Source organism: Aythya ferina (assembly GCF_964211825.1).
Source record: "Aythya ferina genome assembly, chromosome: 5".
Lineage (NCBI taxonomy): Eukaryota > Metazoa > Chordata > Aves > Anseriformes > Anatidae > Aythya > Aythya ferina.
The window spans coordinates 56361362-56415817 of record NC_140301.1 but is presented as its reverse complement, the minus strand read 5'-3'; the positions used below and the strand labels follow the sequence as shown (position 1 = coordinate 56415817).

The following is a 54456-nucleotide window of genomic DNA, read 5'->3' as shown; positions in this document are numbered from 1 at the left end:
AGCACCACCGGTTACTTTCATCTCTGCTCGGATGTGGTGCTTTCAGCTGTTTCTTTCCGCTGCGCCATGCCCCAAATAGCTCCATCCCTTTCATGCTCTTTTCACCTGTCTGATGCAGGTCACTCACGAGTTCTAGCACAGGCTGGGGCTGCCAGCTCCCTGACGGTGCCTTGCACCCGGAGCTCTGCAGCTGTACCCCACAGATTTGCAGATGCTTCCCAGTTTTCTGACTGCTGTTGATTTACGGTGCCTGACATAACTGACTCCAGCAGCTCTCTGCATTTCAGCAGTGCCTCAGGAGCCCACGAATGTCTGAGGGCAAGGTCTGTGCTGCTCCTTAGCCTGATTTTTTAATTCAGTGAAGTGTAAATCTGATGTTGAAGGACAACTGCAACACCTTTTCCCACACACAGGCCTGGCCTTGCTGCTTTTCTAAATGATAGGTGAACTTTTCTACTGTGTTTGATGAATTGATGGGATGATTTTAAAGAATGTATGGATGTAGCAAAAGATCAGAACACATGCCCTTTTGTGAATTTTATTAATGAAAATAGAGTAATACTATTTTTAGGATAGTTACAGCATATAGCAGGCTTTCCATATATTTTTCAGCAGCTACAGTTTTTCCTTATTTTGATATTACCGGGGAAATGAAACTAACCAGGAAGACAGGAATACCTGGCAACAGTCCAGTAATGAGCATGAAACGAAACTGAATGAAAGCAGAGGGGAAGGAGCAAGGTCACTTGGTGCAACTGCAGGCTGCAAAGTTGCAGAGGAAGGGAAATATAAGAAAGCAAAACAGAATGTACTTATTTACACTGGTGAGGTTGTCAGAAATCTAATGTGTAACCAAGATAAAGGGAACAGACTTCGTATCTCCCTTTACTTGATTGTAAAGCCTGAAGTTATGTTACCTTTCCAAAGTTTTACTTTCTGTGCTCATTTGCTCAGTTGTTAAGGAAGCAGAGATCAAAGGTGGCTGTTTAAAATGGCCTTCCTTTGATTTGTCCTGCTTTATGCCAGTGAACAGCTCACTGGGTTGTGATGAAGGTGATGCTTCCTGCATCACCCAGTCATTTTCCAGATAACTTTGAGAAACTTGTCACTTCTGTGCCATCTTCCATATCTGTCAGAGATGAGAAAGGACAGAGCCTGACTGATGAAGTCCCTGGGTGAGGCGGCGCTGCCTGCGGTTCCTCTGTGCAAAACACCTCGTCTTTCCTCTAAGATCAGCGCTGGTAACTCAGTTTCTGTTAGCAATCTCCAACAGGTTCAGCTGAAATTCGCACAGTACCAAGACGCATGTGTGTGCATGTGCAAGTAGCATATGATATGGGTACACAGACTGGTGGAGGCCCCGAGCAGTCGAGAGCTGCTAGAGAGGAAGGCTGTAACAGCACAAAGAAGCTTCCAACTCCCCATCTGGAAAAATCCCCCACAGGAGCACAGGCAATGGCAGTGCCATCTGTCTGTCTTCGGGAGAGCAGATCTCCTCTCTTGGGAGTAGAAAAAAGCTGGCACATGGAGGTGGGCTTTTACTTCCCCGCCGCACTGAGCCTGGATGCAGATTGCTGTGCCTTACCTCCAAAGACCAGGCCCCGCTGTTCTGTACCCTCTCCCAATTTACCTACTTCTTAAGTCATTTTGTTTGAATCCCAGTTCTTTTCATTTTGCCTGTTGATGTTTTCCTTTTGACACTGTCCTCCTTCCCCAATCTCTGCAGCAGACGAGATTCTCCCCCCCCCCTCTTTTCCCCTGCCTTCCTTCATTCTTTGTTATGCCACCTTAGTCTGTTTCAGACCTCCTTCTGCAGTCCGCTTGTAGCTGGTGTGTTAAGAACTGACATGATACCTCTTTAAATAATTGTTTCTTGGGCGGTATCCTGCTGCTGCTCCTTAGGTCACCGCAGAGACTTCAGAAACCCAATATACATGTACAGCTGTGCTCCATTTTAACAGTATCAAGGAGCTGCGACACCCTCTTTCCTTCATCTCTCATACAAGTGTGGATTTAATGACCAAAGGAGTTAGGGTAGCTGTGGCCTGTAGTGTACGACTTCCTTCCCCCATCAATGCTACCTGGTACGGCGTACAGACTGGAAGAAAGCCCTAGCTGTAGTTTCCAGTGAGGTCAGGACTGCGTCTGCTGCCTATCTGGGCATAGTGACTTTCCTAGAAGACACACAATACTGAAGTCAGCAGAGTACTTGGCTGTAGGTATTCAGCTCTACCCGTACTCAAGCAATAAATCTTACTTTACTGAACTTTGTCACCTGTCCCAAACCTACGTTACACTCTATACACCTACATCCTCAGGGTTTCCTGTAGAAACATGACTGATCAGTCTTGGCATGCAATACTGGCCCAACCAGAGCAAAGAGCACTTCTCCCCTTGAGTTTTGCAGTGATTTCCTATTCCTCCAGATATTTTCAGTATTAACCCTGTTGTTAATTCTGTTGTATAAGCACAACTAGGAATGACTAGGGCAGGAAGACGAGAACTGCCTAGCACCTGTTGTCATTTGCTCCTTTTTCTTTAGTACAATTAGAATAGAGTTGCTTTAAAAGAAGTGTGGTCATCCCTCACTGCCTGGCATTCATTTCTGTTCCAGGGTATCCCTAAGCTGTGTAATCTTACCAGCTGGTAAATGTAAAAAAAAAACTGGGAAAAGCAAACCAGACCCTTTCTTGGCCCTTTATCTAGCTTATATTTTCATTGTAGTAAGAAGTACAGAGTTTAACATATCCAGGGTGCTCTACAAAACTGCAGTTAAATCCCTGATAAGACACTGCCTTAAAGTCTCAGATGGAATGCATTCACTTAGCATCACAGAATCAGAATAGTTTGGTCTTAAAGATCTTAAAGATCACCCAATTCCAACCCCTGCCACGGGCAGGGATACCACCCACTAGATCAGGCCATCCACCCTGTTCCATATTCCCTTTAACTCCTTAAAATTCTCATAAACTCTTAAGAACTCTCTAAAATCTGGGAAACTATCACCAACCTTCTTCAGCACATTCAAGTTCATTGTCTCAGTCTGCAGCCTGCACATCCAAAGACCAATTTAATCCGCTCTTCTAGTGGTGTGAAAGGCCTGCAGTCTGACTCAAAAAAAAAAAAAAAAAAGAAAAAAAAAAGGTTAAACTCTTGAAACAGGAGACTTAATCATGTCCTTTCCCACCCTACTTATGGGAATGACTGATGCTTTCTGCCTTTGGCACCCATCCCTCATTGTCCCCTGGGTACCCACCGGTGTCATTTTCTAAGAGGAACCCGGGGGAGGTCCTGCCAGGCAGCTCTGGGGAAATTGCCCAGAGGGAAGGGAAGATTCAACACCCTATTCCTGAATGATACTGTCCCAGTTACGCTACTTGGCTCCAGCCAGTCTAGAGATGAGCTTCAAAATAAAATCAAGGTATTGTCTTGATTGTCTACTGTGTCACGGTGTGCCCCTTCTCCCCTCCCCCCCAAACACATGGACTCTGTAAATTCTTCTGTGAATGATCTTATGTAAAATGCTCAGCCAAAGCAATGGTTATCATGAAACAAACAATGACAACAGCAGGGCATAACAAATTACACGCAGGACCAGATCCTCAGCTGTGTAGCTCTGTTTGCTCAGTGACACTGGGCTGGTTTACACCTGCAGAAAAGCCAATCCTTCCGGCTCTATACGAATGCTCAGCTAGCTGCTACAAAACCAACAGGAAATCCATGCTATCCTCTTGATAAAACTTCAAGAAGTGTTCCTGTAGCTTGCTGAACTCTGAATGAAATGAAGCTTTATAGCATTTGCAAAAGAACAGTAAATGATAGCAAATCTCTCAATAAATATATAACATAATCAAGAACGTCCCCACAGCTCAGCAAACCAGACTAAAACAACTGAAATAAAATACTGCTGGAGCCAGGTTTAAATATAGACTGACACAAGAGCATGTGAAGAGCAGTTCTGCTGGGGCAAACTATCTCAGTAATATGAAATACCACGGGGAATATGTCAGAATAGTTTGCTATAACAAACAACTACCCTCCCAACCTCCTGACTTGTATTTATTTTTGCAGTTCATGGTAGATCTTTGGGTGCAATCTAGGTATTTCAAAAGTATTCTGAACAAGAATGAAACTTTAGAGCACGTTACATAAAAATCAGCATCAAAATAATGATCTTACATTTATGTCACACCTTCCAAGAAGCTCAGTTCACAGCACTTTCACTTGTGTGGCATCTGACCAGCTTGTCAAAAACCATTCTTAACCAAGTGCTGCAGGGTACTATAACTTAAGTGATTCATACATGCAGCTGTTGGAACTGCTTGTTGGGTTGTGAAAAACTCCCAGTGCCAAGTGCTGATCTAAGAGAACTCAGATCTCCATCAGCCCTCTTGGCTCTGAGTAGTTAGTGAACAACAGATGGTAGCAGGAGTTAAGCAAACTAAGAAAATATTCTGAGCAGAGGTATAAAGTTAAAATCCTTGCAAGACCTGAAATTCTCAAAAAATACAGCGAGCAAATGTTGAGGTTTGAACTAGTTTTCATGTACAAGTGATGTACGCCACTAAAAACATTAAAAAGTAGTCTCAGTTCTGAAGCACTCGTTATCAAAGTTTTCATTTAACTCGGATAGAAGAGCCTGCCCGTGAAATTCATACTACGGAAACTTCAGATTTTCAGCTGTGATTGCACTGTAAAACAGCTGAAGACAATACCTGGCAGTACGGAAAAGATGAAAGAACCAGAAATGACATCGTTTGGCAGCAGATTACAAACACCACCAGCAATGAACAGACAGCATCACGAGCTCAGCTGGCCTCTTCAGCAGAAAAAGGGACAGAACTACAGCAACAGAAAGAAAAATTACTAGTGTTGAAGTGGACAGAAGTGCAGGAGTCACTGCTGTATCAGCACAAAATGGACAGAGTGGGTAAGTGATGTGTGAGGGAATGCAGGGTTACAGCAATGATTATAAACATGAATATATCAGTCTGTGAAAACACACAGTAAATAAAGGGTAGGAGACTTCTGCTAGTGAAAAAGGAAATCCCCTCTAATTTGGTTTACAATAAATTCTAGTTCTTGGTCTCACTAAGATGGTGCACTCGTTGGATAGGCAAAAACCCAAAACAATTTACTAAAGACTCAAAGGTTTTTTTCAGGGCTTACAGACGCTGTTGAACAGTGCTGATATGAACTCACATGAATTAGGTACTGTTCTATAGAGCATCTTTACTTTACTCCATACAATTGCTGAATTAGAATGCACACGAAAATCTGACCCATCTAAACACACAGGTATCTTGAGCCATCTCTTTAAGTAGTAACCATCACTGCGAGCAAGTTCTCTCATCTTCAAAGAAGTGAGGATTTCGAGAACAACCTCGAATTAAACCACTCAGCTGAATCTGAAACATTATGAAGAAAGTGTTTGAGCTTTCTTCTTTTAACATTTTAGTGAGGAGAGCGTGAAAATTTGCACATTGAATACACTTTCAGACGTATATTTTACTATACTGCAATAATTCCTTACAGTGTTCCTCCAAAACAAGTACCATCCCAGGTTGCTAACCTTATTTTTTTACTGGGTTTAAAAACATTTTCCAATCTAGTTTGCGGCAGTAAATAATCTTGGTATCATTGAAAGAGAAATCAGAACAATTAGATTACTCATTTAGCAAGCTATTACTCAGTGCAAGAAAGCGTGGGAGAATCAAGCTCCTAAAATGAAACTTGCTGGGACTGAGATACAAGAAGTAACGCACATTTATGTATGTAAGCTGTTTGCTTGAAAATTTATCAATTTCTAGAGGCTCAGGAATCTGCATTCTGCAAAGTCCTGTGCTCTACATCACGGCTGGTTAAGGGTTTTGGTAATATGGTAAGTCTCATCATATGAGTAGTTCTAGCAGAGTAAACAGGATGCAAGAGTGGACACACTCAGACCACATATCCTTTTACCAATTCCTCATTTCTGAGGGTTATCAGTAATCAACACACAGAAGAACGGAGCAGGTCAAAGAGTGTCAGAGGGTTTCAGCAGTAAATTCTTCGGTATTCAAAAGAACCACGCATGAAGAGTCAGCCTTACAATCCTGGAACATTTGTGCTTGTGACAGAAGGCTGCAGCCGTGCCCTATCGCGCAATGGAAGTAGCCAGGCTTCCTGCCTGCCAGCAGCACCTCTGCTCTGCGGGGTCTTTGGGAAGAGGAAAGCCTCTGTGTGGAACAGCACCCCTGGATCTCGTGCCCAGAACCACGCTGGCTCTGCTCTCGCTCACATTGCCCACCTGGTCTGTGGCTCACGTGCACCCTGCCCACTGGGACACCCAGCTCCTGCCCTGCAGAGCTCTCCCGCACTGTGCCTGCCAGGGGCTCGCTGCAGGTCTGCTCTGCCCCAACACCCAGGTCAGCAGAGGAGATGTTTCAATGTTCAACAGCAGCAGCTCCAGCAGCAAGTCCCAGGGAATGCTGCTGGTTGGGTTTTGCCTTGCCTGTCCCTCTGCATCTGAGAGTTCTGTGAACTTTCCACCCACCTTGTCATTCGTGTGTCCAAACCGCGCCTCTCCCATCCTGCTTTCCACAAGAGCACTTCGGGGGACTGCTGAAAGCCCTTCTAACATCAAGGTAAATGATACAGCTTCCTCTCCTCTCATCTAGTGCTGCTCATCTCATCACAAAAGGCAGTTAAGCTTGGCCAGACTAATTTGCCTTTGATAAATCCATGTTGATTGCTCCCAGTTGTGTTCTTAACCTTCCTGTGTCTGGACATAGCGCTGGACGCAGCTTTGTGAGGATTCCCTCAGTAACCTTTCCACGGACCTCGGTCAGACTGACCAGCCCGTAATTCCTCAAATTGTTCTCTTTGAAGAACAGCACGACCTTCATCTTTGCAATCATCAGGACCATTCCCCCATTGCCACTGCCTTTCAAAGATAACAGCCTGCAGCTTCGTAGTGACACTGTCCTCCTCACTCAGCACCCTCTGGTACATCTCCAAACACAGCCTTACACTGCTGCTACTGGCACAACAATCACCTTCATGTCCTTGAGAAGCGACTTGTGTGTGGTGTTAATTTAATGAAGACCTAGAATGTGATGCAAGGGTGGTTGTTTTGTCCTTAAAAAATCAGTAAAACAAACAAACAACAAACAAAAACTTGCATATTGCCTGGCATATGCATAAATAATACATTTTTTTAAATTATACTGACACCTTAAAATTTAAAGAAAAAACAATTTCATTCATTGATGTTGATGCACGTACATTACAGTTTGCTTTTGTCTTTGTAGACAACAAGAAGGTGAGTTTCACTGTGGATTTCAGGCTATATCTAATATCCTATTATTTTAGATAAATTATTATTTTGGAAATATCTGCTTTGGACCTACAGATTTATAAGGCGGGCATTTAAAGGCAAAACAAAAGCAAAATAAAAGTGTCCGTACAATTATATCCGTACGGATCAAACTGTAGGGGCTATAAAGAGAACTTCGGCAAAAATCTACTCAAAACTAGCAAAGCGATGCCACCTTGTGGATATAGCGCGAAACTTCTGAAAAGGTGAGGGAAAACGTTCATCCTGAGGCTGATCAGATTAAAGCCGACTCCTGCTCAGGGAGCCTCAGGCGATTTTCAGAACTTCACTGCAGATTTAAGCGCACGTGTATGTAGAGCAGATCGAGACACCGCCTGGTGGACCTACCGTGATTTTTACATTGCCCTGCGCGTTTATCAAGTAGGTATCTGGCCTCGCTACCTGCAAGTGGGTTTGTCAGTGAAAGAAACAGAAACACCTATTTCTTACAGAACATAACAGAACAGATGAGATGGGGATTATGATTTCAGCTATTACACTTGAATAAAGTAATGTAAGAAAATAGAATTAAAACAGTCCTGAAGTTTAAAATAAATCCTGCAACCCTAAGATCTTTAAGCAATAACCATGTCTGCAAGGGGTATGCAATAAAATGTCTTGTCACTAGGTTTTAGTGGAAATTACAGCCATGAGAACTAAACATGTAATAAAAATGGAATCATTTGATTCCAGGAGCTGAGGTTTTTCCTTAAGGGAAAAACAAAACGAAACAAACCTTACAAAACAACAAAAGCCCAGAATGCATGGCAGAACAAATATCATTAAAACTTGTATTACAATTACAAGCAGCTCAAAATTCAATCAACAGGGAGTATATTTCAACATTTTTACAAATAATTATGTAAAAGATAAAGTTATTGGTATAGCTGTGATAGTCATTAAAATGTTATAAATATACAGCAACTATCTGATCCCTCACTGCTTAGCAATTTTATTAACATAAAATGGAACATAACATTTAGAGTAATTTTATTCTGATTTTCTATCTATAAGCAGAGTTGGTCTTTGAGTTACACTGCTTCTATTTATTTTTTAAAGAAGTGTTATCACTTTTTGAAGCCTCTTGACTACCTTTAATAGGTTAAACAAATTATTTCAACATGAGCAAAACAGTATTCAAAGCTTTGCTGCCTTCTCCTGCAAGAACCAGCATAGAAAAACTATAAAGAGTAGAAGAAACAGCATGAGGAAATGAAATATCAGGGTACACACAGTCAGTCTTCACTTTATCTGTCCTCATGCAAAAGCCCGAAGGAGGAAAGAAAGATGCTCCCTTGGAAGAGTCTCCCACCAAACCCACACATTTCACATCTATGAAGCAGTGATACCCAAAGTTTGCCTACACAACCTGAATGGGTTTTGTTCTTCCCACTGGTAGACTGCTTCCGTTGGATGGTTTGAGGTTCCTCCCCCCTCCAGGACAACCTCGCACATTTCTATGACAGCTTGGGATCTCAGCTTGATGGGAAACAGCAAACACAGCACAGAAACAAAGCGTCGGCCAATCCTGATCAGATGAGTTCACTCCCTTTTACACATCAAATTGGGCTCTCTGAGACTTGTTTCACCAGTAACGATAAACAGGCCTTAAAAGAAGTTCTGCACCCATCCCCAAAAACCTTACTGTAGGATATTTTCACCCACTCATATGCTAGCTCCTTAACGAATCCCCTTTGCTCTGAACGTCACACAAACTGTTAGTACTTTGCACTGAATAGGAGGGGAAGCAAAAACAGCAAAGCACAGGATAAAAGAGCATCTTCCTGCCCAATTAATAGAACAGATGATTTCTTTGGCTCTACCATGTAGTCCACCAAGCACACAACACACAGCTCTGTGACCAGTGGCAGCAGACAAGGCCTTGTGAATAGATGTTAACAAGACAAAGGAAAAAAAGCTTGGATCTCTCTCCCTTTCGCAGTTTTGGTTGGTTGGTTGTTGTCGTTTTTTTTTTTAAGGCAATACAAAGACTTAAAACCAGTCCCCAGTCCTACCTCTGACTGTTCATCTAAAAACTGCAAAACAGGAGCTGGAGCTTTCCTCAGTAACGAAGCTTTGGGAAATACAAGCCCATGAGAAGCAGTTCTTCACACCTTCTGAATCCTGACAAGCGCATGAATTGGTAACCACAAAAAACTTTTCTTACACGCATGATGCACAACCCCGACGTGAGAACATCCCTACTCCTCCCAGTCTCTCACCAGTCTCTTCCTGACTCTACTCCTCCTGCTTTTTTCTTCTCCCAGCTCCTCAGTCTGATGAGCAAACACCTTCCAAAGGGCCAGGCTAGAGAATAACACAAGTTTAAACCACAAAATCCATGTCACTGGTTTAGAGAAGACAGTTTTATGTGAAATACAGTAGTGACTAAATGAGCCAAAAAACATATCAACTTCTCTGAAACACAAATCATTTGTAAACAACAAGTCTCTTCTCTCCAGGAGACTGGAAGCAAAACAGTGCTTTCAGTCTCTCACTCTCTCCAGAGAATGAAAAAAAAAAAAACCAACAACACAGAAACACACTTAAAGGTTTCAGTTTGAAAAATATGCTGGAGTGAAAAACATTTTTGTTCACTGCTTAGAGCTTCAAATGAAGCAACGCCAGGTTTTTAAATTCTTTCCCCAAACTAGCATTTAAACATGGTAGCTACAGATTCCTCCCATTCACAAAACTCAGCTTTGTGTCCCATGATTACCATAGGAACAACGCTGTTATCTGCCCTGTGATCCTGACAACCGGGGACTGCAGCAGAGTGCCGCCGTCATTCCTGATCTATGACAGCTCTGAAAGAACAGATAACGCCGGGGGATTACTGCACGCCGACAAACCCTTCCGCTACCAGCTCACCCAACCGACTTAAACTGCCCGTGCTGCAGCTTGTTTGTTTGCTTTGGAGGTGGAAACAAGGCGCGTTTTACAGTTGTTCAAACTCCAGGCTGCAGTAACAACAAGTAAGCTCCAGCTGGCTACGAAGTATGCGGAACACGGAAATGCTGGGGCACCAGCCAGGCTACAGCAGCACACGAGCAGCCAGCAGCACAGCACAACAACCCCCCGGGGCACCCTAGAGGGCGCAGGCGATGTTACAGTGTCACCACAGTTACAGAAGGTACTGCTCCGAGCCTAGAGAATGCCACCCCGCTGTGTGCACCTCGAGGTGCTGCTGCTCAGTCACAGCTAACGTCCCGCCTGGTTGTGCTTACCGGTCGGGTTGGCAAGCTGTGGTACTGCTCATCCTTGGAGATGTTCAAGGCCAGGCTGGACGGGGCTTTGGGCCCTGGGCTGGTGGGAGGTGTCCCTGCACATGGCAGGGGTTGGAACTGGGTAGGTTTAAGGTCCCCTCCAACTCAAACCATTCCATGATTTTATGTTTCTTTTTCAACAGCTCCTCATGAGACAAATACATCTCTCAACTGAGCTAGCATTGCAAGGGCCTTTCAGTTTCTTCAAACAGAAGTAGCTATAGTGGATAGAAAGAGGTAAGAAAGTTACTTCTTGCAAAACAAAGTACAGTTGAGAAGACTGGGAAGCGTAAGTGGTAGGCCTTGGTTTGGACATTCAGGGCAAGTAATAAGGGAAAATGGAGCTTTACCTCAGAGTATCATCAGGATCTTTTTTTCCTCCCACGTCTGTGTCTGGAATATTTTTTCCTGTATTCACTGAAGTTATCATTTTACTAAGATAAAGGCCCCTGGGTTTGTAGTATTGCTTTACATATGTTAAGGTTGGTTCACAAGATGAAAGGTCTGGTCATGTTTTGTTTGTTTGTTTGTTTTTAATATATGTAGCAAAATAGTAAAATAAAATTATTGGGGGGGGGGGTTGTGCCTACAGCACAAAGAATACTAAGCAAACTGGTGTCTGCTATGACAGGAAAGGAAAATGAGGAATGCGAGTTTGTGGAGGTGTGCCCTTGAGTGCTGACCATTTGTCAGACCCCTATAGATGAGCTATTTCTAGCGGGTATTCAGGACAATATTAAGAGTACAGTAGAGATGATCGAGTCATACAAATGAGCTGCTTTCTATGAAGCTGGCCTAGTAAGGAAGGTACGGCAAAATTAATCTTTGACACTACACTCCTGGAGTATTGGCTTTGTATTGGCTTTCTGTTTGCACTCAAAAGCTGTAGCACCAATGTTCTTCCCTATCAAAGAAGGGATAGAAATAATTAAAACTATTCAAGTTGCCAGTAATCATAAGATGCTTGTGACAGTTTTATGAAAATGTAACCGGAAATCGACACACCATCTATTAGGAGAAGCCTTCAGGCATGACTGATTTTCCAAATTAGCTCATAAACAAAGGGTTGTGTGTCCAGAATAGATATACACTCACCTGGAAGCACAAGAGGAGCAAATTATTTCTATTCTGATCCATAAAAGGAACATCCTGACATGAGTAACAAGCAGAGAGGCACTGAATAGATATTTGGAATTCTCTATTACACGAGGAATACCAGTTAGGACCACAAAGTAGTCCCTTCCAGATAGACATATCACAAATGGGGGAACAAAGCAGGAAGTTGACTCAAAATAATCTAGAAATCCTCAAAATATAAAAGTTTATTTAGCTACAATATTAAAAAGTACAATATAAAGATATAAAACATAGAAATTCCATAATTAATTCACATGCTAAAAGGACTAATTGATCAGCCGTAAGGAAGAGACTTCATGAATTTTACGGACATCTTAGCCCTGAGGGCTATTTCATCAGGTTTCAGACTTGAAATATTGAACAACCATTGCAGAGAACTTGCTCACCAACATCACCATAACTAGGAGGAGAAAAAAACAACACAAAACAACAAACAGAAAAACAAAGTCAGTGCCTACTGTTTCTAGAACATAAAGAATGCCATCCTATTCCACTAGCAACTGTAACCACGGGACGCCAACACACTTTCTTTACATCACAGGTCTCTTAATGACAGTTTCAAAGGAGTAATCTTAAGTTTTGGGACTGTATTTATTTGTCACTGGCCAGCATACTTTATTGCTGGTGAGAAAGCAAGAGGAACATTGGCCTCCTAGAACATTTAAATGAGAAGCTGAACTAGACTTGCACTAACACTGATTAGACAACTTCACGCAGGCATTTTATTTCCCATGCTTCAGACAGTTTTACTGCTCCCAATTCAATATCCAAAGAGTTTAAGTCAATCGGATGTATGAGCTAGGTAACTGTTGCGACTTCATAAGCTACAACCGACACTCAGAGTTACAAGTTTGAGAAGTTGAAAAGGCACTTACTCAATTACCGAGCACAAAGAGCAGGTGACTGTGTTACAGCAGCTGCAGAGCCTGCTGCAGCTCTCACATACGAACCGGTCACACTGCGAACACGCTTCCTTGACATCGGCAGTTCTTACACACGATGAGCAGGCTTTGGAAACCCCCACTGGTGGAACTGCTTGGAAAAGATGCAAGTAAGTAGATAAGTACTTTATAGAAAAACAGAAAAAGAACCTGCAAACTGAAAGAATTGCAAGAGTGTGGTGTCTCCACTGGATGTTACAGCTACAGGTAGCAGTGCTTTGAAAAACACAACTGCTCACCCCATGGCTTTATTGGCTTTTCCCTCTACTCCTCTTAATGGAGAGATCATTAAGACAGTATCAAGCAAACCGCACTTGCAACCATTTCCAAAGATCATCTAATTCCAATGCCCCTGCCATGGGCAGGGACACCTCATAGAATCATTAAGGTTGGAAAAGACCTTCAAGATCCTCTGCTCCAACCACCCCCTTACTACCAATGTCACCCACTAAACCATGTCCCTAAGCACCACGTCCAACCTTTCCTTGAACACCTCAGGGACAGGGACTCCACCACCTCCCTGGGCAACCCGTCCCAATGCCTGACTGCTCTCTCTGAGCAGAAATGTCTTCTCATTTCCAACCTGAACCTCCCCTGGCACCACTTCAGGCCATTCCCTCTAGTCCTATCACTGCTTACCTGTGAGAAGAGGCCGACCCCCAGCTCCCCACACCTTCCTTTCAGGTGGCTGCAGAGAGCAAGTCCTCACAGCACTCGTGCTCCAGGCCCTATAACCCCTCTCCAGCCACTCTCCACATCCCCAAACCCACCTTTTTACCCTCGGGACCCCCTCACTCACCCTTCTCCGTGCCGGCCTCGCTCCTCAGCAGCCTCCCGTCGCTCCCGATGCGCAGCTGCCCGCTCCAGCGCCTCCCGTTGCCGGCGGTCAGGCCCTGTCCTTCGGGCTGCGTCGAGCGGCCGGCAGCGGGCCGGGGCAGCGGGGCCCAGGCTCCCTCAGCACACGCCTGGGCGCCCCTGAAGAGCAGCCGCCGGGTGCGCTCTGCCGCGGGACACCACAGGAGCGTTACCGGCCGCCCCCTCACCCCCCCGGGGAGGGCTCTGAGGGGACGGTGCGGTGCGCGCCCCCCCCTCCCCTCCCCCGCTATACCCTTACAGCCCCCAAAGTCTCACCGAAGATCTCCCTGCGGAGCTCCTCGGCCCGCACCCCGCGGCTCAGCTCCCGCAGCCCCACGCGGGTCTTGAGCACCAGCGGCGCCGCCTCCCCGAAGGGGCAGGAGCGCTTCGGCATGGCGGCCGGGCCCCCCCCCTCCCTCACCGCCTCCCCTTCACCCACCGGCCCGGCCCGGCCCGTAACGGCGGCTCCCGCCCGCCAATCGCCGCCTCCCTTCGCCCCGCCGCCGCCGCTCTCGACCAATGGCGGAGCGAGGAGAGGATGATTGACGGGAGGGGGGCGGGACTTGGTCTGAGGGGAGCGGGCGGGACGGAGCGGTGCCGGGGTGCTGCGCCGCCCGCGTCGCCTCCCACACGCCGCCAAGTTGTTGTTGTTGTGGGAAGCAGCGCAACGCCAGCAAGGCTTGGGGCTGTGGATTTCTCCATAAACTCTCCTTCCTCGCTGGCCGTTTTGGGCTCACCTTCCTGTATAAATGAAGTGTCTGTCACAGTTGTTTACAGTTTCAAGGAGTTCCTCCTTAAGCTGCTTACTAAAGTTGTATCAGTCCAAATGCTGTACAACTACCAAAAAACGTGCACAAACACAAGAATTTACAGTTTTGAAGAGGTTAGAGAGCCTCTCAGCCCCTGTAGGTAACACATGTAGGGCCACCAGGCTGGGCTCAGTTAAAGCCCAGAGGCTGCTGCTCAGTTTCACCAAAATCACTGAGTTTTCTGGGACTTGCTGCCTTCACTGTGTGATGTGGAAATACTTCAATTAATTTCCTATTGACTGGTAAACTGGCTGCAGCAATGTACCTGTCATTTCGTAGCTGAAGTGCCACATCCAAGGCCAAGTAGCGGTCAGTGTAGGAGGGGTCTGGTCAGTATAGGAGGGGTCTCTGCAACTGAGGAACAACAAAAGCACGCTCCCTTCCAGCAGCTGCTGGTCTGTAGCAGAAGCTACAGTTGTTATCCACAACATTGTAATCCACAAAAATACCTTCCACACTGCAAGGTCTGTGGCTCCTGCCACACACAGCTGCAAAGATTTATACTTTGGCTTTTTCTGCACATACTTAATGTGTGCCTGAACATGTTCTACAGAAAATTTGTCATTGCTTGGGAAAAACTCATGGTCTTTTCTTTATCTCTCAGGAATTTGCTTTGTAAATAACCTTTAAATACACGCCCCGGTGTCCCTGAAGCTCTCTGAGGCACATCAGTGAGAGGAAATGTAAACTGGCTCAGACCGTGCCCCGTGAGGACAGAGAGCACCAGACCACACGCGTTTCATTAAAATAGCAAAAGATGGAGCTCAGCTGCCTGCGGACTGGAGGAGACACAAAGAACAAAGTTAAAAGCGCTGTTCTGCCTGGAGTGCTCCAAAACTCTGATCTGAGGATATGAAATAGATTTGAAAGTGAGCAGCACATGCTGTAGGGGTGCTGCCGGGGCTGTCATGAAAGAGGAAATTTAAGGACAGTTTCTCTGAGGGCTGTTACATTTGCAGGCTGCCACCACCGTCCCACTGCAGGGCAGATGCAGAAATCTGATTGCTACTGAGTCATCTGCGGGTGTTGACAACTCCTCTTTAATTGCTCTGCAAGCCTCAACCTTAATAACATCTGTTACTGATCAGATATTTCCTATTTGTGAGAGCTATTATGGCAAAATAATTTTGTTCTGTCTGTATCAATGTATCTTAGCATCCTATGGGGAGGGAATTGGTTCACCTGCCTGTCTGTTGACTTGCTACTCGACAGGATGATTCCCAGTACTTTATTAATGTCATAGCAGCAAGCCTTGAGGAAGATCCACTGGTGATTTGGAAGTAGAAAAAAGGCTGAGATCTGATCTGGCAAAGACTGCTGGCACTGAGCATTCATGAAAATTAATGCTGACAATTTCCCAGGTTATTTGAAGAGATTGTGTGTTGTTATACAGCTTCTGAATAGGAAAAAGCAGCCCAAACAAATCCCAAACCACTAATGGTAATCGTGAAATATGATAATTTTGGTTTATCCTCAAAAACATGTTTATAAAAGGAAGCAGAGAATAAAAATGACAGTATTTTTCTTGCTACTTTGCTTCTCCCGTGCCCGTGTGAATATTACAGACAAATTGCCTGGTTGATAGCTCTCTCTTATAGAACAAAGAAAAATTGCATTGCAAATTTTCAATAGCTTCCATTTCCAGCAAGCAAATTTGAAGAGCAAAACGGACTGGGCTGTGCTCACTAAGTCTGTCTCTTTTAATACTCCATTTCTACCAGCGCTTCAATGAGGTCGGGGCACACACAGGAGGATTCTGGCCATAGTTCACCTCCTTCGAGGCTTCTAGCCATTTAGAGCCTAGAATTTTTCTGAGCCCAAGTTTCCATTTGGATTTTAATGCTTCATAGTTGTCAGCAAGCCCATTCATCATTAACCTGTCCAGTCCCTTTCTCAAAACTGGTAATGTTTAATTTCTTCTTTTGTCTGGCAAATGTACAACTTTGCAAAATGTTATCAAAAACCAAACCAATCATTTTCTGTACCTCTTATAGCCCCTAGTGTCCCTTCTGAAGGAGGGTGGCCAGCGCTCTAGCTGTGGACATGCTAGGCATCCAGACAGCATAAGCCTAAATAGTTTTTCTTGGTCCCTTTCCTAATAATTCCTACCATCTAAGTGATCATTGTGATAACTGCTTAAGAACTAAACCGATGTTTTCAGGGAACTATTCATAAATGACTCGCAGCATCACTCCCCTGAGTGCTAATTGCTTAATTCAGAACTCCTCACTCTATGTATATAATTGAGGTTATTTTTCCCCCATGTGTGTTACTGCACACTTACTGACACCGCCAATTTATTGCCTGTTAGGTGTACAGAGAGTCTTGAAAATACGCAGCTGTACCTCTTCCCAGTTGGCTTTTAGATTTGACTTTAAACAATAATGCAGCAAACACCGATACCTCTCTGCTCATCTCCTTTCTCAGATTACTTATAAATAAGTTGATGTACACAGGCATCTTGCCTGAACCTGCCTGAGGTTAGTCCTCAGGATCATGGAGATCCCTTTGTAAAGACTGGCACCACGTTCCTTTCATACCAAGACAAATTTAAGTAAACATCACATATAAACCCTAATTACAATAGACTTTGCCTATGAAATGGGCAGATTTAGATTTTCAGTACTCCAGTAAGCACTAAGAGATGATTTTTGTTTCTGATCCTTCAGTAACACAATCAAGGTAAATGTTTGCCTGTCTGCCCATGCTTTCAACTACTCCAAAATGTAATTTTTGGTAATTAGAAATAAACGGGTAGTCTGGAATAGAAATCACAGACAGTGTAAATTGCAAACATTGCAAATCAGAATCGGATGCTTTCTTAAAGGGAAAAGAACTTATGCATTTGGAAAAGAATAAATTGAGGAAAATTCTGCCTTGTGTTTTAGTCAGAGTGTCAGATTAATATTCCCAATGTCTGATTTGGCTTTGTGAATCTAAATATTCATCACTCCAATCTTCCTGTCTATGCCTTGCTTTGCAAACAACCTTTATCCATTTACTGTAACAAGTTAAAGTATTCAATTTTAGGAACAGATGGCAGAAAAATAGCAATCCAGAAGATTATACTAGCTTTTAAGTCATTCTAAGGGTCTAATAGCAGGCTCTTATAAGCATTGGAGGGCCTTAAAAATATTTCATCCTTCTCTCCATCTTCTTTTACGCCAAAGCCCTTCCCTACATGTATTTGTAATTAAAGATCCCCATTTATTCTTTCATTATTAGGCCAATTATAAAAAAATCAGAACACTATACCTAGAGGTGGGGCAGAGGTGGGGCTGTGTGTACACACAGCTGTATATCAGGAGTTTCCTCAATGGTTCCTCTCAATTTGTACTGATGCAAAAGGAGAGCATTTTGGCCAATTCTCTAGTTCTTTTTCACAATAAAATGGTGAAACGAATAATCTTGAAATTCTTTTAGGTAGAACGCATATTACAGCGGTGGTTGTAGGTGGCCATATGCCATACGCAGCCTGTTTTGGGGCAGGTGATATATTGGGATCAGGATGCACACGTGTTTGCTGCACAGGACTGAAGTATAACACCACACCCCATGCCCTCAGCCCCACCGTACTCTTCTTCCCATGATGTGCAGTAGGGATTCAAAGATAATAAAACTGTCTCGAACACGCCTGTTCTTATTAGAATGGCTCAGGGCTGCTTCCTTTCTTCTGTGTCCTTTTATTTCCATATCACACTGCCAGCCCTAGCAGACAACCCGTTTACAGCCCCTATCAAAGGGCTGCACCCTTCAGACATCATCTGTGAGCGAGTGCCAGCACACAGCTGCGTGTCATTTTACTATGACCAGCGAGCAACACAGCTCACGTCCTAATCTTGATGAGCCGCTTCGCACATCAAAAACCATTTGATAAGCCAGGGAGGAGCAGGATTAAGGGCTGGCTCTTGAAGCACGCTGCTGCTAAGCTAAGCCCCTGCCACCCTGGCACCGCAGCCAGCGCCTGCACCTAAATTAGCATGGCATGGCTGACTTCATAGCGTGTTCCTATGACACAGACTAGTTTTGTTCAGCAGATCAAAATAGTTGAAGGTCCCACTTACACTAGAGGGCACTCTGCAAGCTGCTACTGCTGTTTCAAGGTGTGATTGCTCTGCTGACAGCACGTACAAAGGGGCTGTTTTCCAGTTTTTATTGTTGCTGCTGGCCTTTCAAGTTGTGTGTCTGCCTGTCTGCTGTACACAGTTTCCTTTCAGTTTGCCTCTTTCCAGTCCAATCTATCAAGGAGAAAGACAGCCCCCAAACTCACACAGCTGGGTATGAGACAGCCCGTGCACGCTCACCACGCGCACACACTTAATGGGTACTGAATGAAGGACCCACTAGCAATGCACATCCACGTGTTTTGTGTGGATATGAAACCACAGCACGTAACCAGCCCCTGTGTGAGGCTGAATGAGTGTCTGGACGTGAGAGCAATCTCATGCCCACATCTTTCAGCTGAGCTCAGGCAGCAATAACTGCTGTTACTGATCCAGAGGGGTGGTTTCTTCCTCTAGAGCTGACAATGTTTTTTATCTAATTCTAAGAGACTGTGCAAAAATTCATTAAACTGTAGTCCAAGAAGAGCTGTTCCATGACTTGGTGTGTGCAGGTACCTCTGCCCTTTCACCAGTCCCACACAATACACGACACCTTCCTCCTCCTCCTCACATGGCATGGGAGGGCCAGGAAAACCTCTCTGCCTCCGCACTGCGCCCAGTCCATACCCAGCCTTGTTATTTTGTGGAATGAAGCCTTACTTCAGCACAGTGCTTTTTGTTGTGCCTCACGTGCTCTCCTTTATTCACTCCCTAAAGCAGCCGTTAGCTGGAACAGCTCGAGGTGCACCCATTCAGCCCCAAAGGACAGAACTGGCACGTGCTGGCAAAGGAGCAGGCACTGCGCTCACGAGGTATTACAGGCGCTTCCACAGCAGCAGCCCACAAAGCATGTTTATTTTAACTTTGTGTGACTATCTTGTCAACCCTGGGCAGAGAGGATCTCCGTCTGGAAAACAGAAACTGCACGGAGTCAAAGCAAGTGTCCAAACAGTGCCAGGATAACATGGCACAGCCACAGCAACCATCACTAGGGCTAACCTGGACGTTTTCTTCGTACAGCCTTTTGGGTTGGAAGCTGTTTACGCTGGGAAGTCTTCAAGGCACTCATTCTGTCTCTTTGCTCTCTGCTGAGCAGTTTGCACGAGTGGTGTGCTATGAGCTGTAAAAGTAACATCCAGTCCTAGACCTGCTATCCAGGGTGCCAATTAATCAAGACTTTTCTGTGCTGCTGGCGTTTCCCCAGGATGGAAATCATCAGTACATTTTACGTAGGGCTCAGACTTCCAGCAGGACCAGCTTTGGTTTTTTAATCATGTAATCTCATGCAAAGCTATCTCTAATAGGCAAATTGTCTTATCTTGTTTGTAATGCCTTAACGAGCATCTTTTATTTCTTCCACTTGACCTTTTGTTGTGTATATTGAAATGCATCATATTCTGTATACTATGTTCACTACATTCCTGCCATTTATATGCTCTGGTTTCTTATTTGTGTTGATTTTTTTTTCTTTAATCTTTTGTCTTTTGTTTTTCTGCACCAGAATTTCAGAGAAGATAGCGATGAGATAGACAACAGCATATTCTTATCTTCTATTGTAACTTTCTCATCTTCAAGATTTGGAAGATCTCCAGATTGATGGCAAAGACATCCAGCATTGCCTCTGTCTCTAATCCTGATTCTTTACAGCGACCTAGACTCTACAAAAAGCTACCCTATAAATGTATCATCACTAAATCTGGTGCAAATGTAAAACCGTAAGGCTGGCATTGACGAAACAGTGGAAGGGTAGCCTGACATCCCTCTTCAAAGCTCACTGCCCTCCAGTGCTTCTCTGGGTCCCTGGTTGTTCTTTTGGCCGAGTTCAGCACCCAGCACTGTTCTGCAGGAGTTTGTTGCTGTTTTACTCCAACTTCAGTTCTTCTGGCAAAGTTGGAGATGTTTTTTTGTCCAGCCCCCGAATTTATTTTACTACTCAGTGCAGGCAAGTAGAGATCGTTGGTGTAGAAGTAGAGATCTTGTCTGCAGAATGTACATGCTCAAAATCAGTGGACCAAATCCTAACCTAAAACATGGGTTTGATCTCTTGGTTACCTTTTCCAGTAATCTTTAGAATTTATGGAGAGAAACATAGTGTTGTTTTAGAATGGCAAGGCAAATCTTTTGCAAACTTATCCAATAAATGTCTTCTAACTACATTTTACCTGACATAGACATGATTACAGCTCTGTTGGTACAGATACAAAATGCAATCCAGAATTCTGAAAGAATGCATGTATGTAATTGCAAGGCAGGAAGAAATGTTTTTAATAAATCTTTCAAATTGGGAATGGTATCATATTTTTTGAGGACACCAACTGTAATACTATTAAAGAAGACAGTGAAAAAACTATGCTGACAATTTGAGGGGTGATGATCTAGACTCTGTAGTCTGCAAATTGCCTTCCTGGCTGGGTTAGGTGAAGCAAACAAATGTTGAGGTACAAGATGCAAAGTTCTGAATTTGACCAGCATTGCCTATTTTTGATGCTGTAGTGTGCTAAGTAAGCAGTAAAGCTGTAACTGCAGTACTGATGTACGTGTGACCGTGCACTGCGAATTGCTAGTCTTACCTGTAGTGAGGCTGTTTCTGGAAATAAGCATGGCCCAGCATCTTACCTGACTGTCCAGTTCTTCTTCACCCATTTGCCAAGGACACAAAACATTGCAACAGATGCCAGTGGACTGTCAGCATGGCTGAGTGGTATTATCCACCAGCACAAGTAACTGGAAATAACTTCCCTCTATCTCCTGGCCATTATCCTCCTGGTGTTGTAGCCCAGGATGCTGTTTGGTTTATTCAAGATTCATTGTTCATTGTTGGTTCATGCCCAGCCTGGGTCCTGTTTAGCGAAGCTGCCACTCAGCCAGCTGCTTCCATCTGTACCAAGACGTGGGGAACCCTGTTCTTCTGCCCCAGCCTCACGAGCTTTTTGTTGCCCAGCCCTCAAGCTTATCAAGGTCATTGCCTTTTGCTGGCAGCCACTCCTCCCAGCTCAAAATGTTTTCACTCACCACAGGCTGGGTTTCCATGCATGGCAGAGCATGGCACAGGTTCATGACTCTCAGTGGAAACATGACTCTAAATACAATAGGCTTGTGACTCAGAATTTCCTTTCCAGAAGCAAAAAACCACCACTAAATACCTTTCTATGACAGTGCCTGGTAATACACTGTATGTATCCAGTTTGTTGTTTTGCCACGTGCACCAAAGGTTCACTGCAGCACCCCTGCACAGCAGTTGCCTATTCACAGGCCAGCCAGGCTTCCCCAAACCTCAGCAGCAAATGCCTTTTCCACACATTTGGAGAATTAGGCCCAGTTGACCTCAAAGTTTTGTCCAATTAAGAGGAAGATGAAGATGCATACTGCCATCTCTGCTGTCAGGGTACTTGGCTGTTCTGTGGTTCTTAAGAAACAAATCACCAGTTCTTCCGCCCGGGGCATTTTAAGGATTTCAGCAGCCACTAAAAACTCTCCAAGCACTCTGTCACTTACCAAGCACGGGGAAGGTGTCTCCTGAAACCTAACGCTGTTGTCTGAGGCACTATTTAGAGGCAATGCAAACTCCAGTACACGGGCTCAACTTTTACAAGGCAATGCCTGTCAATGTACATGTAAGGGTACAATATCTCAATTGCAAGACCATTCAAATGCACAAGTGTTATTCTTTTCCTGAAAAGGACATTTCCTTGCCAAAGACATTTGTGTAGACAGTTTTAAAGCGTGTACTACTTCCAACCACTGCAAAATGCAGCTGCTGGCCAAACTTTGATATATGAAAGGAAGCTATAAACACTTTGTGTTTACAGAACATCTCCTTTCCTGATATTTTTTTTTTTTTTTGCTTCTGGACAGTCTCACAGGGCTGACTTGCAAATATCTAATGCAGTCTCTACTGAAGAAATGAACAGAGAGTAGTAACACACAAAGGTATTTTAGAACAACTAGATTACTGTGAAGATATAGGAAATTGAAAGGTAAATCTTGAAATTCTTATTCAGACTTTACTTCTTTAAATGTCTTTAAATGTCCTTATGAATGATATGTGCATGGATGATGTTTCACTTTAAACTTGAGCAATATGTAAAAGTTCAGCCTCACAAAGAGTAAAAGCAACAGGAAGGAGTTTCTGCATGGTATTCCCTCCCAGAGCTTCTTTTTGACAGACCTGTTGTTTGGGAAGGAAAGAGCGAAGTTTCTCACCTCCGCGAAACAGGCTGCACCATGTATTCCTCACACACCACGGATCCTGTGCAGGACAGTGACGGCCAAGCAGCTCCACGTCTCAGGCACCCTCTTTTTAATCAGCAACATAGAGGTAATGAAGACATGAAACCAACACAAATAAACTCTCCTATATTTAGTAGCCAACAAATCCATGAGCTGCTCCCTTGATACAACACCTGCACTGCAAATAGGGACCTCTTCTAAAGATAATAGGGTTGGAGCAGTATTTTTCTTTCTCACCTGATGCTTAGTTAAAAGGGCGATGTCAGTTCATCCGTTTTGCAAACATCCAGAACTTGAAATTGGCCTTCTGATGGAAATGAGACATTAAATATTAGGAAACCAGGCTATTTCCATGAGGTTTAAGGAGCCACCTAAGGCTTGACCCCATATAAATTGTTACTGGAAGTGGGTACAAGCAGAGAGGTGATATTAATTGCAGTGCTACAACGGCCAGACGGTCCCACTGTTCGCATTTTTACCATGCTGTGTACCTTCTTCCCTCCCTCCCAGCCTTAAGACTCTGCTCTCCAGCTGATAGACAACAGATGGACCAGCAACAAAACAGAGTGCTTGCCCAGCGGGGAATTTCAGCAGATACTTACTCAGATTTTTTATTTTATTTTTTTTGCCTTGAGTGATGCCAGTGTCACAAGGAGTTTGATCAAACTGCCTCAGATGTGTTGGCTACCAATCAAGCATCATTCTACAGGAATTTATATATAACCAATGCAAAGGAAATGAAGAAACATTAGTTAATTAGCTGTGCAGGTCTCTTACCTCTCCTGTGTGCCTGCTCTCATTTGCTGGACAGGTCACTCACCTGCAATTCAAGGCTCCTTCTAAAATGCTTCTGAAATAGATGAGAAGAGTCATTTCTATCAAAGCTTCTGAAAAGCCCTAACATGACTTGTTTGAAGCCCTTACACATTGTAGATTTGATATCTACCATTCCTTTCTAGTACAGTGAATGTTGATGGAATTCATTTGCGTTATTCTGAGCCATCTGTTACAGAAAGAACATTTGTGCATTTCCTAATTGATGCAGAAAGGAAATGTTTTGCTTCATTGTAAAACCATTCTTCATCCATGTGAGACAACTGAAGAGGACTAACCTTGACTCCGCATCAGTAAAGGTGGATCACCGCCCAGTTTCTGAAAAGGAGTCTGATCAAGTTTATAGAATATGTAATAAAATAACAATAATAAAAAAAAATCCAAATACTGAGACTTTTTTCCTCATAGACTGAAAGAAAATATCCATTCTTTCAGTAGTGCTGTTAGTTAGTTTCTAGAATGCATGAAATACTGAACCAAATTTTTGTATGAAGTGATTTTTGTAAAAGTAAAAGGAGAGAGAGAGCACAAGCACTGTTACTTCAAATTGATTTTAATGTGTCTTCCAGGACAAAATAACAGGTGTGGATCCAAAATTCATCTGAAAAATCTGCATAGAGGGAAAGATGTAAGCATAGTTTGCACATTACTATGGAAATGCTTTTCTTTCCTTTTATAAAGTGCATCATGCCAGAACTGTCAGACCATAGAAAGCCAAATTAAAAATTACAAAAGCTTCAAAATCTTATACTGCACATGTTAAGAAGCACACACCTGACTAAGAAGGCCATGTTATAAGGGTAAGTGTGAGCAAATATGTCAAATATATTAATGTGCATGAGTGAATCAGTAATTGCTGCTTTTTAAAAACTTTAATTTTTACAACAAATTGTGTTGTTTTGGTAGACATTTACCCTTATTCTTCCATCAAGATATCTCACAGGATGATGCGTCAACCTATTTCAGTCATTATTAATGCATTTAACTGGGGAGAAAGAAGAAGTCTAATTCATCACAGTGATTGTTATTAAAATGAAATTTCTAACAATACAAAATAATCCAAAAAATAATGGAAAACAGCCCAAATGAAAACATCTTTACATTTAAAAAGATCTTATCAAGCATCATGTCACTCAGTAGATTAGAGAGCTTTTCAACAAAAGCCTGAACTTACTCGCATTTAATGCAATGACAACACGTGAAATTCAGTAGGAGTAGAATTTCATTTAAAAAAAAAAAAACATGCTGTGAAATGAAATGCATGATATTATTTTTACTGCAACAGAGTAAGTCACAGGATAATTGTCTACTGTATCAAGTCCATTGTCAACGTCGCTGTGTTTCTGAAGAAACCTTGAATGCAAATAGAGGCAATGTGGATCTAACGGAGACTTAATGGAAAAAAATACTGGAAAATGAAAGATTAGGTGAATAAGAGAGTAATCTTGTGAAAATTAAGGCAAAAAAAGTTTTGTTTTTTTTTCTTTCTTTTTAATATGCCAAATACTCCCCTCAGATTTAATCCAGTTATTCAGTGCACCGAGTGGCTTGTTAGTCATTGTGGACTTAGTTTATAAATCAAGTAAAGCTTAAATATAGCATCCATCCCTAACACAAATGCACTCATGAAGATGACGCCAAGAAAAGGAATAGATCTAGACCATTCAGTAGGACAATGTCACAAGGTTAAGCCACATGAAAACAAAATTTAATTACTGTATCTCCAAGCATCCTTATGCTTAAATTAACTCATATGAAGGATGTACGTTTCACAGTGCTTGTACTAATTAGCACTTACCAAGCACCTTTCACGAGTGCTTTGCAAACATTAAATAAGGTCAGAAATCTCATTGCTCTTCCATAAGAGCACTCATAAACATGAAGGGTAGAGGTTCTTCGTGTATGTTAGAGCAAAGACTGCAGGACTTGACTCACAGACTTCTGAAAAAATAGTGTAAAATAGGTGTGGAAGTTTTCCTAATTGCTATTTTACAGTTTGAAAATCAGTAATATAAATTAAATGACTTGTCAAAGACCAACAAAGAAATCGTGGCTGAATTCTGGATTCATACCTTTTTTATTAGATGTTAAGTATTTGATTAAGGCATGAAGCTATAGTCTGTGGTGAACCAGGTAGGAAGAGACTGTACTGCAGAGAGAGGTGTAAAAATTCTGCCCTACCAGCAGCAACACATCCGTAAAGAGTTAAATTAAGTGCATGCTATGTGCTTATGCCAGTACTTTTGCAATTGTTTCTTAACACAAATGGTTTTGAACATGAGCTACACAAGATAGATTTTTGTTTCTCCCTATCTCTGATGCAATGTTATTGCCTTGTATCCTTTGAGTTACTATCACAGAAAAGGGATTATTTTCACACACTACATAACGACATTACTGGTTGTGATGCCTTTTTCCACAGCCTCAGGGAATGATACAAAAATATTGTTATAGCTCTCTGAGACATATATAGAAAAGAAACAACTACTCTGAAAATTCCAGTTATGGAATAACTCAGCTTCTAGTGTATTCTTTTTCCTCTACAAGAGGTAGGTCTTTTTTTGAGAGCTCTTGCAATATAGCCATTATAGAAGTTCCACAAAGAAATCCAACCTTCTTGAAGTTTCTGGGGACTTCTCCACGGCTTCTACACGTCTGAACCCTGGCTGCCATATGTCATCCCCTTCTATTATTAGGTATTACATTTTGCTGAGGAAGGTCAAAATGTGTGAGGGGTGTAAATACTGCAGCAGTCATCGTTAAGTCATGCATTGATTTATTCTTGGAAACATAGGAGCTGTGGAAGCAAGTGTGCCATACAGAGCTGCAAGTCCCAAGTTCCTCAACAGATAACTACAGTAAAACTTTGGAAATTACTATCACTGCATTAGCAGGAAGAAATATCTCAGGTTCGCTGAGAAAACATGTGTTGCTTTGGCTCCACTCTCCCCATGTGTTTTGTACCCTGAGGACTTTTCCTTCCGTCTTCATTCACTCCTTACGTACTGCATAAAATGAAGACTGCACATCTGACAGTCTCCACAGGGACTGCCTGTTAGTACACAGGGTATTTTAAAGAATTATTAGGTCAACTTTCTCCAGCTTGGCCCCTCTGCAGATGTCACTTCAGTTACTAGAATAGGCTCTGTGATAAAAATACTTTAGCTTCTCTCCATACATTTTAGTGGGCTCTTAAAAAAATAGTTATATAAAAATTGTAGATAATTGTATTTGCTTTGCTTTGTGCAGTCAAAAATACCTACCTAAGTTTACTGTATTTTATAAATTGAAAATCTATATAATCCTACACTCTAAGTACATGGTGTCACTTTTATTACTGCCAATCTAAAGACACAGACTTTTAACACCTGAAGAATAAATGCAATGTTCACAATTCTAAAGTCACCCAGTAACTGCTGGAAAAGGCTTAATAGCAGCTTCAGCAAGAAGGAATAACTCTGGATGTCTTTGAAATAGCAACATGGCTCAAATTAAAATATATATTTTCCTTATTTTGTTATGCACTTTTTTTTTTTGATGATGGCCACCAAGTAGATTTTACAGTGCATGTACTGAGACATTTAAGATAAATAAAATGGTACAATGCAGAATATGTATTTTGTTTCTATTCAATTCCTAGAAGAACATGTTGGTTTTACGTAGCATCTCCATTTGAAGAAGCAGCAGCAAGGAACAGATGAACACTGAACTGTGCTTCTCATCACTGAAGTTCTTCCTTTGTTTAAAACAGCTGGATCATTGACTCTCTTGATTTTCCAACTCCGACCCATTTGACTAGGGAGGAAAAAAACATCTATTAGAAGATTTACTGAGAGTAAATACAATGAATGAATGGTAGTGTTTTATTATGCTTCAAAACAAACTAGCCAACTCTATGCTGAAATACATTGCTGGGAAGTTTTACCGTCCAAAAATACTTTACTTCTGTTGCATTAGCAGACTAGATGCACAACATACTGCATTCAGAAGGCACAAAATAATTAAAGTGTTGCAGATGGAAGATCTAAGAGAAGGTCAAGCCTGTTTGTTGCAGGTTTAACTCTCACTGTCTTGAGTGATACGTTGTATAGCTAAACACCTGTTAAGATTCTCATTTTCCCAAGTGGAAGAATTAGGCTAAATAGTCATGTACCCATTACACATTTATCTCCTTACACCGAGAAGTGTGGAAGAGGGCCAAAAATTAAAAGTAGAGAGTAGTCTATGTTCAAACAGTGATGCAGTGCAGGAAGCAAAACGAAGAGACTAGTAAAGGAAGGACATTAGACTAACTATGCACTGAAGCATGGCGCAGAGTTTCCTAAGTTTTCACTGTCAGAAGGCAGCACTTTGCCAAGAACAGTATGTGTTCATCTTTCCTCTGCATAAATTCTTGTCAGCAGCAGCTTGTAGTTGCTTGCAACACTGCAGCCTGGAGAACATCACCCTTTGTACCTTCTTGGCAAGGTGTCATTTACCATCATCAGCCTAACTACAGACACTTCCATTACCTCTTGCCTAAATCAGGCCACTCCCTGACTAATGAATTGCATGCATTGACATAGCTTTTTGTGTATTGTAGCATCCTCATGTGTATGTCTGCAGGAAGATTTACCCGGCACTCCAACGTGGTTTTCCACACATCGGATGTAATTCTGGGCCTTGGGTGGGAGGTCCTCCCATTTTCGTGCACCAGTTGTGTCAGTCTTCCACCCAGGCATTGTTTCATACTCTACTTCCACCTTCTGTAATATCTCTTGATTAGCTGTGGGTGAAGAATTTTCATCACAGTTGAGTTTAGTTACTCCACCTTAACAGAGCACACTTACGGTTCTTGACCAATAAGATTTTTTGACTACATTTAAAAATAGATAGATGAAAACAAACAAACAAAATCTCACAGGATTTTTAATGGTTGGTTAGTTAAATCATTCTTAATTTAGATTAATTTTTGTTAGTTGGGAAGATAACTTTTATTCAAGAGGACCCAGTAATCCAGTTTCCTCTTGTCAAAACCTCAAGATGTACTCTATGTTGTCAGTAAACTACAGCAGTATTCCTGAGGAAATAATTTACTTGAAGTTTAGAATAGTTCCAATTTTGGTTCAGATTTGCACACATGCGCATAATAAAATTTCTACAACGGGGTCTTAAAAAAAAAAAAAAGAAATCAAGCCTGACTTCAAGAAGCAGTCTTTCCCAACACATACAACTTAACAGGCAGGAAAGAGAAAAATTAACATAGATATTTGATAGCATACCTGGAAAATATGGAATTCTTTTCCCACCCAATTTGTAAGCAACACCAATTTTAATCTCATCGAGGACATCAAGAATATCCAGCTTTGTTAAGGCCAAACTGCACAGAAAAACATTGGTTAAAGTCATACACATGATGAATATTTCAGTCATCTTCCTCTTCAATCCCTTGCACATGTTTTTTTGTTTTGTTTATTTGTGTGTTTTTCCCCCCAGCTCTGTATTTAGAGATCCAACTCAGGCAACTCAGTAGCAGAAAATACACAAATATGAACATTATTAATTGAATTCATGCCTCTGGGATGAATACACGACAGAGTTACTAAGATGCGTTTCCAAATGCTTGGCTGCTCATACAGGTGCACAGTTTTCAGTTCATTGTATTAAAATGCAAATTGACTGTTTAAAAGTACTACTTACTGTATTTATTTTGGGTGTGTACATTGGCACGTCACTTTATGTCACCAACAGTAATTAATTCTGTTATTCTTCCCAATTCATAACTATAAGACAAGCTTATTTACTAAATTACACTTTTAAAACAGACTTCACATGGTTTTAGATGCCAGATTATGCTTGCATTCAGTACAGTCAGGAAGATCTCAGTCTGACTTCCAGTACTCCAGCTGAGCTATCTGTGTCATCAGTTTAATGAACCTTTTCCATCTTTTGAATGACCACATTGGAAGACAAAAATGGAACCTCAATAAGACATCATAGAAGTCACTGATTGGAATAAAACTGCATTTTAGAACTAGTCAAATCCTCTAGAAACAATACACCAGGCCTTGACTGATTGTGAATAGAGAAGGATTTGGCCAAGTTTATGCACATATAGCCCATGCTGTATGTGTCCAGTAAGTATACGCTGAATGTAATGATTAAACAAGACCAACTTTGGGGAAAGAAGCAACATAGAGCTAGTTCTTCATCTTTTTTTTTCCAAGATTTTATCTCCCCTGTTTTTAAGCGTCAGAGTTACCAGACACAACACTTCTGTTGATGGAAGTGAAGTGACTGTATATAACTGAAATGGAAAGAAATATAATGTTTTCCTAAGAAATATTCCAACATAAACAAGAGCTGCTTTAACAAAAAGCAAAATATAAATTCAAGCAAAATAAAAAAGGATTTAAAAAACCCTTCTGAGAAATTAATGAACAGAGATCATTATACATATTGTTTCATTTTAGAACTAGCAGCATAAACAACATAAGTTAAGTCTCAGATTATGCAATACTGAAATGCCCACAGTAACGTATCTGCATACATGAACAATTTGTCTGAATGCAAAGAGTAAGTCTACACTTTATATGAGCACAACTGTAATGCAACTTCTTCTGAAAATACAGATTGATAATCAGTTTTAAATTAATGGCTTACCATAGTTACCAGCATTAGACATAAGCTAGCCTGATGGCATTATAGTCTAGACCAATTCCTTTAAACATTCACTTTTCCTTTAAAACATCCATTCAAATTATTTTATAATTGAAAATATATTTCATCAACCAAATAAGTCACTCAGTCACAATTAAAATAACAGCTCAGACCATTAAAAGCAGTATTTATAGTACAAAATGAGAGTCCATCTTTCTAGGCAAAATGAACCTGTTCCAGCTGTGCCAGCTACTGTACACTATGTGATCCCAACTATTTCACTTAAAGAGGTAATGTGTCTGAATGATGCAGAATGGGTCCTACAAGTCTGATCCACTGGAGCCAACCAAAACCCAAAACCAATTGTTTTTTAAATAAGTCAATAAGAAAGCACTGGATCAAGAATAGTAGAGCAAACAATTTGTGCAAAAACTGTTATATCAATCCAAACTACACTGGTCATCTGATGCAAAAGCACATCAGATGCAAAAAGGTCATCTGAAGCAAAGTGAAAACATGTATGAAAAAGAATCGTGTTTATGATAATGTAAAATCACTCAGTTTCGAAAAAAAAGTCTAAGGAGATAAAATTATTATTAGCATAAAGATGATTTTCATTTGCCCACTGTCAATTATCGTATCATTAAGACAATTTTCAGTTGCCCACTGTGAATTATTTCATTGCTTAAAATGTAACACTTTACTGACTTATATTAATGTTACCTACATATTTATTCTGCGAAGCACAAAATAATCACTTCCAAATGTAGCGCAAAATCTGTGATGCTTACGCAGTGAATCCGTTGATCATATGAGCATATTTCAAAATGACAAGATCTAACCAGCCACAGCGTCTCTTTCTGCCTGTTGTTACTCCCCATTCGTGGCCACGGGACTGTAAAAGATCTCCAATTTCCTACAAAAAGACAGGAAGAATGATGATGGTATTTCACTGAAAAATAGCAAGGAAAGAAAACAAACAAATACAAACAGATAGCAAGAAAAATACAGTTGTTTAATCCCAAGGCTTTTTTTGTGGGAAAAAAAATAAATATAAGAAATGAAAAAAAGTTTTCTTAGAATGTGAGTTTCTTAGTTGGATAGTAAAGCCCCTCACACGCTAGATGTTTATATTTCCATCACTAGTATTTCCACAATACTTATTTAACATAACTATTTTTTCTTTTATGAGTTTGCATTTATATTCTCAGTCTTGTCTTTTGGCATCTATCGCTTTCAGGGGCAAGACTGTACATGTTTGGGACAGACCAAAGCTTGTACAATTTCTAGGATAACAGATGCTTTGTTCATGCCTAGAGCTCCCAGGTTCTACCACAATATGAGAACACCAATTGTTCCATTTGGGTTGGCAATTTTTACAGCATGGAAAAAAAATTAAGAAAACTTCACATTCATGATCTATAAAACTAAAGGATACCATCAATTCATTTGCAGCCATTAGAGAATGGATTTTAGTGACTACATCTTTAAATCAAATTCAGATCACTGACCTGGAGAATGCTGTGTGTATGGCTCTAATCAATATCCTGAGCTTTCTGGTTTCATGATAATGAAAATATAATAGAGAGTTTAAAAGATTCAAAATCTGTCCCCCTCTTTTTATTGATGAATTTGTGCATGACTGGCTGACACATACCAAAATTATTCAGCAAATCATATGGAACAAAGGCTGTTAAGCTCATAAATTCTATCTTGTAATTTAAGCTTTCCTGAGAGGCACTGACAGCTCCAGTGTACAACAAACCCACTGAAATGCACCTAACTAGACTACATACAATGATGAAATCTGTTTTCGTATCTTTCACTGCAACAGAACTGTCACTGCAAAATAATGCCACCACGATTGTGCTTCTCTCCTCTGAAGAAAAATGCCTGAAGTTTATCAGGCAACTCCTGTCTTCATGATTGCAACAGCCTAGCATTGTTACAGAGCTTATTTATTTGGCAGCATACCCTTACCCCTTGAACTTACTTCTTGGCAACTGTATATATTACATTTTGTAACAGTAAACCTACATTAATCTGCTCAGTGGGGAAGGCTCCAATTCCCACCCGAGTAGTATACGCCTTCACCACGCCATACACATCACCAACATGCTGGGGGGGAATACCAAGTCCAGTGCATACACCACCCACAGTGCAGTTCGATGAAGTCACGAAAGGATACGTGCCTGTCAAAAAACAAAAACAGCAGAATCCTGTTTCAGCGATTAAAAGAAACTAATACTGACTTGCCTTTATGTGAACGTTTTCCTTTCAAGGAGGTTTTTGTCTGTATATTTGGCTTTAAAGCTGAACTGAAATAGTAGTCAAAGGGGAAGGTAAATCCTCCTTACTACTTGCCCCCACTTTGCCCTAAGAGAACAAGCTAAGCTGTTCTTTCCCGAATTGCTTCCTCTTGTAGCGAATGATATGTATTTAGATTTCTAAAGCTCCATAGACAACACCCCCACCCCACAAATGAATGACTTTTTCCAGTCAAATAGCTGACTTTTCCTGGCATTTTTGTATAAACATGTTATTAGTGATCAAGAACATCACAGCCAAATAAGAAAATGCAGTACTTTCTTACACATGAGGAATCAAGTATGTGTGATCTGCTCCAATGCACAAGTTGTTTTGCATTCATCCTTCGCAGCTCTCACTGAGGACTGCCCACAAGGGAGGAATTTGAAAGCATCTCAGTACTACTTCCATCAGACACTCGATCTATTATAGGATGCTGTTGCTGTGTAAAGCTTTTTTCACTGCCCTATGTATCACAGAAAGTATTTCTGCAACATCCGCAGACAGCCTGGTGTAAAGGTCACAATCTGACATTCCTAGTGCCCTACACAAGTAGCTCTGTGTATCCGCTGCGAATTTTCTACACCTTAGGAGGCTAATCATGATCTCTACGCTGTGACTTTGGATCAGAGCATCTCTCCAGTTCTTTGTTTCGCCATCGTGGAGACTTAAGTGGTTTAATTAGACTTTTGGTAAGAGAGCAGAGCAGAGATCAACTGAAGAAACTAGGCTTACAGGTTATCTGCACTGGTTTAATCCTCTCTCCACAGCAAAGGAATTACTCTCAGCAGTGCTGTAGTGGGTTAGCTGCATGACATGGTGCACAACCATTTAGAAGTGATAAAGACAAGAATATCTAAGAGTGAAATTTCTGCCCCACTGGAATAAAACTTCAGTAAAAATCAATATTTAAACCCTCAGCATTTAATCCTATTAATGATACAAACTCTGTCTTACTGTGTTTTACTTTTGGGAGATCTGATCCTATTAAAGATTATTTTGTGTCTCTATTTCCCTACTGTTTACAAAGTAGATATAAACACAAATCAAAATAAAACTAGACTCTTAGGAGTTAAATCGAGTTTACAGTTTAACTTACCAAAGTCAATATCAAGTAGTGCTGCATTGGCTCCTTCAACAAGAATCTTCTTTGGGGAGCCATGAAGAGCTTCATACATAAAATATATGCCATCTCGAACCATCGGTCTTATTTTTTCAGCATATCCCTGCAAATTTGAGTGTAAATGTCAACTTTCCCAGATAACGCTACCTGAATGGCTGGAAGGAACACTCTGATCACTTTTGAAAGATGAAACATACAGATAAACCCTAATACACCAGCTTCACTAACTGTATTTTACCTGAAAATTTCAAAGATTAGCTTATAGTCTATTACAAACAAATTAACATATTGAACCAGTCATATAAGAAAACACAGTTTGTTCTGGCATTGGAATGCCATAATTTCTATACCATTTCTGTTCATGAAGATGATGTATACCTACCTCATTTTGTTGATGGACTATAATCTAGACACACTGACAAATAATAGAGACTGGGACTTACAAATAATACAAGCTCCAGAGGAAAAACAGTACAAAACAAAACACTTCCCATGAATGTTAAAAAAAGTATCTTTAAAGGTAGGGTATCAGCACTGAACTATTAGCAGACAAAATGTGGGGAAGTTAAGAGATTTTTTTGGTATCTTCTATCCTTACATATTCAAAGATGTTTTACCAGTGGCTCTTCTGAATTTGTAAGAAAAATGACTTTTTGTAAATAACACCAGGATCTTGAAACACAGATTCCACAACAATTCTTTAGTAAGTATGGAGGTCCTTCAGGTAGCCTAGATCAGTCATTGCCAGAATGAAACCACTAACTGCAAGCATCACTCTGCATTCTATTGACTACTTCAACACAACACAGTTATTTGGAGTTTAAAAAGTAAAACGTTGTATGAGAATAATAATTACATAAATTACGAAATATATTTTAATTCCCACAACAGAACATTCTATTAGGAAACAGTTACTTCTACTAAAAAGGTTTTATAACATGTTATTTCCTTATCATACACACTTGTCATTTAAATTAATTAGTTTAATAGCAATAAGTATTAACTAACTAGTTTTTTTCTATTTTCAAATTAGAGTATTTTTTCTATGGTTTCACTCAAAACTGAACAAATATTAAGTGCTATATTCTTACCTTTAGCTTTTTCAGTTGTCCTTCTATATCTATTTCCAATGTTGGAAACATTGACTTGTATTGTTGTGCCAGATTTTTGAATCTGTAAAATATTTAGAATCATATCAATGAAGAACAGTCTTTAAGTTACTGTTCATAGAACCTTTGGCAAGATGTGAGGTTATATTATAAACTGTATACATTGACAGTTATATAAAGAAAATACACAGAACTTTGATACCTCAACCAGTGCATTTCCCAACATATAATATTATAATTTAAATCACAAAAACCTGTGAGAAGTATAGAAAATACACACACATACATTCTTTCCAGTTTCTTCTCCTTCTAGATAATTTATATACAAAATTCAGACACATTTTTATAAACATCTCCTTAAAAGTAAATCTGCCAGCCAAAATATACAGCTAACATAATATTTAGAAATGAAAATAGTTGTACCTTGAAGAAAATTCATCAAAGTCAGAAAGGAGGTCACAAATTCGAAGACCTGTTCGTGCAGCTTTGGAAGAATATGTTGGTCCAATCCCCTTCTTTGTTGTGCCAATACTAGTTGAAAACAAAAATGAAATATGTATTAACATATGCAAAAATATTTTTTATGCTAACTACTTTGTTAAAGCTCTTCAGTATTCTATATACTGGGCAGAAGTTCTGAGACAAAAAAAACAATCACCAACATTCTATAATAGTATAAAGCAAGTTTCACACTTCACTGAATTTACATAAATATTGCTAATATTTATGGTATGCAGTAAATCATTAAGCCTTGGATCTAGCTGAAACAAGCTGAGTTTAGTGTGTGTGTATATACAGATTTTAACAGAGCAATGATGGTTACTATGCTATCCTGTAGTACTACTAAGTCCCTTCCTAAACAGGAAAGAAAACAAATGTCATTGTCACAGCTGCAGCACAGACTATGCTGTATACAACCAGTTTGTGAGTGATGAAACTCAATTCCTATGGCTTTGATTCCAGTAGTCTTTTTAAGTAAAACTCCATCCAAATCATTATTTATACCATGCATATCCTTGTGAACTCCTGTTGCAGCCTTTACCTTGATGAGGACAAAAATGAAGCCGCTTTCCTATCTGCATGCCTATTTTCATGTGTATTTTAGAAATATATAATTTTGAGACCTCTGTATGTTAAGATTGGTTGAAATTGTCCAATGGGATCAACATTAATAGGTGACTAACCTATTAATGTTGTGTTATTATAGTGTGTTCACATAAGCTTTTGTTCTTTCAGAAACCAGAACAATGAAGTATGAATAGTTACATACTGTGTAAGATTAAAATAGAAACTACTATTTCCACGAAGTATAACTGAATGTACAGTAAACAATTACCAGCATAGTATCTAATCTTGCCAACACTTCAGACCTGATTCAAAAAGCATCACTAGTTGATATTAAAGAGGATTGGAAGCATCGCTTTAATGCAAACGAGATTAGAGGATTTGTTAGGAATTTGAAAATGTCTTTATATGTTGTAGAGAACTGGGAAATGGAAGTAAGAATTTATATCCTCAGTAGTATCTCAGAATTCATACACTAAAATATGTAGGCACAGAATAGACACGCAGAATTAGTAAAATCAGCAAGGCTCTTTATAGATATATTGCTTTTCTGTTTTCCAAATTATTATTAATGATATGAAGGTGCTGAAAATATTTACTTTTTTCCTTCTTGTGCTTGACGTTGCACTTCCTGGAGCCCATCTACTGCCTGGTGAAAGTCAAACACTGCAATGGAAAACCAAACAGACATAACTGCAGACCAAAGGAGAAAAGCATTCTTTAAATCACAGACATCTATAATTTTAGAACTAGCTTTGTTGTCATTTTGTTATTAACAATAGTTCAAGGACTTCTCACATGAAAACAAATCTAGTGCTATGAAAACGTATAAAGCATCGTTCTTTAGCAGGCACTAATTCTGTTGTTTCAGGTACACAACAGAATGAAGACATATTAGATGAAATGCATGGCTGCTTTGTAGAGTAATAATATAGTTCCACCATAACTCACAAATGGTTGCTTAGCTTTCCTTAACCTTCAATCACCACTTACCTATATGTGCTCTATCTGATATAATCAGTCTTTTCTCCCAATCTTTTAAACCTGTATATAAAAAAAAAAGTATATATAAAAAAAGTACAATTTCTACAATTTCAGATGCTCTGATTGGTTGAACTTTGAGATCTACTTTGAGTTTTTCCTCTCTTTTTTTCTAGCTTATTTAGTTTCTGAAGAGTACTGTAGATAAAATGAGTTAAATATAAGTGACTCTCAAATTTCAGCAATGTTTTTGGTAACAAGCTTTGCGTTTTCTGTTTTCAGCTTTCCTACGTTGGTATGGACTAAGTTATTTGTTCTTCTTGAACACCAGACTGCTATGGCTTACACACGGTTCTTGAAAAGATTAATCTAGTTTATACAGAAATAGCAAATTAAATAAGGATCATATATGATTAAACACTTAAACTTCATTTGTGTCTAGAAAATAGAGAATTTACATAAAGAATCATAGATCAATTTAAAATGGAAGAGAACTCAGAAGGTCATCTGCTCCAAACCCTTGCTAAAAGCAGGACTTTGTATTCACCTGGGGAAACAGGGACGAAGAAACTCTTGGTTAAATCATTACCCTTTGAGGTAAAATGGAGCTTTGCAACACACATAAGGATTTTATTTTCTATCTGATATAGTTTAAAATGTCACATATCGCTATGAAAACCCATGAAAAGATTACTTTTGAAAATCTCTTTGAAGACTATAACACAATTTTGAATACTGTTCTCTTCATTATTTAAAATCCAGAATGTTATCGCACTGAATATTTATGGTTATAAACCAAGGCTTAATAAAAAACCTCAACCTGGCTGACAATGTCAAGCAAGGTTAAATTACATGATACAAACCTTTCTTCTCATTCTTTTCAGCTTCTTCAAATAGGCCTGGTAAATGTATAACCACTCCGTTACCTTTGGGAACACAAAAGATTTATTTTAAAGCAAGCAATAAAATGCTCATTCTTAGGATGCAAGGCAAGCAAATACTCGCTGTCTGAAATTTTATTTAAAAAGGAAGACTAAGTTTCTCACATTTCTCACTATGTAATCTTAAGCAATTTTTTTTTTTTTGATAAATCTTCACTTTGGGTAAGCAGCTGCAAGTCTGCTAAGATCAGAAAGAACAGAACTTGCTATTTTCAGGTTTGAACATAGGGCCTGATCCAAAGTCAGCTGACTAAAGCAAATTCTTTTCGTTGTTTGTGGTAGACTCTGAACAAGGAATTTAGTTGCCATTGTTCACTGATGAAAGCTCAAAGAAGTCTGTGGCCTTATAACACTGACAAGTCTGTGTGACAATATTTAAGTTTTCCTCAGTATTCATGCATTTATCTCAAACCAAACTCAAACCAGTGCTGTAATACATTAGCAATGCCTTCTCCCTACTATTAAGCTACAATTTAAGATCCACAAGCAATACAGAACTGATGAGATGTGGAGGATTAATGATGTAGTGGGCTGAAAACAGCTGCTACTTCCTTCTTGGGAACAGAAATATCTGCAAACAGTCTCTGCCTAAATTTAGGGTAACTTAGTTACACTCTTTACTACTTGACAAGAGGGTAAATTGGAAAGCCAAATACTATGCCATACTTAGCAGAATGAAACAAAAAACAAGTTTCATGTATTTCAAACATCCATTTGGAAATTATCAAATGGAACAAAACAAAGTACAAATCCATGACTCACTGAAATACACTCATTTACTCATTTCTTGCACATTTTGTACATATTTTTTCTTTTGGAAAGGATCATAATTTTGGATAAGTCTAAGCTTTCAGTTTGTCTATCACTTAAATAGGAAGCAAATGCCCAGTAATCAAAACAAACTTTTTAATGATGCTATTTGCATCAAATATCATTACAGTGAAATGTAACGTCGGCTTTGTAATGTGAACGAAATATATACATATATATATACATAAAAGACTGGATGATGACCTTCCAAGCAGAGCCATATATCTTGGGGCCTATTTCTGGGGAGTCAATACGTGGATGCCAGGGGTACATAATATTATTTATTTAGCCTATTTAGTTGTTTTCTGTGTTCTCAAAGTGTAGCATTTACATTTCTGAAGTTATGACAGGAAAAAAGAAGTAGAAGGCAGGATCCAAGCTTATAACAAAAAAGGACAGCATGATGGAAAGAGGGGGATTCTTAGCTTGTTTTCTAGCAGCAGATGATGTAGAATTACTTCATATTAAAGCGGCAGTGAAATGAAAAGTCAAACAACTGAAGCTAAAGTGAATTCTATGTTTTTCTTTGCTTGTTACTATAAACTGTGGTTGTAGCTAACTGCCCTTAAGTATTATTTCATTAAGTAAGTTCCAAATTTGTCTTACCAATAAAAGAAATTGCCTTTGGATTAATGATGCCACTAGGAAACAGGTGGAAATCATATTCTTTCCCATCAACAACCACAGTATGACCTGCGTTATTACCACCCTGGAACAGAAAGAAAGACAAGGTTAGTTACCCTATACCTTCATTCTAAATGCACTTTATTTACACCTTTATGTCTTAGGTCACTGTTTTCTCCACCTTATAGTTTCCTGAGATACAGAAATATTGTAAAAAGGGCTCAGACAGGAGAATTATGAAGCCAAAAGATTTCTGGCATACCCACACAAACCCACCCTTTTCTGTGCCTGGTCATTTCTTTGGGGTTAAGCCTACATCTCCCAAGATTTCCTTTTGAATGGAAGCTCTTCTTGCCCACTAAAAAAAACAACAACAGCTGCCACTTCTCTAGGTGCTCGAGGTGGAAAAAGCATGGAATGTGTAGTCTTTGTAGCTTCACAGAGTATCCCTGTCATCCCACTGAAAACCACCACCACACCTTTACAGAGCCTGCTGCAATTCTTAACTTGGATGATCATCTACCACACCTGAGAGTGGAGTTGTTATTTTCTCAAGAAAGAGATTTTTACCAATAAGGCTTTAAAAGACAATGGTAAGACACCACAGACTTGGAAAGAAGTGAATAAATCAAGGTCATGCCTTGATTGAAACTGAAACAGCAAAGAACTTTACAAATTAAACATCCTGTTTTCTCAGTAGACATAATGCTTGCTGCTGTTTTGACAGTGATGTAGCTTTTTCTTCTACTGATAAGGTTGGGAAGCCCGACTGCTTGTCTGCTCTGGTGCTACAGGACTTCCTTCTATTTTCTAAAATGATTACAAATTTTAGTGGATTTGATATGGGGTCTGAATGACGTGGAAGTGTCTGAAATGAGGGCGTCTACTGACACTGTTCCTGGTAATTTGCAAATAATAAAGAGTGTTGGCTGAATGACTGGGAATGAATGTGGGAAAGGACACTCATTTATAACAATTAATAACATAACATTTGCCCAGTGTTTCATTTGCCCATTTGCTTGCATGTAGCATACAGGAAAATAGCAACTAATGTTCCTTTCAAGATGTGTGTATATGCTGAAACACAATACTAAAAAAAAAAAAAAAAGAAAAGAAAAAAAGATATGGGTTACAAAAAAGAAACAAAACTTTTAAAGAAGTAGGGATGGAGAAAAACATTAAAAAGAAATAGTGCCTTTATATATGACAAAAGTAATTATCATGTTTTGGAAGATGTGAGGTCAACAGTGAAGTTTAAAAATATACCATGCCAAAGGAAACTACCAATTGCATTTGATTTAGCAAACATCTGGGTAGATCATCCTTTGGCTGGGAAGGACTTTAAAGTGTCTTGCTAATGCAGAGTTATAACTTGTCCAGAGAATCCTGAAGAAAGCAGAACCTTCCACAGTATTTAGCTTGCCTATCAGATATAATAAGCCAGCTGTAGGAACCTGAATCCAGTCACAGGTATTGAGCTAACCTAGCAGGCTAATAAATCATGCAGGAGACTCCTCTTTACATGACAATTAAAAGATTGGATGGGTTGTAGTGATAGAAAACTAACTTATTTTATTGTAGAGGTATGGGGCTTAAGAAAGAAGCTAGTAACTATTGAGACAATGAGCTTTCCTTTCCTGTTTGTGTATGGAAGGCGGCAAGATGGAAATGAACTCAGTCTGGTTTAACACTGATTTAATCTCTGCTATAAACACCAATTGTCATGCTTCCTGAGAAAATGGGGAACCTGGTTCCTTCAAAAGTCTTTGTTGCTACTAATACTATAATTATATTCTGCTTTTGTTCATCAACAGGAAGATGAACAAATGAAATCATGGCTTGAGGATCCACCATCTGAGAGAAAACCACTCCTAGATTATAATCAAAGTGCTTTCTAAAATACTAAAATTTTAGAAGCTGGGATGTAACGGTATTAGAATGTTTAGGAAAGACAGTTTATGATTTTCAAATGTTACCGGAACAACTGAAGCCCAAACAAATGCTGTCTCTTTCTTTAGCAAATGCTTAAAAAGGGACATTAATTTTAACTTCTTAATCAATCGGCTGTGAGAGCGGGCATATATAAAAAATGCTGAAGCACAGAAACATCAGCAGATATATATATATATATCCTGTAATTGCCAGAACCTTTAAGCCACTTTCAGTCCCTCCAGACAGATAATATAAATGAAGAATTCTGTGACAGACCCTACAAAACAGCACTTTTCTAACCCAAAGCTAGAGTTGACAGCCCTGGAACTGCTTTTGTATGTTGCTCACATTCATCTGCATTTCCTGAAGAAATGTCTTCCAAGTATATGTTTACAGCTGAATTTAACACATTTCTACTAATACAACTGAAGTGATAGCAAAGCACTGAATAGTCCAACAGACATGATCAAACATCCAAAACATAACTGGTCTGATGGGATACTCTCTATTACCTAGTCACCTTAGTAAATTAGGTATCTTTCTCACCATCTCATCATCTCGTTATATCTCATTATTTCTCATCATCTCATTAGATATCTTTCTCATATTGAATTCCAGAGATATTCTGATGACATATTGCCAGTCTGATAGCTCAGATGTTAGAGACACCTACTTCTTTTCTACTTTTATCTAAGTTCTGAGAGCCATGTTTTTCTAATGAAGTATATATAAGGGGAACCTGAAAGCTTGCATGGACTTAATCGGAACATTACACGATCGAAGGCCCAGAGATCTACCTAGCACACTGCAGTCAGCTCTGCATGACGAGCTTCTGTTTAATATCCAGACCCAGCTCATTGAATCTCTCCTGTGAATCACAGTACAGTCCACTGGTCTCGCTTGAATTTTATACAGCTTCCAACATTTGCACTTTTCTAGGTCATATCTGCCTTGTGTCGTGATTCTGAAAAGCCTTCTTTATTGATGGGAGTGTTAAGGTGACAACTGACAGATTAATCATCAGTGCTACTTTGGCATCATCTATACTGTGAAATCACAGTATGACCAGAAATAAAATGGTTTGTGTTATATTCCAAAATCTGGGAGGCATGAGCATTCCCATTAAACTAGTAAGGTGTGGGGAGTTCTGTGCCCCAACGGAACCATTAAGAGAGCTGCTGAAGCTTCAAGAAGTTGAGTGCAACTAGGATGACATCTACAACATTAGTACCCCTTCAACCTGAAGCCTTCCTGCAGCAATTCCAACACGTTTTGCAGCCACCTGCACCTCTAGCAACTACTAAAACTGTACCAGATGCAAGAAACCTACTAGGTGCACTATAAAGACAGTCCCTGGTGAGGCCTCTACGATGAGATTGGATCGGGGCTATCAATTACAGCAACAAACACCAGCAATGAAATGGAATTTGAGAACTAGAAAGTATTAAGCATGCCGAAGATAACACGATAGATATCTTACAACAGTCATAGGTGTCATTTAGGAATCTTATCTCCAGAGAACACAGAGAAATCATTCCTTTGTCAGCATCGCCCAGACCCATGAATACTGGTTGACTGCACGGCCATGGCTGTATTCGAGTTTCAGAGCTGAACAATGCTCATTTCTGACCGTATTTAGTGGGTGTTTAAATTTAATCAGGTGCCTAGGGAAAAAATTAACTTTTACTGAAGTCATTCACAGCCTGCAGGAGCATATTAATATTCAGTTTTATGAAAGCACCTGCACTGCTTAACAAAGTTTTTATTAACTTTTAAACTCTACAAATTGACGCTCTATTAACAGCATTAAAAATATACAATTTCAGTTTATTTTGTCTAAGGGATCCTCTAGCACCTTGTGCTGCTTTAAGTCATACCTCCTCTTTTCTAAAAGCCAGCAGACCACCAGCGAAGTGCTTTAAATTCAGCAACTTAAAATGCCTGTCATTTCAGGTTGGAAATAAACTTTGATTATAAGATCATGGAAAGAACGGTAACATTGTTTTCAAGCAACAGGAAACATACTAGGCATTACTTTCAGAGCAGAATAATCCTATATGGTGATTTTTTCTACTATATTAGTTTATTCAAAAATGCTTTTCCCATTTTTTATTGCTGACCTATTTGTTATATTGTATTCTTGTAAAGAAGTGACGTACTTTGATTACTGTTCTACACTATGTGAACAAAACCATTGCATCAATGTAATAGCTTCTCAATCTATTGTATCTTGCCAGTTTTACCGACCACTTATTGGTATAAATAATATCTTTAAGGAAATTAATAATTATTATGAACAAGTTGGTACAGGAGAACATGCAGTTTACCTTATTTTTAGTAAAGCCTATGAAAAATATTAAGAAACAAATTCACCTTCCAAAGTGCTCAGCCATTTCAAAAAAAAATAAAAGAAAAATCAAACCAGCTTTATTTTTAAATCAACTCCTGTACTCTCTGAAGTTGAAATATCCCCAGGTGTAAACAGTTTCCATTCAGAGCAGTAATGAGGCTGTTCCGTACCTGCAGCAGAAACTCTTTGCTCCCACCTAGCCTCATGATACACGTTTGAATAAGGCAGAAATGTGTCCTGGTGCTCAGATTAATTTCTGCTGCACTTGCCACGGAGCCAATGCGCAAGAGAATGCATTCTGCATTTGTGGGAGGAGTGTTTCCTGATGTTTTTCTGGTTTCCACTGGTTGCTGCACCTTTACTTCATGCAGTGTTCCCCACAACGTCTGAACATTGCTTAACTAGCTGGATTGATATAAAAATCAACACAGCTCATATAAAATCCCTTAAAACCTGACCGATGGTCTCTAACTACAACTACAAATATTTATGTTTCTGATGGGCCCCATAGCGATCAGTTCTCTGCCAGTCAACAACGTTAATCAATATCATGGGGAAAATAGAAACTCGTTGTTGACGACTTGCAGCTGGCACAACAATCACTTTAGTGGTGTACCAACAGTACACAAGCCTGAACTCCTTAGCCAAACTGTGTAAGCAGTGAACATACAATTTGTCATGACCACGTTTAGGATAAATAAACAAGAAACAAGCAGGTACGCCAAACAGTGGACATGGGATATCTGTGCCAGGAAGCACGTGGAGGTGCCTGCACACAGTTTCGGCACACGGGCTGATATGCCTAACGCGATCCTTGCAAGTGTAAGTGGGAATATCAAGTAGGAGTAGGGGGATTGTATTACTTCTCCTTTTGGCAGCGGTGCAACTGCTACTGGAATACTGTGTCCTTGGTGGTCGGACAAGATTACAGAATGATCCCTGCTGGCATTATCGTCTATGAATTTCTAATCTTTTAGTTTCTAATCTCTGAGTTTGAACACCAGCTACAAACCAACAGTCTGGGAGGTCTGCATCTGAAAATAAATGCCACAATTCCCAGCCACCTCTTTCTGTAAGAAGCGTCCCAGCTCTACTAATTCCATCTGCATGAAACTAAAATATTTCTGACATACTGCTGCATCTGCAGGCCAAACACCTCTCATTTAGTATGAAACTGCAAAAACGCTTCAGTTTTCTTAACTAGACTGAGCAATTTCCTCAGGTCTATAGCATTTCATCCATGATTCTGAATAAAAGAGAATGAACACCATTACATAAATACTCTTTCTTGTTGCAATTTAATGAAACAATGGCTATTTCTAGTTTATAGTAGCAACTGCCTGGAATTAACTTGAATAAATACAGGTGAAGTGTTACCAGTGTAACTGGCTTTTACATGAACTTTTAGTAGTGTAAATCAATGGTCCCTCATGGTACTTCTCTTGATTTATGCTACTGTGAGTTTAGAACATCACCAGATTAAAAAAATCCAACACAGAGACAAATATAAGGGCCTGGAGCACAAGTCCTGTTAGAAGTGACTGAGGGAGTTGGGGTTGTTTAGTCTGGAGAAAAGGAGGCTCAGGGGAGACCTCATTGCTCTCTGCAGCTACCTGAAAGGAAGGTGTGGGGAGTTGGGGGTTGGTCTCTTCTCACAGGTAACTAGTGATAGGACTAGAGGGAATGGCCTCAAATTGTGCCGGGGAGGTTCAGGTTGGAAATGAGGAGACATTTCTGCTCAGAAAGAGGGACGGGTTGCCCAGGGAGGTGGTGAAGTCACCGTCCCTGGGGTGTTCAAGGAGAGGTTGGACATGGTGCTTAGGGACATGGCTTAGTGGGTGATATTGGTGGTAGGCGGACGGTTGGACCAGATGATCTCAGAGTGCTTTTCCAACCTTAATGATTCTGCGATTCTATAACATATTTAAGTACTTTGAACACTCATATCCTTACACATAATGTCACAAAACCATGGGTGTGTGAAAGCTTCTGCCAGATGACTGAAAGTGCTGCCCATTCAGGTTGGGAGGTTGATACGAAGGCTTACCATTTCCCTTACTGGAAGTTTCTTCTTGCTAACTTCTCCAGTAGAACTTCCACATGAGAGCCCCCAGCACATTTCCAAGAAGAGGATCATAACTTTTCTTTTTTAACCAAAGCCATTGGTAAGAGCTGGGTTAGGGGATGATCAGAAGTACACTTAACAAGAACCTGGGGAGCAGGGTTTTTTAAAATTAGAGTGGTGACAAGGAGCTGGCCTGAATTGCAGGTATTCACCTCCTGACACTGATCATCATACAAATCCATAGGGAAACTAGATATTCTTATCCTTTAGTTATTTTCTTTCGAACTGAAATTAATTTTTTTGTCAAGCCAGGAAAAAATAAAATCTAATATGACAGCTAGCTACAACAAAACACAAACTGAACTCCAGCAGTAGCTGTAAAGAAAATGACTAATTCGAGGTATACAGATTGAAAATGCTGGTGGAAAAAGCTTTCTGACTAATGTCAGCAGAATCCTAAAATAAAGGATCACAAAATCACGAACAATCTAGACGCGTCTCCTCATCTTTAGTTCTCTTTTTGAAGAAGTGTAGTCATGTCCATGTGGGAAGTAATATGACCCAAGGATATGAACATAACTTTTCTTATATCTGTAAACAAGTCAGCAACAGCTAGTGAGTTAGGAATGAAATAGAACAGATGTCATTTCATCTTAATTTTCAGCTGTTTTCTTTCAATGCTTGTAGAGGATAATAAATTTATCAGGTTTTATGAAGGGATTGGAAATTAAGCTAGCTTTCTTATGGAGATTTGGAAACTTTAAACCTGACCTTCTCATACAGTATTTATAATCCTGGTGGTCCTGAGATGATCTCGCTGATACGCAGAGCAGCGGCTGGTTTAAAATAGCAATGTCACCATGTTGTTCTAAAATGATATAGTGTAGCATGTAATTAGGTGTAAGTAAAGTGAAAAATAAAATTTGGTAGCAAAATTTTATAAAGCATTTTACCAGAGAATTTCCGTTTTCAAAGGGTGGTCTTTATTTCAATTAAGGAAACCAATGCTCACACTTAATGAGCCCTCTCCCTTCTGTGTTGAATAGAAAAATAAATCCTACTTGCTTTTTTGCAGGGAAAACCTACAAATGACTACTTACTATGTATGTCTAAATAAATTCATGCATGCCTGTCAACAGGATTATCAATCTTCACAAACATTACTGAAATCAAACACAATAGTTCTACTGTCACGGCACACTCATGGCTCCAAGGTCAGTCCCTTTACTGATGAGCATTAAGCACTGAATAATTAGGACATTAAAGTCTTTACACACTACGTTATCCTGTAGGAAGAAGTCATACTAAATACCAGGGTTAAATCTCACCTAAAGGAGAGCAACAGGACACATACACACAAACACAGAGGAAAACAGTAGACAACAAGCCCCTGCAACTGCACATACTCATTGCATTGAAGTGACCTAATTTAAACCCCACTGCACTGCACAGTCCCAGCAGCCCAGGATCAATAGGGACAGTCAAAACATGTGGCTGCTTTGTCCTCTGTCAGCAGCACAACAGAGAAACAGAGGAAGCGTTCCTGTCTCACACCTAAACCACTGAAAAAAAAAAAAAAGGGTATTTCTGCCTGTTTGGTTTTCATTATTTGATCACTTGCCCACGGTATATTCCTCTGCATTCCTCAAAGTGCCATTTCTAGTACATATGGTACTTAAATCCACTAGAAAAAGGAAATAAGGAAACTTATGAATGTGCAACAGTTATTTGTATCATATGTTGGGTACATCCTTTACCAATTTTTTTACTAAAAAAAACTACAAATTTTTTACTAATTTTGGGGTTGAGATATCACTGCAAAACTTCCTTATGCTTTACTTACGGCTTTAGCCCTTCTTGGCATTATTTGTTAGCATCCACTACACCGAGAAAACTACTCAGCATCCCTGGTGTACACTGTCTTGGTTAAATCTTTTCTGTCTAAATAACTGCATATTAATCAACCACAAGTGACCATAACCAAGTTTTTCTGTACCCATTTCAATTGCTTTGGCTTTTCTTCAGTATAAAATACAGCTAAAATTTTTGTCTCTGTCTCAAAAGATCAGACGATCCTTTTTAAAACTGAAGCAATTCTTAACTTGAAAGCAAACAGAGATGGGTAGAGGCAATGTTTTAAGAAGTGACTGCATATTGAGTGAAAATTAAAAGCATATTGGTATTAGAAGTTCAACAAATCTAGTAACAACCCTTCTTATTACAAACATTCTCACAAGCTGGTGGGTGTTTTTATTCAATGCCAGTTCTTAAGGGAATGCTGATAACATCAGGCAGATTGTTTCCAGACGTCCAGAAGCTGCAAGTGTCACGGGTCTGACACATCCAGTGTTGGCCTGGGCGGCACGGGAACAGCAGTGCCAAACGATGGCTTGAAAACCCTTTAAAACTCTCAGACTAGTCTCTGTTGCTGATTCAGTGTTACTACCCTCAGTAGGAAGCGAAGGAAAGACATGCATTTGTACTGCAGCTATTTTGCTAATCTGTTCAGAAACTGAAATCAAATCCACTGCAAACAGTGATTTCTATCACAGGGTCTCTGCTAAGGATTTATTAGCAGCATTTTTCGCATCTTTGACTTTGACCTTTTGGAGAACTGTTTTGTCTTTTCTCCCTTTCATTTTCTTTTATGGAATTGTTTATGGATCCTTTTCCTCTGGTGTTTTTCAACAAAGTGTGGAAAAATTTATTGTACAGAGAAGTTTCATTAGAAAAGGCAGAGTTGCTTACTGTCCTTTACAGCAGAAACCCTTAGATATTCTTGGCACTCACCTTTATTATAAAAAAAGAAAGCGTCTTATGAGTAATTTACCATTACTGGCAAAGATGAGAAGTACGTTTCACACCTTTTTATGACAATACATGCTATTTCCTCTTCCATTCATATCCACACAGACCCATGCAGTAAATATATTCAGTGAAAGCTTGTTATTACAAATATACCTTGCAAAGCTTCAGCTTCGTTTACGGGAACAGCCAGAACTGTATGGCCAGCCAGCTGCCTTCAAGTAACTGTGACCTTATTACAGTAGTTCTATGTATGATTTTTTGGGGAACAAATGTAATTTAAGTGATGCCTCTGGAGCTGCACCTTTGCAGCTGTGACAGTCAACTGTTTGCTCAGTCACACTCTCAATCAGATCCGTAAAATTAAACGATTAAAAAACAGGCAGAAAAATCTGTCCACAAGCTCTTAGTCTTGAAGGCAGCCACACAATGAAGAAGCTTGTGACATACGGTGTCTGGACAGAGAGCGGTCATTCAAGAACACGCAGTCTGAAGCTGTATTTCAAGCAATGCCCGAGCCTCTCATCACTGATATAATCATAATGTATACAGATTCTTTAAACTTCAATTAGGACTTCTTGTTTTACGACACAATAAAATACTAGAAAAAAGTGGATTTCTCTCTTTATGCCTTATTTTCTGACAGTTAACAGCTTTACACAAGCACACAAAATCTCTTTCTAAAGCCAATAGAAAAAATAAATATTTTCAGGTGAACTTTGACTGCATCCTTTCCCTGAAAATACACCTGGGATTTAAAGCATTGCATAGCATAATGTGACAGCTCTATGCACCAGGAGGCCAAAATAAGGAAGAAATATTAACTGTGTCATTGTTCTGTTTCTGAATGCCTTCACCTGCTGAAAGAGCAATTTAGAGGAAAAATGCTCTTGATGTTCTCCATTAATAACCTGAAACCTACTCAGTTCTTTAACAACCTTAAACTGCCTGCTGTTACTCATTTATTTGGAAATGCCTTTTCTGTGTTTTGTTTAGGGGGAGAAAAAAAAAGCATGCCCACGTATCTGGTGTTCTTATGAAACCAGCCTATAAGAAGCTCTGTTCTGCATCATCTATCATAATATCCAGGAATCTTTTAAAGTTATTGAAATATCCTCCTTACACAAAGAATGCTTCAAATATATAAGTGAATTGAGATCAATTTCTTCAGGTGAGCTAAAATTTTATATTAAGTCAAACATTTCAGTATCGCTAATATAAAAAATAAACTATGGAATATATCATAATTTTTTGTACTTGGATTGTGTACAATCTAAGTACTGAGAAAAACAGACACAATGCAATCAAATGGAGAATCTTTCATTCATCTGAAATCAGATTCCAAAAACTCAGGGAAATTAAAGATGTCAGGGGTTTAATGTTGAATTTTCTTTATTTAAAACAACTTGAAAGTTCCCCTGTGCCTGCAAAGGACTGACTCCCTGTTCTCATTTGCTTGCCTTTCCTCCTGTATCCCAGGAAATATGTAATTTCCTGTGCAGCAATCCAGCTGCAACAGATTTTCTTCATTAAATCAACAAACTAAAAATACTTGAGAAATATTTAATGAAAATTATACTTCCTCTCATAGAAGTATTAGGGAACTACTATTTTGAGAAAGCTCTTGAAACTCCCATTTGGCCCTGAGCTTAAATTCTATTCCAAAAGGGGAAGAAAAAAAAAGCTTTTTAAAATGTTAGACCAAAGAGAACCCTACAGTGATGAAGAATTAGCCTCGTTGAGACAATGTTTTAAAAGACATAAATATCTCTCTCTCAGTTATTAGTTTTCTGGTTTTCTATTTCCATTTTGCTTAGGACTAAGACATACTGTCGAACACTGTTTCCATCAGTGTCTCAGACAACAGAGCAAATGGGGCATCAGGAACCAACCTAGTCAATCACCATATTCTAAGACATCAGCAATTCCTGAGAAAACAACTTCTGAAAACTCTAGTAAGGGGAGCCTTCAGTGTTTCTTGATTAAGCAATCTATTCCAGTAGACAAGTGTTCTTGCAGGAAGAAAGCTTTTTCTTAGTTTCCAGGAGGAATGGGAAATAAGCAAGGTTCTGGCCCAAATGCTGAAGGTTTTTGTTGTTGTTGCTGTTTGTTTTTCTACATGATGTCAATAATATGATAAATAAAATCCCCTCAAACTGGTTGCTCCGATAAGATAATTGTGTGCCATTACCCCACTGAGAGAACTCCAGTTAGTACTGTTCACAGGCTAACAAATTTTCAGATACTTACTCCACCTGAGTTCTAACAAAGACAAATATTATAACATTATCTACTTGCATGACTGACTTTGAAAGTATGAAGTATTAAATTATTAAAGAAGCACTTTTTAAAAAACATCTTCTGTATCACCAGATGTATAAAAAAAGCATGTAAATATTTTAAAAGATTGCTTTTAAGTTGTACAGTTTTTGCTACTCAAAAGTAATTAGTTTCTCGAATCTCCTCTTTCAAGTGTTTTACATTCTTCCCTACACACTAATCCTGAATTTGCTTCTGTTAAATCAGCGCATTGGTAATGCTATTGTATTCTCATATACACGCTGTGTGCATTCGTATCAGTGAATACTGTTCTGAAAAGAGTCCAGAGGTCCTCCAGATCCACCTGCTTTCCATCCATCCTGGTCTCACGGATCTGGAACAGCAAGCTGATCTAGAGGTGTTCAGCAGCACATTAGGCCACCTAATCTACCCGGTCTGCTGTTAACACACCAACCCTTGCAGCACACTCATGCACGGAACAGCCCTGCATCCTTCCACTGGTGTTCTGTGGCTGTGCCTGGGGCCACGCTTGTGAGTCAGCTCTCTGGAGGGACAGCAAAGCCGTCTTAAAAAAGCAGCCTCAGGGCATCGCTCAAAAGACAGCCTAAAAAGAGCCAGTACAACTTCTTGCAGTAATAATGGCAAACACATGACTGCGGCCTATGTGAAGTGCTTCTCTGCTGCTAGGGCTTGTAAAGTCCCCAAAGCAATTATGAATAAGGGAAACTCCCAGCAACAACAACTTAGAGGAGGGTGGGAAAAAAAAAAAAAAAAAAAAAAAAAAAAAAAAAAAAAAAACGAAAGAAAGAAAGATAGAAAAGTTGCTATGGCCCTGTTAATACATATTCACCGGCTAACTTTTGCAGGACAACTTCTCCCCAAGGTGATTCAAGATTATGGGAGTTTAATGTTCCAATTGAAAAAGCTTCCTCCGCTTTCTAAATATTTAACTCGCAGGGCAATATTTATTTATGCAATAGGCTTAATTACACCAACGTCCTTGGGTTTATCACCTTATCGGCAGCTTTTTACTACCTACCATATCTGTAGCTTTTCACTACCTACCATGCATTCAGAAGCAATGCACTTCATGGCATATAGCAAGGGAGCTGAAGTAAACCAAGTAATAATTAACACAATCAGATAGCTTATTGAAAGCATTACAGGGCCAGCTATAAGCGGTATTGGCCTAATATGTTTGTGATTAATGTTTTACTATGGTTCTTTTAAGAGTTATTGCAATTCTTTGCGATCACTCTTGCGGCTAACTCAGTTTGCAGTAAGTGGATTAAGGATTTAGGAACCCTAGCCCTATATCCAATGAAATATCCATAAGCAACGCCAGGGGAAGCGCTCCCTGCTTTCAGGCTGTGCAAACCCTGTACTTTCGCACAACTTTTTGCCATTTTACCCACTCACGCTCCTCTCGCGGCTATTTTTAGAAGAAAATTCCAGGCGCTGTGCAAGGACCCGAGACCTGCCCGCCCCGAGGGGCCCTGCAGGGAGGTTTTTACCCCCAAAACACGCCTTTTTACCCCCGGCTGCCCGCCCGGCCTCCCCCAGCCGCGGCCGCCATCTGACACCCGCGGGGGATCTTGTGTCGCTTATCGCCGAGGGTCAGCTGTTTTTATTTATAGTTCTGGGCTTTTTCTTTCCCTCCCCCCGTGGCATTTCCATGCGTAGCCGGGGAGGGGTGAGGGGTAGAGGGGGGGGAAGAGCAGAGGGGACGGGGCGAGGGAGGGAAGGGGCGAGGAGGAAAAAGCAGCGGGGCAGAGGGAGGGCAGAAGGCAGGAAGCGAGGGGAAGGCGGGACGGGAGGGACGGATATAGGGGAAAAAAAATAAAAAAGCAAGGGACAAGGGGTGAGGGGGACCCTCACAAAAAGGGGTGAGAGCCGGCCCGGGACCCACCTGGCACCGGCACACCACGTCCGACTCGGTGGCCAGCAGGTCAACCACCTTGCCCTTGCCTTCGTCCCCCCACTGCGCCCCCAGCACCACCGTCACTTTGTTACCGCCCGGCTCGCTGCGCGCCCGCTTCAGCCCGCCGCCGGGGTGGCTGGTGCGGTCGTTGGACGCCCGGGTGCCCGACATGGTGGCCGGAGGAGCCGCTGCTTCCTCCTCCCTTCTTCTCCTCCTCCTCCTCCTCCTCCTCCTCGCTCCGCCGCCGGCTCCGAGCACAGCCCCTGCCGCCGCCGGCCTTTAACGGCGCCGCCGCCGCCCGCCCCGCTGACGTGCGGGCCCGCTGCCTGCCAGCCCCGCCGGGCACGGCCGCAGCCGCCGCTCTCGCCCTCCGCTGCCTCCCGCAGCCGTCTGCCCTCCCACACACACACCCAGCTCCCGGGCACACGGGGCCGTGGCATGGGGGTGTAGGGACGCGGCAGAGCGCAGGGCTCCGTGGCTGTCGCTGCAGGGCTGGGGGGTGTGGGGCAGTGTGGCTGTGACTCGCACATGGCGCTGAGGGACACGGGGAGTGACACGCGCTGGGTTTTGGGTCGCTGTGAGGCACGCAGAGACCTGAGTAACACACAGAGTTACAGTGTGAGACAGACAGACAGACACCGGGCCTGTGACCCCGCAGGACACAGCTCTGAGGCACCTGGGACTGTCTCTGTGGGACACACGCAAGGGGCAGCCAGCACATGTGCAGTAGTGTGCATACACACTCAGCATCCCATGGCACAAAGCTGTCACCAGCATAAGGACAGACACGCAGGCCACTCCGACACACACGAGGCTGTGGCCATGAGGCACGGCTACATGTGCTGGCCCAAGGAGCACGGCCGGCCGCATGCTGACAGACACACGCGCGCGCCTGAAGTGTACGCGGGTGTTGTCACCGAAGAGGCACACACCGCGCTGATGGGCACGTGCCCTGCCCTGGTGGCCCGTGACACCCGAGAGCCTTGTGGTGGGACACACATGCACATCCATGCATATACTTGCATGCTGACCTGAGAAAGGACGGGGCCTTCAGCGTGAGGCAAGTGAATAAGCTCAGCGTGAGGCACGCCGGGCCATGTCCCAGGGACAGATTGGTGCACACACTTCCCTGGTGTGGCACGCCAACACCAGGGGCTTGATGTCTGTGTTAATGCACTAACCTCTAGTGTGTGGGACTGTGCCCCTGCAAAAACAACCTGGAAAGAGGCAGATCACAGGCCAGGCTAAGACACATGTACCTGTGTTAGCAGAAGGCATGTGTATGAATGTACATGCCTGCATGCATACATCCACGAGCACTCAAGTGGCAAAAATTCAGCATTTTCAGGTGTCCCCTCCTGGCATAGTTCCTTATTTTTCACTGTGGCTCAGAAGCGATACTATGATATGTATGAGATCATGCAAATATGTTGTATTTGCAGTGGTCAAAATGCAGAAAAATGCTCATACACTCTGTTACCAGTATAAGGATGAAGAGAAACTACTGTAACATTCGAACTCCTGAGAAATAAAAATATGACTGTGTATAGTCCATTTCAAATGCTCATCTGTGTGCACTGTGTATCTGCACAGACATACAAATATACATGCTTGTGAGAGTTTATGTATGTGCATGCACAGAAACGGAGAGAACATATTCCAGACTCCAGCACCTCGTCAGCATTTATGGTGGCAAGCAGAGCAGACATTTGCTCTACTTCATTTCTGGCATCTGCAGTGTTTCCTCTGGGAAAAGGAGGGAGGGAAGATTTAACACTCTGTGTTCTCCAGCTGAGTATTTGGCATTGATCAGTGGAGGTGATAAATATGGAAGAGAAGACTGGAAGCGAGCTCCTGATGTTTGGGTCTAGTTTTCCCTACTACTGATGTCAACTAAATGATACAACACCCCGCTGTTCCTATTGAATAACTGTTCCAGAGCTGTTCTAGTTAGAAACGTCTGCTGATTTCT

General features: G+C 40.8%; 2 protein-coding genes across 3 annotated transcripts; both read right to left on the bottom strand.

Moving 5' to 3' along the window:
- Positions 1 to 11927: 11927 nt before the first annotated feature.
- Positions 11928 to 13963, bottom strand: SIVA1 (SIVA1 apoptosis inducing factor). Of its 2 annotated transcripts, none has more exons than XM_084520295.1 (4): positions 13833 to 13963; positions 13501 to 13701; positions 12636 to 12795; positions 11928 to 12160 (listed from the first exon to the last, which is right to left on the bottom strand). In XM_084520295.1, the coding sequence occupies exons 1-4, from the start codon at positions 13948 to 13950 to the stop codon at positions 12103 to 12105; spliced, it is 537 nt and encodes a 178-aa protein (XP_084376421.1). In that variant the 5' UTR covers positions 13951 to 13963; the 3' UTR covers positions 11928 to 12102. The 2 variants fall into 2 exon arrangements, with proteins under 2 accessions (XP_084376421.1, XP_084376422.1); XM_084520296.1 differs by having other exon boundaries at positions 12636 to 12792.
- An 11627-nt stretch (positions 13964 to 25590) lies between these two features.
- Positions 25591 to 52783, bottom strand: ADSS1 (adenylosuccinate synthase 1). Its single transcript, XM_084520139.1, has 13 exons — positions 52473 to 52783; positions 39114 to 39216; positions 37620 to 37682; positions 36769 to 36819; positions 36375 to 36441; positions 35134 to 35241; positions 34693 to 34774; positions 33578 to 33704; positions 32209 to 32363; positions 30963 to 31087; positions 28794 to 28891; positions 28148 to 28297; positions 25591 to 27327 (listed from the first exon to the last, which is right to left on the bottom strand). Exons 1-13 carry the CDS (start codon positions 52653 to 52655, stop codon positions 27275 to 27277), a joined length of 1365 nt encoding a protein of 454 aa, XP_084376265.1. The 5' UTR covers positions 52656 to 52783; the 3' UTR covers positions 25591 to 27274.
- Between the last annotated feature and the right edge of the window lie 1673 nt (positions 52784 to 54456).

Coding starts and splice junctions, on each gene's coding strand:
- SIVA1 (XM_084520295.1), bottom strand. CDS start 13,950: ATGCCGAAGCGCTCCTGCCCCTTCGGGGAGGCGGCGCCGCTGGTGCTC. Junction 13,702..13,832: donor GCTCCGCAGGGAGATCTTCG/GTGAGACTTTGG, acceptor GTCCCGCGGCAG/AGCGCACCCGGCGGCTGCTC. Junction 12,161..12,635: donor TCTTTGTGCTCGGTAATTGA/GTAAGTGCCTTT, acceptor TTCTCCTCCTAG/TTATGGTGATGTTGGTGAGC.
- ADSS1 (XM_084520139.1), bottom strand. CDS start 52,655: ATGTCGGGCACCCGGGCGTCCAACGACCGCACCAGCCACCCCGGCGGC. Junction 34,775..35,133: donor TTTGATGAATTTTCTTCAAG/GTACAACTATTT, acceptor AATATTTTACAG/ATTCAAAAATCTGGCACAAC. Junction 32,364..33,577: donor ACTACTTGATATTGACTTTG/GTAAGTTAAACT, acceptor GTTTTTTGACAG/GCACGTATCCTTTCGTGACT.